Source organism: Nuphar pumila, chromosome 13, assembly GCF_984573655.1.
Source record: "Nuphar pumila chromosome 13, dmNupPumi1.hap1.1, whole genome shotgun sequence".
Lineage (NCBI taxonomy): Eukaryota > Viridiplantae > Streptophyta > Magnoliopsida > Nymphaeales > Nymphaeaceae > Nuphar > Nuphar pumila.
The window spans coordinates 27,929,285-28,001,373 of NC_143261.1; the positions used below are offsets into that span (position 1 = coordinate 27,929,285).

The following is a 72,089-nucleotide window of genomic DNA, read 5'->3' on the forward strand; positions in this document are numbered from 1 at the left end:
TGCTTCTTTTTTATTTTGTCATAAATTTCAGACCCTAAAGTCATTTGGATAAACGTCAACTGACCTGGAAGACATTGTACTTCTGCTTTTTGCTACACAATGTTGAACAATAGGCTTGATATAGATAGCCTTATGACTGACTTTGCTTTTTGACTAAGGGCCTCAATCACTACGTTGGCTTTCCTTAGATGATACTTTAATTTAAAATCACAATCTTTGAGTAGCTTAAGCAATCTTCTGTGCCTCATATTCAAATCATTTTGAGAGAACATATATTTTAAACTTTGATGGTCAATATAGACCCCAAATTGTTCTCCATATAAATAGTATCACCAAATTTTGAGTGCACACACTATTGCTACTATCTCTAGATCATGAGTGGGTAATTCATCTTGTACACCTTTAATTGTCGAGATGCATATGCGATAACTTTGTCGTGTTGCATCAGGACACAACCCAATCTCTTAAGCAATGCATCACTATAAACGGTAAAACTGTTTGTGCTAGAGGGTAGAACTAACACCGGTGCAATGGTTAATCACTTTTTGATTTCTTGAAAACCTTGCTCGCACTTCTCATTCTACTCGAACTTCACATCCCTCTTTGTCAGCTTAGTCATTGGGGTTGTCAATATTGAAAATCCTTCAACAAAGCGCTTGTAATATCCATCTAAACCAAAGAAACTTTGAATTTCTGTGGCATTCTTGGGTGTAGACCAGTTGGTCACCACTTCAACTTTTGTTGGGTTAACCATTACTTCTTCTTTACTAATGATATGTCCCAAAAATGAGACTTGATCTAGCCAGAACACAAACTTAGAGAATTTAGCATATAACTTATGTTCTCTAAGTATTTGCAAAGTTATTCTCAAGTGTTTTGTATGTTGTTCCTTCTTGACCGAATAAATGAGAATGCCACCATGAATTTTTCCAAAAATGACCCGAACACCTGATTCATTAAATCCATGAATGTAGTTGGGGCATTCATCAGACCGAAGGGCCTGACCAAGAATTCATAATGCATATATTTTGACCAAAAAGTTGTCTTGGCCACGCCGTCCTCTCAAATTTTCCACTGGTGATACCTGGAATATAGATCCAACTTATAAAAATAGGCTGCTTCTTAAACTTGGTCGAATAAATCGTCTATCCTTGGCAGTGGATACTTATTCTTTACTATCACCGCATTCAATTTCTTTTAGTTGATGCACATACACAGTGACCATACCGCGTTCTGAAAGTAGTTTTCTGCACATCTGAGTCCTTGATCCTCAATTGGTGATAACTAGATCGAAGATCTATCTTTAAGAAGACCTTAGCATCCCGAAATTGGTCAAACAAGTCATCGATCCATGGAAGTGGATACTTAGTTTTTTTCATCACCTGATTCAATATGTGATAATCAATGCACAAGCTCATTGACCTATCCTTCTTCTTGATGAACAATACTCGAGCACCCCATAGTGAAATGCTTGGCCGAATAAATCCCTTATCCATCAGTTCTTGCAATTGTTTTTGCAATTCCTCCAACTCTACGAGGGCCATGAGATAAGGATCTCTATATATTGGGGGTGTACCAGCCACCAACTCTATAGCAAAATTAACCTCTCTTGAAGGCGATATGCTTGAGAAGTCATCTGGAGAGACATTCACGAACTCACGAACCACGCCTAGGTCCTTCATCGGGGTCATGTTGAGTTCTATCATGAAAACACTGGTGAAGAAGGCCTCACAACCCTTTTTCATGCATCGTTGCACCTTCATCGCTAAGATTATCCTTCATTTGCTTTCCTTCTTACTCGCCTTATACTCAAGTACAGGCTGATCAAAATGATTAAACTGTATAAGTCGCTCATGACATATCATAAAAGCATAATGCTCATATATCCAATCTATACCGAGAATCACATCATAGCCCACCATGTCCAATAAGATCAGATTGGCAGAGAGGTTCTGCCCTGAGATAATCACCTCTACATCGGGTAAATAAGTACGAGTGATGGATCTACTGCTCGATGGTGTGATAATTTTCAGAATATAACCCAAGGTGATCAAACTTATATCAACTAATTTTGCAAACCATGTAGATACAAAAGAGTGTGTGGCGCCCGTATCAAATAAAACTTTGGCATCAAATCTTGCGATGGAGATAGTACCTTCGATGATGTTTGCATCCTCTTTTAACCCCTCTGCAGAAGTCGCGTAAACTTGATCGGACGCTCTCCTCTATCCCTAGAACTGTTGCTGACGTTGATGTTGTTGTTGTTGCCCTCGAGGTGCAGTGTTTGCTCCCTCCTGAGCCAACCTCTTTCAACAATTCTTGATGAAGTGTCCTATCTCTCTGCACATCAGGAAATCTCCTAATGCCCTTTGGCAGACTCATGTGTGTGTCTTCTTGTAGAAAGAATACACTATAGTTGTCTGATGTGGTCGACTGGAACCACGGTTCTGCACCTTGGCCTCCTTCACAGGTGATGCTCTGCTCGAGTTAGTTGCGGGTCTTGGGGTTTTGTTTCTATTACCCTTCGGCTTCTCAAACCTCTTGGGTTGAGTCTTCCTAGAGGACTCTCAATCGTCCTGCGATACAAAAGTAGTTGTTACTATATGTTTGGGGTTATCTTTGGTTTATAAAAAGAATTTAATTTATTTTTTTTCACCTGTAGCATAGTGACTATATCAATGGCCTACTTGAGATTCTGGGGTCGACTCATCAACACTCGGGACCTCAACCTGTATCGCAATTCGTGCACGTATTTCTTTGCCCATGCCTTATTAATCGTGTAGGTATTTGGGCAGTACTTCTTAAGGTGTCAGAACCAAGTAGTGTATTCTGTCACCTTCATGCTGCCCTGCTGGAGATCTAAGAACTCCTGCATCCTGCGATCTCTAGTATACTTCAGAAAGAAGGTATCGAGGAACACCTCTGAAAACTGCGCCCACGTGATCACCCATCACTCTTCTCTCGTACAGTCTCCCACCAACTCTTGGCGTCGCCTTTGAGTCGGTAGGTGGAGAAGGCTACCCATCTCTCGACATAAATCTCAATGATGTCGAAGATCTCACCAATAGCGCGAACTCACTCCTTAGCTGCATCTAGGTCCTCCTTCCTAGTGAAGGTTAGAGGACTCAGTTCCATAAAGCGTAGCGTTTGTAGGACACTCCATGGTTCGTACCAGTTGACACCGCATTGCCATCAGGATGATGGACATTCCCATTGCCATTACCCCCGTTATTGGCGAGGTTCTGGCAAGTGGCAGTAAGCGTGGCAAGGGCTTCTAAGAGAAAGTCCCTCTAGGCAGTCCAACTCGTAGGCTGTCGTGCAATCATGTATAATAAATTTAATTTAAAGTAAAATTTTAAGTTTTGCATAAATGAAATATTGTTTTTGATGTCTTTACTAGGCATTTATGTTCTGAATTTACAATAATTTATAAAATGTAAACAATTAAGACCATTATCTTTATAGCATTGCATAAAAATATAAAAAATGGAACATACTCGCAACGATGTCGGTTAGTTGGACATGATTTGAGTCGGTCTTTACCTTCTACTCTGATACCAAGTTATAATACCCCAAATTTCGTATCCCAAAAATCATGATTTTTTTAAACGATTTTATAAAAACTGCAGCGGAAATCTAAATGAGATAAAAACTTGGCGTGTTACTTAAACGATCACATTCATTTACCATACATGCAATAAATTTAAATTTAAACATCCATAATCAAATAATTATCTATTACATCTCAAAATTAAAATAATAACAGTCAATGTAAAAATTAAATCAATTGTCAGGGTCTCGTGCATTCTAAAATACTCGCAGTCCAAAACACTCGAAGGAATGAGAAAGGCTTGGCTCGGTCTCTGCTGCAACCTCTCGACATCGAATGCGGATTCACTCACTACCTAAAAATATTTAAAATTAATAGGGTTAGACAAATAATGTCTCAGTAGGGTAAAGTTATTCAAAACACATAAATTAAAACAAGTAAGCATGCATTTACTCCTATCTTTCATACATTGAACAAGATTAAGTACCACACAAATACAAACATAAATTTCTAATATATCATTCAAGTATTCATTCACTTGAACATGAACAAATAAAGATGCATGAATAGCTTAAAAATGCACGCGCTTACCATTTCAGAGGTCGTTGGTATGCATGAGTTATTTATTACCTTTAATTAAATTTTCTTTCTTATATAATGCATGTCATGTCAATCTAATGCATAATAATTTAAGTTTCAACTCTTAGCCCTGTGGGTACTAACACGGGCTTAAACCTGAACCAGTGTCATGGCGCAAACAATATTTTTAAATAAGGGTGGCTTTGGCCTGTCTGGATACCTTTCACTAGTCCTGCGGGTGAGGAACGAGCGTATCGAGCGAGCACTCCCAACACCATCATCTCGATGCATCCTTTTTTCACTCGTGAGTTTCTTTTTTCTATATTATAGTCTATTGCAAAAGTTTACTCTATCATTGTGGTTGGAGATGAGCAACCTTCATGTGCTCAAAACATTTTTCACGAATTCGTAAGTACCACTTGCTCTCTCCTTATAAGCACCAATATTTAGTGTTACATGTTTAAACTTCTTAAATTAACTACTTTACATGCAATACCGTATAGGAATCTACTAAAGAGATTCAACCACTTCAGAGCCTATGGATGCACATTTCAAAATATTGAATTTAGTATCATTGCTCATACTTTTTCCATTTTAAACTTATATGCATACGAACAAATTAATCAATGATTTTTTTTTTATATTAATCAAAGAGAACTGAATTTTTTATAATTTGTAAAGAATTTTGTCAATTTTTTGATGCCATAAACCGTTCATAAAAATTTCTTCAAACAAGGGAGTTATAAACGATTTAGTGAAGGCTTATACTTTTATTTTCCGACTATCATAGTTCAGTGTACTCTCCATGAATATAGTTCAAAATTTCATAGAATTTGTGAAATTTTATTAGCATTTTAATGTAATAAATTGTTCATAAAAACTCCTCTGGACGAGGAATATACGAATGATTTAACGGTTAGGTGTCATGCCAAAAATACGTATTAACAAGGAATAAGCCTTTGGGTGGGACAAAACTGGCCACCTGAATTCATACTTTCAAATTTTGTTCACATGAATATATTAAATAAATCTTTTAAAATAATGTCAAATCAATTTTAACTAATCTACCATACACAAATCTCATTTTCGTAACTGTAAGGCCGGAAAATCGATCCATCTCTTTGAACCCTATTTCCTCAAAAATAGTTTCGATAATTTTTGCAACAAGATACATAAAACACGTATTTTTTCATGACAAAAGTAAGAAAAAGCAGGTTAAGAACCACAATACATGCACATTAATATTAACTATAATTTCTAACTAAAATTTTGATAGAAACAAATAAACATTACATATATTTTTTAAAAAATTATAGTTTTTATTTATGACAAAGTCCTTATCATGCGATACTTGTTTTCTTTCGTTTTAGATTTCAAAATTTCATCCATTAGGGGGATGAACTGATTCTTCTAGGAAAAAATCACAATCAAACTCTCTTTAATTAAGTCCAACATGCATTCTTATAAAAATCTTCTTTTTAATAATAGTTTGAATCAAGTTCAAAAATATAATTTTGGAGAAATCAGTTTTGAGAGGTGGTTTTCTTCTGAAACCCTCTCCATTTTATATTTTGACAAACCTTACGCCAAACCCATGTATAGTGGGTGTGGTATAGGGTCTGTTCTTATGAATAATCGAAAAGACTCATGCTTACGAGTTCTAATTTACGTGTAGAGAATCAAACTCTCTACCTCTTTTAAAAAAATACTCCTGTAGCTTGCGAAAATGTGCTTCATACATGAACCATTCATCTAATACGTATGGCGACTGCACTGACATACTCCTTACACTCCAACCACGCACGTGAATGCCCTCCTTGTTGGGCTAAGAGGGGAAACACAAGGAAAACATAATGAATAGGGAGGAGAAAGGAGGGGAATCAAGAAAGCAAATGGTGAGAAGGGAGAGCAAGAAGTAAAAATATCAAAAGGGGCAAATAGGTGGTGCGTGAGCTCCTCCTGTGGTTTTATTAGAGTTAAGTATGAGTTCAAGAGTTGGATTAATCTCAGCCCTTGATTTCAATCAAGCCATTGTTTCGATTTTTTTTTCTTCTTTAATTTTTTCATTGTATTTTATTTTAGCTAGCTTAGGGTATAATATATGTTAAATGTATACATGTTACAATATATATTATACCATATTAACTAAAGAAAAATATGGGTTGGTCGACCCCCATGGGGTTGGACCTTTCCTTAAATCAATTTGCAAACTTGCTTACTCGGCAAGCAAGTTTGATTAGTTTTTCTTATATATACATATATTCTTCTTTCTTTCCTTTTTTCATGACCCCTTCCTTTTTCTTCTTATTCCAGCCATCCTCATCTTATAAACATCTAGGAGAGGACACCCCTCCCCCCTTGGGAGGCTATATTTTGAAAATGTAAGTTTTGACTTTTAATGTCTTGTTTTGGTTTTTAGTAAGTTTTAAAATATCATTGATTTTAAAGCTAAATTTTTATTTTAACTTTTTAAAGTTGAAAATGTGTGCCACATAGGATGAGACGGCCCACCTATGGACTCTTACACTTTTATTAAATTTAATTAAATCAAAATGTTCATTCCACTTGATTATTTAATTAATTAATTTAATAATTTAGATTTCAATTCTCATAAAACTAAAATTTAGAATTAAGTGAAATGACACTAAATGGCATTCAAATTATTTTCAAATATGTGTATGTGTCTCTGAACCAAAATTTTGACTAATTCAAATTTTTATTTATACTTTTATTTCTTTCTAACCTAATTTGGATTCTTCAAAAATAAATTTTGAACAACAAGAGTTTCACTAGGGCCGATAAGACCCTTGGGCGTGTGAGTGTATTTCATATATTTAATTTTTTTTCTAAGTCTTTCATGACCCATGATATATCACTTAGTACGAATTATCATTTTTAATTGATCATACATAAAGAAAATTGTAAAAATTTTCAAAAATTTATGAAAATCCCTCAAAAAATCGTGGGCATTACACGAAGTCCCATCCTATATGATGCAATAGAGATAGGTAACATGTCAAGAGCTAGATCGATCTGAAATTTGGCTTTCCTATGTGGTGGAAGTCCTCTAAGTTCTTTAGAGAAAACATTCATGAATTCTTGAACAATATCTACGTTCGAGACTGAGAGGTTATCATCAACTTTTGTCTTCATATAAGCCAAATACCTAAGACAACCCTTTTGTAGGTAATGATTGATCTTAAGATATGAAATGATTGTCGATTTTGCTAGTTTTTTAACAACCTAAAAGATGAATATTAAGGTTTCAAAATGTTAAAAACTGATGTTTTTTTTTTGACAATTGATCAATGCATTATGGTAAGATAACCAATCCATACCCAAGATGACATCCACTTCCTTAAATTCTAATATCAGGAAACATTCTGAGATTTAATACTATATATCCCTTAGCAACCATGTCTACACAACTCTCTCTCTCTCTCTCAATATTTACTTTGTCTTCCTTTTTTTTGCAAAATGATACAGGAAAGGAGAAGACGTTTCCCCCCTCTCTCTCCCCACTTTCCATTAGTGAGAGAGGGAGAGGGGGTAACGTCCCCCTCCTCCCTTATCCACCCAAAGCGGAAGGCGTTACACTTTGGCAGCTCTCCAGAAGAAGACATGGGTTTTTGAGGATCAGCTTGCTGGCTATGGAAGGTATCGCCATACAAGGCGAAGGAAGCGAGATAGAAACGAGGGGCATTGATGAGCGCTGTGATCTCCTTGGGGTTACACTGGAAGGCAGAGGAGAGAGAAACACGTGGCATTCCCCTTGAGAGAGAGAGAGAGAGAGTTAGGGAATTGAAACTTGAAAGGTCTCCCGCCCGCTGATTCAAACTTACGTCACAGGGATTCTTAAACTTGCTCTCGTGTCATGTCCTTTTGTAAACTATTTTTAATAAAAAAAAGTGGCACAAAAATAACGTATCTCGTGTCCTTTTACCTTCAAACTTGTGCGGATTGAGCAGCGTGTCCTTTTGAGGCCAAAGTTTTACCTTGGTTTCGGAAATGAGCCTCGCATTTACGAGTTTTCTGATGCGTCCTCTGTTTGCATCACGCTGAAGGAGAGGCCCCGTGGAAATCTCCTTCCGCTGAAAGGGAGTGCGTCCCGTAGAAAGGGGGTTTGGAGCGTTGATTTGGGAGAGCAGATCCGGTGATCTGTCAAATCACTTTAAGAAAGGGATTTGACATCTTCGCCGTCCACTGCTTGTGTTCCCACAAGAACCTCATGATCTTGTGTACATTGTGGAAGGTCAGGATGCCAAATCACTCTAAGTGATTTGACAGATTACTTGATCCGCTCTCTTGATTTGGAGGGTTGTTAAAGTCATTATAATAATATTAAAAAGGAATTTAAGTTTTTTTTTTTACATTTATTAAAAAATAGCTGATTTAGGCGTATCGATTTTCTGCCAACACGATACCCATCATGACAACATTTGTTTTACCAATCGAAGCAATGTGCAACGGGTGATGGTTCAAAAATAAAAGTCTTTGCTCAAATTAAATTATGTCATATTATAACAATAGCCTTGGTAATCAAATGCCCAAAATTATTAAAAATGAATGTATTTTTAATAAGTATAAAGGACAAAAACAGAAAACTAGTAAAATCACGTTTTTTTTCTCTTCAGATAACCATTAACCTGAGGTCCTTTTTATAGTTTTCAGAAAATCTATGTCTATATCACTAATTTCACAAAGGTGAGGTTTATTCATGAAATTAGAGGCAAAAAGTTGCCCTTAAATGTAGTTTTCCAATTTATCAATCCGTCTATGATATATTTAAATATGGATCTTAAAACGAGATTCGAATGTATAATTCGTTTGGATTCAGAATTGTGTGGTCGAACTTTTGGATCCGAATGTATATTCATTGTTGAATATTCTATCCATGTAGCCCTGCACGTTTACAGATTCACAATGGCTCCAACTTGATTTTTTGTCAGATATTTGACCTGATCCAGATTGACCCAAGTATTTTGTACGTATTTTCAGTGAGAAGAAGCACCGTGAATTGTATGAATCTGGGTTTGAGATTTCATTTTTTGACCCGACAAAATGCAAACACCACCACCACCACCTGAAAACTAGTCATTTGGCCAGATTTGGGTGCACCCTGACAGATCAGATACTCCACCCATTGTCAGCCCTACCCAAAAAGGTCTGATTTGGTCACAAACTTTGGTGCTGGATCCGTATTAGCTCTGATTCGAACCGTACCCGAATAAGGCGCTTATCAATTTCAGCGCAAACAGATCAGATCAGTCGGATATTCATCCAATCCATAATCTCGTTCATCTTCATTCCCAACCATTTCTGATCCTACACACACACACACAGAGGTGCCCCTCAAATCAATACCAGGATGAGCGCGAGCGTGAGCCTCGCGGGGGCGTTGCCCGCTGCGAGCAGAAGCCACCGGCGCCTCTGCTTCTCCGCCCCACCTGCCCAACGCCTTCACTGTTTCGTCTCTTGTACAACCAGAAACACAAACGTGGTGAGAGCCACAACGGCCGGAGATGGCCCGGGGGAGAGCGCAAACGAAGCACATCCCGCACCATCGACTCCCGCCGCTACAGATCCCAAGAGGGAGAGCGCCGGAGGGGTTGGATTCGGCGGCGGTGGCAAAGGAAGCAGGAAGAGCAAGGTCGTCCGCCGGGCGCCTGTGCAGAAGCCGTTGATTCAGCCGGTGGCGACGGGGAAGGATGATGGTGGTGGTGCTTTGCCGGAGCAGGAGAGGGCCTTCCTCCTTGGGTGGCTCGCTCTCGGGTTTCTCATCCTCGTCGAAGGCATTGCTTTGGCAGCATCAGGTATTGGCTGAATTTTGATGCCAGGGGTGGGAAACGAGACGAGCAGCTCGCCGATCGACTCGTCGATTCGAGCCGATATACGAGCCAGCTCGTTTAGGCAAATGAGCCAAGCACAAGCATGGCAAGCTCTGTTCGGTTTGGCTTGTTTTACATATTATATATTTATATATTATAGATTTTATGCATATATTATATATAAGATACATATTGAGTATGTTTTGCACGTATTGTGCATATATTATATACATTTTATATATTACCAAGCTTAAAAAAATACTTAAAAACAATTTTTTTAAAAACGAGCCAGCTTGTGATCAGCTCGTAACTAGATAGGGCTCAGGATCGGATCGGATCGGCTCATGACAATCTCACCAGCCGAGCCCGAGCAGGGGTGTACCCGTAACGAGCCGAGCCCGTACAGCCCAAACTCGGCTCGTAAAAAAAATCAGAAGATCGCTTCCTGAATCTAGGGAAACTCTCTTCTAAAGCACGAACCTGCAAGTTTCTTTGGCGCTTCCGAAGCTCTATAAGTTTTGGGAAATGGAAAGATTTTTCTATCGACAAATTGAACTTCCTTGATATCATTTTTTTTTCATGTTAGACGATTTTTGTTATTCACGTTCTTATTATTCTAAAATATGCATACACAGTTATTGTTTTTAAAGCCTTAAAATCCATTCAAGCAAGAGACATCATATCTACTTCCATGCTCTTACATTCATTAAATTTGCATTTGTATAAAGAAAGTGCCACCAATTTCGTTTTCTGACATGCTAAGTTGGCGTTTGGATGCACTCGTTTATGTCTGAATCTGGAATAGGTTGGGAAACTGCATTATGAAGCATAATCTAGCATCCCAACTTATCCAATTACCTAGATAAGTTGGTAAACTGCATTACGAAGCAGAATGTAGCATTCCAACTTATCCAATTATCTAGATAACTTGGGACATTGCATTATTGTGCTACCATCGATGTCCTCCTGTCTCTAGTAAGAAAACCAGGCACAGAGGACGGGCCTAAGTGTGCTTTAGTCATCCTCTACAGGAAGCCGGCCTTTTTGGCTTCCAGAACTCACTGAGTGATGGAGTTGCTTATCAGAATGAGCAATAGGTTCTAGAGTATAATGACCTTAAAAAAAATAAAAAATAAAAAATAAAATGGACAAAGTCTCTCTGCTTTCTCCTTTCTCTTCATGCTTATCTTTTTATAGTCTGTTGCTGTTTCTTCACTTATCTCCCGGTTCACTTTTCCTAGTTCTATGACTATTAATAGGATCTATGAATCAAATTGATGCAAATTGTTCTATCCTACGCTGACTGGAATTGTCAACTTCTTTGTGCTGCACAATACGGTACATCTGCAAGTTGTGCAGATTTTCTTGTTTGATGGATTTGTTGATATATTTAGCAGAAAACTACCAACACTACAAATTAAATGTGTTCTTGTATTCCTGCCTTTCGACTTGTGATAGCCAATTCTCCGCTCACAATTGAGGAACTTGGTCGTGTTTCTTTTTTGTCGTTGAGGGACTTGGTGATGTTTCTATTGACAATGGAACAAATCTTTAGAAATATTGGTCCATGGATTTACTCTGCCTATGTGCTTGTAACTTTTCTTGTCTTACTGCTTACAAGCATTTATTGCAATCTAATAAAACTTCTCATCCCCCAACTATAATTGTGAAAGATACTATATTATAATCTAGATTCTAGGTGTCATACTAAACTATATAATTCATGCTTTGACAAGTCTGTCCTGACTCCTGAGCATGAAAAACTCTCCTCTCAGCCATTGTGTTTAGGAAACCTTAGCACATATCAATGTCATTTTCGAGAAGATAGACAGGTCACCCTCTTTCAGTCCTTTGAAAACATGCCGATGGCCTCATAAGCAGATGTCCTTTCCATATGGGCATCCTTGAGAATTTCTTAGGTAGAACAAAGTTTATCTCAAAATCTCGTTCTCTCAAAGAAGAAGAACAGTTGCCATGTGGATTTGATTCAAGTGGAAAAAGGAAGAATTTACTGGACAAAGTGTGGGCTGCCATGCTTCTTTTACATACAAGAAACATGGGGAAACTCTCTTGGATAGATATGCCTGCAAAAACCCATGTTTTCCTGCAGAAGAGAGAGAGAGAGAGAGAGAGAGAGAGAGAGAGAGAGAGAGAGAGAGAGAGAGAGAGAGAGAGAGAGAGAGAGAGAGAGTCTAAGGTCTTTTTTCCCCTCAATAAAAACGTCTCTATCCACACAGTTTAAAAAACTCTTTCCATTTTGTGAAACAAAACTGGGCCATAACCTGGCACTCAGGCCTCCTGCCAGCCTAAAATGAACATAAAGGCAAAAGGAAATTGCGAAACACATGGTAGTAGAGATGCCGACTGACATTAATGTTCATGTTCTCACTTGCACCAGTTATGCATCTTTTTCATCTGTATCTCTTCCTGAGCTAAGTATCCAGTGTCATCCACTTGTGTGTTAAGGGAATTGATAAGCATGGACATGCAAGATTAGCAGTGTATTTTGATGTAATGTGCACTTCAGATTTCAAGTAATGAACCAGGTTCAGTCTTGATCTTCAGTGGGATCTTTTGCTTCACTTGTGATTTGACTCCATTAAGTCTTGAATCTCTTTTACAAGATTCCACTACTGCAGTTTCCTTTTTCAGTTTGTCTGAATGTAGAACTGCTCAAATTTGTGGTACATATCCAGCTGCTGTAGAATGTGATGGGATTGATCCTCGTAAGTTCTTCCCCCAAAATAACAAGCTCAGTTGTTCAGGCCAATTATGGGTTACTTCCTAGATTGCAATCCTGTTATTTTCTACTGGTTTCTTCTCAGCTACCCTTTGCAAAACAGGTTCAGAAGCACCCTCTTAGGAGGGGAAGCACGCTTGCCAGGTAGTGCACTTCCAAAGTGGGAAGCGCATGTGTCCCCCGAAAGGTTAAAGTGTGAGGGAAACTCGCTTCCCATTTGTATAAAGCGCACTTCCTATATTATAAGAAACATGCTTCCCACTGTCTTCCCCCTCGTTTTCTTCTTGTTTTTTATGTTTTTCATATTAAATTTATTATTTTTTCGCTTCTCCCTCATTCTCTCTTGCTTCCCATTTTCTTCTCCCCTCGCTTTCCCTTTGTTTTTCCATCGATTCTTGCATGTTTTCTTTTTGGCTTCTCACACGCTTGCACATTCACTTTCAAAACACATTCTGCTTCATGCTTCATGCTTCATACTTCCCACATCGCATCCTGTGTCCATTTCCTAACCTGATAACTATGGGTTCCACACACATGCACTGAAAAAATAAATTTTCGCGTCATTCTTTATGTTCAAATTATACCTTGCAAGGTAGCTGATGGTTTTCAATTTTACCAAGGTGTTGGGGAATCAACCACCATCACATGCTAAAGTATCAATATTCGTGGTTTATTGGATCCCTTTTCAACTGAAATGCCCAGCAGTGAATCAGCGCCTCATGGATTTATTTCGAGGGTGGTGGGATGAGATCTTACAAATGTCAGCACCATTAGCCTCCTTTTATGGTATATAGCACAGATAGAACGAATGCTTAATCATGATTAGTCTAAATCTGTTAGAAGTAAATGAAGAAAATAAAAATCTTAGTCTGAGTGCTTAATCATGACAGCTCAAAATTTCAGAAGAAGAAACATTGTTTTGTGCCGAGCATTCTATCTTAATCACTTTCCCAAAACTCTCAGAAGAAAAAACATTGTATTAAACCAAGTGTTCTCTTTTGCAGGTTTCTTACCTGAGGAATGGGATAACTTGTTTGTAAAGTATTTGTATCCATCGTTTACGCCAACAGTCGTCCTGTTTTTGGGCGGCACGGTTGCATATGGAGTGTTTAAGTATGTGAAGGCAGGGCAGAAAGAAAGCTAAAAAGAGTGAATTGTGATTTGAGAAGTATTGCCTAGTTTAACTGTCCAAGTGAAAGTTCATGTTTTACCATTTTTGCTGCTTCACCACCCACAATTGGTCCTGTCAGCTAGTATAAGGAGTATTATGTGACTGCTACAACTAACGATGGAAGGCTTCTTCACAGCACCGACATTGCTTCTGCTGTTTCGATCTGCTCCCTATCATTAAGATTGGATTTATTAAGGCCAAGCAGCAAAATATGTGTAAGCTCAAGTTTAAGAAATCCCCTGAAATTTTAGTGAATTGTGTCCGTCCCGTATTTAACAAAAGCTGTTGTAAGGTATGCTTGTTATTTGTATATTGCATACAGTAGCTTGCACTGTTCTGATGTAGGTGATTGTTTTTTGTGGTTGTGCAAGATCATGCCATTCAAGCTGCATTCTCAACTTTCAGATGCTTTTGTATACTTCACACCAATAAGGTACACAAGTTGAATCTTGTCTCGGCATTTAAAACCCACAAAGGCCTTCAGTCTTCAAATTATAATCAGTTTATAGTTAATACACAGAGCAACTGAATAATTTGTCAGAGAGAATGACATCACAGAGAACCAAAAAAAGGGAAAAAGACGAATATCATCGATCACCCATATGCCGAAGCTACAAAGAGCAGGCACTCGAAATTTTCCCAAGAGTGTTCGTCCTCTACCCTCAAAAGTTGCATAGCACTTCTATGTTTCAAGCCATTTAAAGTTGAGACAGGTGGAAATAAATATGCCTACCACAGCCAAGTTCTCTCCTAACCCAAAATAGCTAATTAAAGCAATTTCAAAGCGTTTTCTTTCAATAACTTCTGACTATATGGGCGAAAGTTCAGTATTACTAAGATTTAAGTAATAAATTTACTCTTAAAGACAAGAAACATTACCCAAAAAATAGAACAGGTCAAGTTCTGTAAATCATAATAGCCACTAATGTTCTCATCTTCGTACCCATGTTGAATGCACAAAAGTTTTCATCAGAGTAATACTCAGCATATTTCATGTTACACTAATTGGCAAGCATGCTACTAAAAACTGCAACTCAAATAGGTTCTCCTAAGAAGCCTCATCGCAAATATAATCTAATTGCTACTAACCAACTAAAAGAAAATGAGACTGGGGTTCCTTCAACAAAATCATATAAATTACATTATTGCAAAAACTCCTCTAAACATTACGTGTAGACCGCATGGTTTCCTTTCTGCAAAATCTAGATTATAAATTTTCATTTGCTTCACCACCTATTGCTTGGTGGCTTAACTTTGTAAATTCTCACGATCCAGTTTGATGTTGTGAAAGCCTCCTCAAGATGTTCAAGCTTCACGTCTTTATTTCCAATTTCTACCCCCCGGGCCCGATCCCAACTGCATGCCAGTGCAAAATAGGATTTAAAATTTTGTATCGAACAGGTATGGGCATCAAATACTATTGTACACTTGGGCTGCTAGAATGATAGAAGAGGAAGCTATAATATGGCAAGCAATTACCCTGGAGGTCTTCCATACTCTGTGTGCAGCTCCCCAAACCGATAGTAGGAAAGCTTATACCTATTGAGTAATTCAAATGCAGATGATAAGAGAACTGAACTGAGCTGTGAGATATATAGCAGCAAGGCTAATTTCACTGGAAGCAATATTCTTATGTTATGAAAGTGGAAAATTGCAGTCAAATGCCTATATACAGCATCAGAACGCCAAATGGATGCATCAATACCTTCGAGATCCTCCACAAATGCTAGCAAACTTCAGCATATGAGAAAACTAAAACCATAGTATCTATGCACAGAAGCATTTACTTGAGACACATCTTAAAAATCACACTAGATGGGATATGGTACATTTGTAAGGTGACAGGTTTAGCAAACACTCTATAGTTGACATCAAGCACGAATTTGGATTACAACATCCAAGTTGAATGCCCTTGGTACTTTGACCTCATACACAAAAAGATAAATATTCCCTAAAGCTTAGAAGAATTTATAAGCATTTAGAGGCAAGAATAGGTCAAACAAAAAATAATTTAGCAAAGAAACAGTAACATGGTGCCTCAAAAACGGCACAGCATCCTATCCTCAAGACTAAAGTATAATAAACATCCAAAGAACAAAGATATCCAGGGCAGAAACTTATAAAACATCCCAAGCATGGTCAGAAATCGATAATGCTGCATAAGACATGAAAGTGATCCAAAAATACCAGAATGACTGTACAAACAGAACCAGGCTCCTAAATGAATAAAGCTCATTAAGGTCCACACCATTGATGAGACGACAAAACTTTTCTCAACAGCAAAATACATGCACCAGCACCATAAGTCTTCTTGAAACCAAATAGTTGGACTCCCACATTCCAAACCATTATATAACAAAAACGATAATTCAGGGCTGGAAATATAAAGGGAATCAGAGAAATAAATGAGGAAAAATATTAGCAACTAAGCACCTCTCAACTCCTAGAGGGAGACCTTGGAGGCAGCAGTCATCTAATAATTCAAAGCCAAACTCTATTCAAGAATACTCTGACACACTAAAAAACTAAATTATTTATAAGATGAGTGCCAAAACCGATCATCAGATGGTATAAGTCAAACTATAAACTTGAGCTAGTGTAATACCAACAAGATTCACATGCAACCCAGGCAGCAAATAAAAAAATCAGTGGAAAACTAATTCTTGTTCAAATTGGCTAAAAGAATAATAATCATTGGCTCAACATGCATGAAAGAGAAATTACAAAGAAGATAATCACAAAACAAAAACAGCAGCATAAAACCTTTAAATTCACTCAGTAGATGAAATTATTTGAACTGAAAAGACAATAAACTAATTGTTCTTAATCAAAATGATCAAATTATTGCAAAGAGTAGAGGGAAAAACTAGTGCAAAATGTCGATAGTGTTAGGAACCAAATGATAACGCCCTTCCAGATTTAGTAACTACTTTTGAAACGTTAAGAGATGGCAAAAGGCTGGGTTGAAAAACACAACTCAAATGGGAGACCCTGAAAACCTCAAAACAACAGTTATAGCAGCACAAAATCATCAAAATGATGCACAAATTTGAATTGGTCCTGCAAAAAAATATGGCGATTGATATCAAGCTTAGACAGAAGGCAACTAAAAATCAAACAACCCAATAGCTTATTCCATGTCAAGATGTGGACACATCAACAAGATGTTCAAACTTTCTTATTGACAGATGTTTCCTTTCCCTCCCCCAACCCTGCTACTAATTGAAGTGATTTGTTTAAGTCAACATTGACATACTGACATGCAGAAGCCACTCAGCATGGTTGAGTATGAAGTATAGCCAATGCAGTAATATCCTTGAAATCATTTGTTATAAAATCTTGATACCATGTCAAGCCCAGACTATCTCAACAATATGCTTTCATTTCTCTTTTTCACAGGCAGATGCCTTCCAGTAACAAACCCTATACTTTTATACACATTTTATGGCCTGTGTATTTCATCATCACCTACCACTGGCCTGTGTTTTCACACCAAAATGCTTTCAACAGTTGAAGGGAACACAAAATTACCCATTTGATCTTGTGTCTTTCACATTGTAATTGGTATCCTAAACATAACACAAGCCACTCTTTCTAGTGGTGATGCACTTTTTGGTGTGAAAACAATCATTTTGACTGATGAGTGAAGCCACTGTTGTAGATCAGAATGGTTATGCACTTTTTATTTTGTTACATTCCATAAATCAGAAGATTCAAAATTTTTACCTCAGAACTTTTCAATAAGTTAGCACTAAGGTAGCTTTCAAGTATGTCAGTGAAAGTTTAAGGAAACAAATAAAATATCACCAAAAATGCAGAAATATCTAAGAGTCCCACCCACTTCTGAAAATTCATACTCACGGAAGATCTAAATAGTTCCAGGGGTTCAAGCCTTAAAATTGTCACAAATAAGTCTCAAGTATAAGCACCACAAATAGGTCCCAGACTCAAGTTGCACACCTTAAAAACTCTCACTTTTGAGCATCCAGCATGCACATATAGTTTTGAAGATAAACTCATCTAGTGTTTAGTTCCACATCATCAAGCAACAACTAGTTGCTGCAGACAAAGAAGTGGCCTTATATCTACAGAAAAAACAGAAGATAAGATGCCCTATGACCAAAAGCTCCATATTCACCTGAAACTGTAGCCACTTCATTTCAAAGTTCAAGTGTATAAGAAACTTAACAGAGATTCCAAAACCTCAAGGAATTATGGCAAACATGTTTTACCAAGTATCAACTTTATACAATATCAGACAAAGAAATCAAAGCTAAAAACAACCATTAGTGGAAGGCTACTTATACATAGAACATCATACATGCCTTCGAGTGATCATGTGCATCAGCATTCAGTATCTAAGTCTGATAAATACAGAAAACTGGGAAAATGTCCTATTCATAGTAGATGCAATTATACAGTATATATATGTAAAATATGACAGCTTACAAAAGCTGGATGCTGAAGTTCTCTTTTGTACTTTGACATCTAACAAAGAATAAGGTTGAACCAATGAATATCAATGGCCATATAAACATTAGGCAGAAAACAAATTGACAAACCAAAATCAGTACAACTTCATCTCTCTTCTCAAAAACAAAAGAGTACAAAGTTTCAACTCAATTTTAAGTTAGCCATCAAGACAAAGCCAGCAGTTGACATACAAATCAAAGAAACTTACATGAGACAATTCAACATCTTTGGAGCTGCCCCTTTGTCAACCCGGTATTCACCATTCACAAGGTAATCTGATTCTTTAATGATTGGGAATACTCCTCCTCCAATGCGTACCATCCACAAAAATCTAATTTTAGAACATCAATGTGTCCTTGGTGAGAAGTTGCAGCAAGAAAACAAAAAATATGCAGCATCTAACAGATAAAACAAAGCAACAATTCACAACTCAGGAAGTTTATCCCATCACTTACTTGTTTATATCATCTGAAGAATACCCTGTAACACCTCCAAAAACAACAAGCACATAATCCACATCCAACTCTTGCATTATCTCATACGCCTCATCTTCATATGATGACATCGCACGTCCAACAGTTGCAATGTGTGTATTGTTCCATGTGTTATTATCCACAATTACAGTTCTGTTTCCCATGGCAGTTATCTGATAACCATAATCCCACCATGACATAACTTTTGCATCTGGAGGTGTATTCTGGCGCAGCCAAAAGTAAGCCTCACGATAGTCATCAAAGATAACCCTGCCACCATGGGCACCCCTTGCAGCCAAGACTATGGAAGGTGAAGAATATGCCTCTGATGTGACCCATGTGCAGTGTATAGCATATCTGGATAGTAGGTAAAATGCAGCTACAAGCAGAGCAATAGCTCCATCTCTTTGGAAAGGAAGAGATGAATCAAGTGATGCCTGTCACGAAAACAAAGTTCAATGTTAACCTGTTAACATATGCAAGTGGAAATGAGATCATGGTAAAATGCAGCTACAAGCAGAGGAATAGCTCCATCTCTTTGGAAAGGGAGAGATGAATCAAGTGATGCGCCTCACAAAAACAAAGTTCGATGTTAACCTGTTAACATATGCAAGTTGAAATGAAACCATCATCCTAACTGTGTCACACCTTATACTACTGGTTGGCGTTAAAAGCCCTACCAAGTTACCAACTCTCCATGCAAGAGGAAGCAGTTCATCATAATCAGAGAACATAGCAATAGTCAGAAAAAGGAAGCCAAAAGGGGCACAAACGAAAGCAACTAGCTTAGGGATTCTGTAAAAGGAAAGCACATACATGCTACAGGAAAATAATTTTGCTTCAGAATACGTGTACAGGAAGATTATGAAGCACTTTGTATCAACAATGGTAAATGGTAGATCAAAGTGTCAAATATTAAGCAACATTCTCACGTTCTTGACTATATAGCTCCAGTTGCCAGTCTTTTTCTTTTGAGAAGACTTTAAGCTATTTTCAGAATAAACTCAGAATAACTAAATTTCTCACAAAAAATCAGGTGAAAATATCATGAAAAGACTGCAAAATTGACACTGCTTGTAAGCATCACAAGGAAACATTAAAATTTCTACGAAAATAATTATTTCTCAGAATTTTCTTTTTTACTAAAAAAACTGCTGATATCTTCTGAGGAAACCCCACAGTTGTTAAATTCCTCAAGAATTCCCTTGCCGATAGTAGCCCAGTAAAAATATTAGTGCCTATCAGCACAGTAAATCCCAAAGACAATTAATCAACCATGAACTAAAATGAATACTCAATGTATAAATCATATCCTCTTAGGAAAGCAAATAAATGACAAAATAACCTGTTTAAGAATATAAAACCATGATGCTTACCTTAGCTGAGCTTTTCTGGCTGACTGTGCCCTTGCTGGAACCAGAATGCAGAGACTTGGTTTTTGCCCGAAGCAAAGATGTTAAATTTTTTAAAGTGGCAGACACTGCAATAGCACTGATGAGACAGACTGCAGGAGTAGCTACAAGAATCAAACGAACCATCACACCAGCAAAATACATGCTTGTGAGACCATATAAAACAATAAATATTGTGGCATCTGATAAGCGCTTAAAACAGAAGTAAAGTCCAGCTGGGAACAGAATAAGCAGAATGTGAAAATCAAACATAAAAGAAGACCAAGCTGTCGGCTGATGCTCAGACACTGAGGCAATAATAGGAATATGATCCTTTGCATATGTTGGATCGAGTAGGGAATAAAAGCGTCCTGTCCATGGGGATATATAGCCCGATGCCATACCAACTCCAAGTGCAAGAACACCCACTGCTACGGCACATGTCACAGTGATCCTCAAAAAGGCTTGAAATAACTTTGCATCATCCAGAAGATACTTGACCCAGTCTAGGAAGTAAAATACCTAAACAAGGAAGAAGAAAAGTGCATGCAAGTCAGAACCCAAATCTGTTTATTGCTTTTTCTTACACACTTCACAGTGGGCAATATAAAAGTTTAAAATGGAAAAGAAATGCCTATCAGAGAGTAAAGATCCCCTTACAGAGCACAAAAAGATTAAACTTTCATAACAGAAACATGACAGATGGCATGCTTATAAATACAATAATTAGTATATAATTCAATATGATACAAGCAGCAGAGTCTACTTCAGTATAAAGATAATAATTGGTTTATAATTCAATATGATACAAGCAGCAGAGTCTACTTCAGTATAAAGATAATAATTGGTTTATAATTCAATATGAAACAAGCAGCAGAGTCTACTTGAGAAGAGCAAATAGTTGTCAATTGTTCAAAAATATACGAATCTAGCACAATCAGAATATTGAAAGCAAAAAACATATTCACATTGTACGTACGTGCATGTGTGCCTTTAGTGCATATGCATCTGCACATGGGCAAGTTTTTTGTCGCTCATAGCAATGAATAAAACAAGTTATTTGGAAATATTTTGAGAAAAACAGATTCAAATGATCTTGAATGAACAGAAAACATTTTAAAACCATTGCAAATATCTTTCTTCTATCTTTATCAACACATTTATAAAGCAAAGCATATTGTACAAACATGTTGCGGGCCACAGTAGGATAGTCAAAATATCAATGGCTATTCATAGCAAGGGTACTATATAAGCACTTTAGGAGAGTGGCTCTGGCTACATCTGGGCAGTATTAAAAATAAATTAACATTGTAACACCATCAAAATATCAACACATATATGAGGCAAAAAGCATTTAAAGTAGATTTAGAAGGGACGAGTAAAAACCCTATACATTCATGCACTTTTGAGTAGATCATACAGCATATAAGGTATCAACATGGTTCCCTTGATCATTCACACATTAACATGCTTCAAATCAAGAAATTTAAATGCCATACTGTTTTTCCTTAAAGCAGGACAACAATTGATGAACCAGATTATATGAATGTGCAATGATCTAAAAAATGTATATAAATACTGAATCAATTAATCTGAAATGGAAACCATCACAAACGCATCCACAAGGTCAAATCTAGCCTAGGTGCATAAATACATGAGATATACATATCCACACAAAACTTATCACATGCAAAACCACACCAAATAATACCCACACATACATACACACTATGTCCCAGGGATTCGGCCAACCAGGTGACGCACCCATGTCGACGCGACGTGACACTGGTGCGCGTGCACGTGCGGCACCCAGTGCGATCAACTCGACCCCGGGTGCGGTCAACGCACCCAAGATCATATATGTCCAAATTTTGGACTTAAAAAAAAAGCCCGATGAAATGGGCTGAGGAGGACTAGGGCAAAACATTTTTGCCCTCTCCTCTGTCTCCCGACCCCGCCGCTGCAAGTCTACGACCTGTCTCCTGACCCCGGCGATGCGTACGAGCTGCCACCGTCCAACGACGCCTCTTCTCCATCTCCAAGGTATGCATTCTCTCTCTCATTCTCTCCTTCAAATTCTCTCTCCACTCATCTCTCAATCTCTCGGCTACCTCTCTCTCTATGTTTCCCTTTTTCATCTGTCATTGTGTTCCTCTCTCTCTCTCAGTCTCGGCTAAACATCGTTGTTGCCCATTTTTTTTAAAAATATTATACCCATTTTAGGGAAAACTCAGTTCGGCTTGTTAAGAGTTGATCACGAACTGACTCATTTTCTCAAAAATCTATCTTTTAAGAGTTTTTACATGTAAAACCTATGTAATATAAACATCATACATAGTATACATTTAAACATTATACATAATATATATGTTGGGACGTTGCAAGTTCGAATCCTATTGGTATGGCCCGTATGAGGGTATGTCAAAAAATATTTTGCTGCCTTAAGCAACCATTTTGCACAACATGCTGGCTGGCTCAGCTCACCAAACTCAATTAATGAGCCGAACTGAGTTTTCACAAGTTCAGTCAAGCCAAACTGAGTTTTCACAAGCCCAGCCAAGACGAACTGAGTTTTCCCAGTGATATATGGTTGCTTATAATGTGTATTATTTGTTGATGACTTTGATGTTAGGTAATTTGATTGTTATTACTTATTTTGTTACTTAAAATTTGGTTGAATGCTCATATTTTTATTACTAACTTACTACTAGTCCACTATTGTTATTGTTAAATACTTAGATATTTTTAAAATTTGTTATTGTTACTAGTTAAAATTTTAGTAACATACTAATCTAATGCTAAAAATTTGTTACTAGTTAAATACTTAGATAGATCAAGTTGCATTAATGTTATTGTTGTTAAAATGTATCTCCTAAAAATCATTATCATTATTGTAAATATAAATATATATATTTATATACATAGAGATATATTTACATATAATATATTATGTGTACATATATCTCTCTATATATAAATATATATATTTATATACTTTTACCCGAAAGGGTATTTCCGTCATTTCTTGTTTTGCGCATATTCCCTTTTTGGAATATGTTGTAAATTTCTTTTTATTTTTTATTTTTGTAATTTCTTTTTTCTTTTTTTATTTTTCACATTTTTTTAATGTGCATTGGGGGCTCCCAACGACTCCTTTGGGAGCCCCCTTTGCACCTTCTTGCATTTGTATAAATAGGGGTGTTCCCCCCTTGTATTTCTTAAGCTTGAGAGTCTCAAGCATCCAGTTCTTTCTATGAAATACATGCCTTAGTGCATGTTTATTATTTTTACGCTTTTGCGTACTTTGTTCAAGTGTTGTGAGAGTGCCTTCGTGCACATCTTTTCTATATTATTTGTGTTCGTATGCGTATTGTCTTATCATAGACATTTTCACAATTGTTATATATTTTTCTCGTACCTTTCGGTATTTATTTATATGTACAGTACTACTACTAGTCTACTATTGTATATGTTATTGACCTTGCACTCAATATTTTCAATCTTGATTGTGTGCATAATTGATTTTAATATAACATTTTTTTGTTTTCAGAACAAAAATGATGAATAAAGGAAAAGAACTTACGTCATCCTTATCCCCACATGTGAGTTTTGCTGCTAGTGTTGCTGGTAGTTCTAGTGGGAGTGTTGATTCAAGTTTGTTAGCTGCAATATGTGATGATGGGGGGCCACTATGGGCACATGTAGATAAGATTGCAAAAACTGAAGGAGGTGGTGAAAACAAGAGATTTCGATGTAAGTTTTGTAAAAGAAATTTTGTTGGGTCTTACACAAGAGTTAAGACTCATTTATTGAAGATACCAGAACATGGCATTTCAGGATGCAGAAGAGTTGATGAAGCAATGCGAAGACAATACAAGAAAATACAAGATGAATATGAGAAGAAGCCAATGATTGATTCTTGAGCAATTAGTTTACCCTTTTTAAGCCACCAAGAAAATGCTAAAAAAAATGGATGTAGGAGGAGAAAAGTGGATGTAGGAGGTAGAGGAAGAGGAATGATAGAAGCATCATTCAATACATATGGAATGAAGGGGATGGATAGAAAAGTAGGGCACTATTTTTATTCTAGTTCAATTTCATTTAATGTAGCTAAAAATCCTTATTGGAAGGATTTAATTACTTCTTTGGCAAATTGTAATTTGAGTGACTATGTACCTCAAAGCTCAGAAAAACTATGAACCACACTTCTTACAGAAAAAAGGCAAATGTTGAGAGATTGCTAGAGATTAAGAAATATTCATGAAAACAAAATGAAGTTTTCATTGTTTCTGATGGGTGGACAGATATTCAATAGTGACTCAATATTCTTGAAAGCAATTGATGCATCTGGCAATATAAAAATGTTAAGTATTTGAAAGGGTTGTTTATAGAAGTAATAAAAGAAGTGGGTGATCAGAAAGTAGTACAAATCATCAAAGACAATGCTCCAATTTGTAAAAGTGCAGCATTAAGTTTAGAAAGTGAGTATCCTCATATTTTTTTGACTCCCTATGTAACACACAACTTGAATCTGGCCCTCAAGAACATATGCAACCCCAAAGAATAAAAAAAGTTCACCAACATATGCTCTATGTTCATGGATTGAGGAATTAGAAAAAAATGTCAAAAGCATTAAGAATTTTGTTGTCAACCACCATCATGCTATTGATATATTTAATAGACATTCTAACCTGAAATTGTTGAAGGTCGCTGAAACACGTTTTGCGTCCATCATTGTGATGGTGAAAAGGATTAAGGAAGTGAAGAATGCTTTTGTTAACATGGTGCTAATGAGAATTTGGCATTCTATCGTGCGGATGATATTGCCAAGGCTCAAGAAATTAAGAAATTCATTGTTGATGATAAGTTTTGGAACAAAGTCGTATACTTCATTCAATTTACGCAATCTATTTGAAAAATACTGAGAGAGGTTGATAAGGATGAGTCCATGCTTCATAAAGTTTATGAAATGTGGGATAATATGATTGAAAAAATACAAGTAATTTTCAAGGATGAATGAAAAATCCTGCATTGGATGATTTAAAATTTTTTAATCATATTCATTCAATTTTAGTCAGAAGATAGAATAAGAGCAACACTCATTTGCATTGTATGACACATTCTCTTAATGCGAAATATTATGCAAAAAAGTGATAAAAATGTGGTATTGGTCGTGTCCCTCCAAATTTAGACCCACAACTATCAAGGCATAGAAATATTGTATGACAAGACTTTATCCAAAATCACATATTATAAATCAAGTCACACAAGAGTTTGAAAAAGTTGCTTCGAGATTATATGGACAGACATTACTAGTGAGAGAGGGGGAGAATATAGATCTTATCACATGGTAGTCAACATTTGGATCAGAAACACCTCTTTCCAACGTCTTGCATTGAGATTGTTATCTCAGCCTAATAGTTCATCCTGTTGTGAAAGAAATTGGAGCACATATTCTCAAATCCACAACATAAAGAGAAACAAACTCACCGACAAGCATGCAGAGGATTTAGTATATGTTTATTATAATCTTCGACTACTTTCGCAAACCAATGATGAATACATGTACTAATTTCTTTCTTAGTTATTTGATTATTTCTTAGTTTTTTCATTTAAATATACTTGTATTTAACATTTTTAAATTGGGTTTGTAATGCAGACAAGGATCATCCAAATTTTGAAATGTAAACCCAAAAGAGTGTGACTTAAAAGGGGGAGCATGATTTCAACATTACAAACATGGATTTATCCAAACCAAGTATTATTTCTTATGATGTATTTGATGATGAAGCAAAAAATTATTAGGATCCATTACCTCATCGTCATATACATTATCTAGGATATACTTTTGGTATATAATTATGCATTGTTTGCTTCTTTTATTAGTATATTGTATAATTTACTTCTTTTCTGCTTTACTTATTTGATTGTTTCTATAAAATAGTTAAGTTGATTTAATTGTGGTGTTAGTTTTTATGATGTAGAATAGAATTGTAGATTGTTAATTTGATTTATTTCATGCATGATGATGAATTGATTTAATGATATTATGATAATTGTTTTTTATTTCATTAGTGTTACTATTATATTATATATATAATATATATAATTTTATATATATACCCTCCCGCACCCCCACACCCAAGTTTTTTTAAAGTGTCGCATCGCTGCACCCGCACCCATGTGACATAGCATACACAATCTCTGAGCTTTTAATATTTAATAGATAATAAATAATTAAAAATAAAATTTTAGATAAAATTCAAAACAACTTCTGGAGAAAATGTTATGATAATAGCATGACATTGCAGCATTTTTAAAATTTACAAATCCTAAACATTTTGATTTCCATCTTCATTATTATAATACCGGTGATGCCTCCATATTTGCCAAAAAAGTTTTACTTAGGTCATCATCACCAGTTTGAGCTGCCTCTTCAGAATCAAACTAAAAAACATATCCTTTTGATAGACCATATGCATCTGTTGCAACCTTGCAAGAAAAAATACTTTTAAACACAGAGAATGTATCATACAATGCCTTTTGGTCAATTGCCTTATTAACCTTATTAATAAATATGTTCTCAGATCCATTTTTTATTGATACTAGGGTCTCTGTGTGAATACATGATATGGACGTAATTTTCTGGAGTAAATTTCACCACTTTCAACGCCCTAGCTTCATCTTGGGTATGCTGTAATTGACACAGGCATAACCAAGGACCAGCATTATGAGATTATGGCAGATGTGAACCAACATTACCTGCCCCAACTAGCTCAAGAGATCATCCAGCAGTGAGACTGTGATGTTTAACTCCAGGTTTCAAGGTATAGGGACAATAACAGGAACATGTCAGTCATGTTGTTACTTGCTCCTCAGTGTGATAGCTGTCACAGTAAAGAACCAACAGCCTTCAATCACGAATCAAAATGTTCACCAAGAATCAAAATGGACAAACACAAAAGTGGCCTCTAAGGAGAGGCTCACAAAACCCACAAAGGGCACACACAAAGAAGGCTCACAATATAAAAATATTATTTTATTGAAACTCAAGTATGCAAAAAGCATATTTTGAATGGGGAAGAACCCCTGTTTATACACATAAAAGAGAGGAGAGGGAGAGAGTAATGAGAGAAGAGAGAGGCTTTCTAGACGTTAACGGCTAATCAAGGTCAACTTTGGTTGACCAAAAATATAATAACTAAATAAAATAAAATAAAATTAATATATATATATACACTATATGTATATACAAATTGATTACATATTTTAACACTCACCCTCAAACTTACAGTATAATGACCGAAGGTTTGCCTAAAATGAAGTGAAATCTAGGAGTTGAGAGAGGTTTGGTGAAGAAGTCTGTCAACCGGTACTTTGATATAACATATATAAAATCAATATTGTCTTGTAAATACTTCTCTCGTAGATAGTGACAATTCATTTCGATATGTTTGGTGCGCTCGTGAAATGTATGGTTGTTGGCAATGTAGATCACACTTTTGTTGCCACAACATATTTTAGAAGCGCCTGTTACTGAAATTCCCAAGTCTGCCAGCAATCTCCTCAGCCAGACTACCTACATTGTAGTAGTGGCCATGTTCCGGTATTCAGCATCAGTTAATGAAAATGAGACATTTTGTTGCTTCTTGCACCTCCATGAAATCAAAGATTCACCTAAAAATACGCAAAAGCTCGTGGTTGAGTGTCTGTTATTGGGATCACCTCCCCAATCAGCAACAATATATGCAATTAAATCTAATTGAGATGAAGCAGACAAGAAGAAGCCCCTAGAAAGAGAAGTTTTAATAAATCTAATAATTCTTAAAACAACTCCCATTTAAACAAAAGTAGAAGCATGTTGAAATTGACTAGTGTATATAACGTATGAGATATCAGGTCTAGTAATCGAAAAGTAAGAGAGTGCTCTAATAAGCTGTCTATAAGGAGCTGAATCTTTGAGATGTTCTCCATCATCAATTCTCATATATACTCTTTTATTGTCTATTATTCCAACCCTGAAAACAATATCATAAACAAATTTAGATTGAGACAACAAATACTCTCCAGGGGAAATAAGCAAATTCAATCCTTATAAAATATCTTAAGAAACCCAAATCAGTCATTTCAAAATAACTTTTGAGAAGTTTTTTAATATTATCAACTCCCTATTTGTCTCCTCTGGAGATGATTATGTTGTCCACATACAAAAGGAAAATAATGATACTTGTATTGGTATTCTTAACAAATAAAGTTATGCCAGTCAAACAAGTTCTAAAATCAATATCAAGCACAACTTTGCTAAACCTGTCATACCAAGCTTTCAGTGCTGTTTTGAGACCATAAAGTGCTTTGTTCAAACAAATAACTTTTCCCTTAAGAACGTTCACACTAGGAAGTGCTTCAATAAAAACTTCAACTAAATCTCCATTAAGAAAGGGCATTTTTTACATTTATTTGATATATAGGTCATTTTCTAAGAGAAGCTACAACTACTAAGGTCCTAACCAAGGTTGTAAATATCGTACCGTATTGTACGATGCGGTACGACACATATCGTTACTTTTGTGTTTTGTGATACGATACACACTCATATCGGGTGTATCGTACAATACATATGCACTTAAAAAAGGCTGAAAGTTATCTTTTTTTAATTTTTTGGTTTAAAAGGCCCCTTGAGGGTTGAGTTCTTCATATGTCTAGAGTCCGTTAGAAAGGAACCCATGAACCCTAGGTTCCGTGAGATCAATTTAGGAGCTGATTCGTGCGCAAGAGACAGGGCTTTTGTGATTTTATCAGTAGTGCATTTTCACCATTTTTTCACTAAAGAAAGTGGGTTAAGCTACAAAATCCATATTTTTTGCTTCTTATTGAGTGTTTTTTGAGAAAGGTGTGTTTGGTGCTTCTTATTGAGTGTTTTGGGGGAAAGGTGTGTCTTATGCTTCTTATTCTTTACTTTTTATTGAGTTGTTTAAATGGTTACGTTTTATTTTAGATCCTTCGATGCCGTCTTCACGTTCATGTTATATTAAAGATGATCTTGCATGGCAATATTGCATAAGCATTGATGATATACCACGACTAGGGTTGTCACTGAATTTGAGATGTTTGTTTTGTGATGCTATTATTATAGGTAGACTACACAAATTTAAGCAACATATTGTAGGTCAATATCAAAATGTACATCCATGTGATTCGCCATCTATTCCTGCAACTTTTCGTGTTTATATCAATTTTTAACTAGAAATTCGAAGAAAAAGAATTTTGCAAAAATGCAAAGATGAAGGACTTCCAACCATTGTTCTAGACTCTGAAGATGGTGATGATGATGACCCACTTGTCAAAAAAAGACCCAACGTAAAGAGATCATCGAGCGGTAATTAGATGCAGAAGTGAGAAAATATTATCTTGATGTTTTTTAAATAAGCTCTAGAAGATAGTTTAGTTTTTAGAATCTTTATAGTTTAGAACTTTAGAGATGAAGATTGACATGTAAGACGTTGGTTAAATGTCATGTTTTTAGTCATCATGAACTCTTAGTAGTTCAGTTATAGCTTATGACATTTTAATATGACTTGGATGTGAATTTAATATTGTTAGTTGGTTAAATGTAAGGCTTTAATTGTGTTTAAAATTTAAATTATGTAGTTGTCTTTTATTTACATTATAGTTGCATGGTTTGTTATTAATTTAAATTGTGTGTGATTTTATGGTTGTATTTTGTGCAATTCATCATTGTTTTATGTGATATGATTTTTAAGAATTTATGCTAATTTATTTTTCTAGATTTTTTTTGAAATTTTTTATTAAAAATTTATGATATGATACGATGTTAATTTGGGCCCGACCGATATCGGTAACAATACGATACTTACAACCTTGGTCCTAATGGTGGTCATCCTAGCTACGGGAGCAAAGGTTTCTTCGTAATCTATTTCATATTCTTGAAAATATCCTTTAACAACTAATTTGGCTTTATACCTTTAAAGAATCTCATCACTCTTGGTTTTCACCTTGTAAACCCACCTATAACCTATAGGTTTCTTGTCTTAGAATGTCAAGAAAAGTCTAAGTGTTGGCTTTCTTTATAGCTTCTAACTCTACCCTTATGGCTTCTACCCACTTAGTGTTCTTTGGCTTGAGCATAGGTTGAAGGTTCTGTATAAGAATGAATTAACGTAATATAGGCCTTGTATTTTGAAGAAAAAGAGTCATACAACACAAACTTATCAGGTGGTTTTGATGGACAAGATCTTTGATTTGTGATGCCATGTAAATCTAGGTAGTTCTTAAATTCTTTTGATAAAAATTCTCCTACTAGGAAAGATAGAAATATCATTTTCAAATATATTTCTGACCAAACTATAAAATACTTTAAAATACTTCAAATTTATGTCTAAAGAAATAGATCCAAGTATACATAGAAAAATAATCAACAAAAATTACATAATATGCATATTCACCCTTTGATACAACCGTTGTAGGGCCCCAAACATTTGAATTAATAACTCAAGCGGTCTAGAAGAGACAAAAGCTCTTCCATGAAAAGGTAATCTCTTCATTTTACCAAGAATACAATCTTTACAAGTAAAATTTCCAGAATTACAAAATTCTTTTAAATTTGAAAAGCATTGAATTTTGGATAGATTAGGAAGACCAAGTCTTTTATGCCATAAATTCAAATTCAATTTGTAAACATTATAACAAAAGGTATTCTTGGGTATTTCTAAAAAGTCCATATATTAGAGGTCACTTTCTCTATGGCCTTCCTCAATCAGCTTCCCTAATTGGTGATCCTGCACCCAACAATTATTAGATGAAAATGAGACTACATTCATGGTCTGATATTTGAGAAACAAATAAAAGATTTAAATTTAACTTAGGAATATATTTAATTTTTGGAATAGATTTTTTTAGAGTTTTAAAGATTATTTTCAAAATTTCCTATTCTTTTTATTTCAAGAGATGTACCATTGGCAATAAAGACATTCGACTCATTTGAGTTAGTATGACATTTGAGTTAATATTGAGGGTCATGTGAAATGATGCACCGGAATCAATAAGCCAAGGGGACTAAACGAGATTGGTGAAGGATGAGACTGCGGCTCCAGTTGAAGATGATGCCCATTTAAAAAGGGGTTGAAATGCCTCTACCAATTGAGACAAGGACATGTTGCCAATGAATGAATCTTGTGGGTTGCTTACGTCGTTGGTCACTTGAGATGATCCAACCAAAACCACCTTTTTTTCTTCCCTCCTATTTAGTTTAGGACATAACGACTTAATGTGTCCCAGTTAATGGCAATAGTGACAAATGATCTTTCTCCTATTATTGTACTCATTGTCTTGTCTCCCGAAGTGTGGTGGCTTGTATGTACATGTGTAAATTCCCAGCCTAGAAACTGCTAAAACAGAATCATCTTCATTCTTGGAGGTACATCTTTTTAACATATTCTCCTAAATACTTAGCTCATCAATAGTATCAACAATAGAAGGAATTTGTCTCCTATGAAGAAGAGCCAATTTGGTGATCTCAAACCATTTATAAATTGATAGAAATGTTTCACATCAACTTGTTTTTGGCGGAACTCAATATCTTTGGGGTGATGCCACCTTTGCTCAAGAAGAGTCAACTCTTTCCAAAGTTTCGATAACTCAGTAATATTCCTTAATACTTTTGTCAACTTGGATCATAGTTCGAACATTGTCTTGCAAGTTGCACGCATATGCAATATCCTTAAGGAAATGCATATTTTTTAGATATTCCCAAGCCTTATTGGCATGCTCAAAATTCACAAGGCTATAGCAGTTTTTGATGTCGACACTATTAATTAGCCAAGATATAATCTTGGCATATCTCATCCTCCACTCTTTTCATTTTTTCTCACAAATTAGTTATGGCCTTAGTTTTCTCTCTATCCGAAAGAGGAACTTTCTTCTTGTTCTCCACCTTAGTGAAAACTAGTTTAGGCTCGGGGTCGGATCCATCCACTAATCGTCACAACCCTTTTCAACAAATATGGTGTTTCATAATTGAAAACTACATTACATAGTTTGTATCGTTAAGTTTAATGGCCATGATGGTGACACTTTCTTTTCATCCATTTTTATAAGGAAAAGAGATAGAAAGAGGGAGAAAAAGATGAGATGAGAAAGAGATAGACGTAGAGAAAGAGTGGGAGCACGAGCACGAGCACCACCACAAACTTTGGATAGGATCAACGAGCACCTAAACCAAACCAATTTTAAAGAGCACACATTTGGATACAAACATTTGAATAGGAATCACCAATGAGCAAGCACCGTCGTGCTTCGATACCATGTAAAGAACCAAGAGCCTTCAATTACAAACCAAAATATCCAAGAATCAAAATAGGCAAACAGGACACTCATAAAACCCACAAAGGGCACACACAAAGAAGGCTCACAATATAAAAATATTATTTTATTGATTCAACTCAAGTATGCAAAAAAACATACTTTGAATGGGGAAGAACCCCTATTTATACACATAAAAGAGAGGAGAGGGAAAGAGGCTTTCTAGACGTTAGACCAGAGTTACCGGAAGCACCTATGTTGTAGGGGAAGCGCGCTTCCCCGATATGCGCTTCGGAAGCACGAAACGCGGTGCTTTCGAAATGCACGAGGAAGTGCATGTTTATGACAGGAAGCGCATCCCCTTTTAATGGGGTACACGTACCCCCCATTAAAGGGGGGATGCGCACCCCATTAAAGGGGGACGCGTACCCTTTTAATGGGGTACGCATAGGCATTTTACCCTTTTTTTTTAAAGAAAGAATTTTTTCACTAAGGGTACAACAACAACAACTACGCCTTCATCCCAAAACAATTGGGGTCGGCGATATGAACCAAAAAAGAAAATCATTCTAGGTCTTCCACATGAATCCTTCTCTAATCATTTCTATCCAATGCCAATGCCATGTCCTCGGTGAAGTTCAAAGCATTCATATCCTTTCCTATCATCTCCATCCAAGTCTTCTTAGGCCTACCCCGACCTCTTTTAACTAATATATTTTCCCATTTCTCCATCCTTCTAACCGGAGCATCATTAGGCCTTCGCCGAATATGTCCAAACCACCGTAAACGATTCTCTCTCATCTTATTTTCAATGGATGCAACGCCTACCTTCTTACGTATCTCCTCGTTTCGAATCTTATCTTTTATTGTATTTCCACACATCCATCTAAGCATATGCATCTCAGCTACACTCATTTGTTGAATATGACGACACTTGGCAGCCCAGCATTCTGCACCATATAGTAAAACGAGCCTAATTGTCGTCCTATAAAACTTTCCCTTCAACCGCAATAGCATTTTACGACCGCAGAACACTCCAGTTGCACTTTTTCATTTCATCCACCCAACCTTTATCCTATGATTTACATCTCCATCAATTTCTCCATACTTTTGAATGATAGATCCCAAAAATTTGAAACAGTCATCCACCGGTATTTCTTGCTCACCAAGCTTCACTACTTCGTTGCTTACTAAACCGACATTCCATATATTATGTCTTACTCTTACTCAACTTAAAACCTCTTGCTTCCAATGTTTATCTCCATAATTCTAACTTATCAGTAACCCCATCTCTAGACTCATCAATCAAAACAATATCATCAGCAAACAACATACACCACGACACAATTTTTTCACTAAGGGTAAAATGGGAAATTTTAAAAAATCATGAAAAATAAAACTCAAAAGAAGCTTAGGGTTTTTTTTTCATGCCTCTTTCGAGCCTCTCTTCCTCCCTCTCTCGCTCAGTCGATTTGGCGACCTTCTCCGATGACCCTTTACAACAACCTTTCCGGCGACATTTTCGGTGACCTTCCCGACGTCCGACGATCTCTACCGACCAGCGATGACTATATTCATGTACAATTTCTATCCTTACTCACCGTCGGTCGCTCCTACCGATTGAATGGTCTGGTGTCGAATCGCGGTGACGGAGGCGGTTCGCCGCCTACGACGTCGCGGAAAGTTCACTGAACCTTATCATTTAGAGGAAGGAGAAGTCATAATAGGTTTCCATAGGTGAACCTACGGTGTCGGATCGCGTTGGCTAAGGCTGGCATACTTATGGTTGTTGTTTAGATGGTGTAAACATGTGGTGTACCCTTTTCCCTAGGGAGTCGCCAAACTTCAGCCTAAGCAAGAGACTTCCCTTACCCTCATTTAAGGCAAGGGGCTGATGCTCATGGAAATGGAACCCTGCCCGCCTATTGGCCAATGCCCTTGGGGCTATTCCATTTCTTCGTTTGGAACATGCTGGATTCACCAACAGGGAGGCTCAGGAGCAGTTAGTGCAAGTACAAATCCCAATGGTATGGTTGTACATAACTGGTAGGGGTCTGCCTAACCCCAGCTTTCTCTGTCCAAAAAATACATGTTGGATTCAAATAACAAACATGTCTCTAAAGAAAAATGTCAGAACCATCTTAAATTTTGCGGTGTCTGCATCTAAACTAGGCACATGCCACCAAGGAGATGGCACAACACACTTTTTGTGCGATTTTGTTATTTGTATTTTGTACTAATAACTTGACATGTCATTGCCTAGTCAAGCATTTGCTTCTTGATCAGACGGAAATAGCCCCAACATTGCAGATCCGTGAGGCATACCTGTGCTGACCTGTTCATGCTGAAGTATTTGAGACTGAGCACGGGTCTGCGACTCTGCATAGCTCAGTTCACCTTCACCTATTCGTTCTTGAGAACCGAACTACATATTTTTGTTTCGGACTGGGTTCCCAAAGTTTGATATTGTTCACAGTTGATTGCTTTGCCCTTTTCCTCTAACAATTTTGAGGTTGTAATCTCTGTCTTTTGGAATGCATCTGGTGTTATACATGTTTGCATTACTTTGTCAGACTTTATAGATGATTGCAGCATGACATAAATTGATTTTTTATTGTGTCTAGATTCTAGAGTAGCAAAAATGTATTTGTTGACCCATCTGAGTTTTTAGTTTTCACTTTGTGTGTTTAGAATCCTTAGATTGGTAGCCAATTGTTTGATGGAGACTTCAGAAAGAGTAATTAATGATTCATATTGTTAATTTCTATGAAGTAATGCATTTTCTCCAACAACTTTGCTAGTCAAAGTTTTTCATATTTAGATGAATGACTTCAAATTAATTACTACAAGTATTAGGCTGAAGGTAACTTGTCCATGGGCAGTAAGAACTGGTACTTGATGTGCTGCATAATCGAGCTCTTTTGTTATCTACATTCTTTTTTAGTGTCATCCATTTGTCATTGTGAACTTGTCTCTGTGTAAAGACAACCATATATGTTTTAATGGTCTTAATCTGTTGAGACTTTAGATGCATATTTCTGTCTCGGGTTACATTTACCTCACCCAATTCCCATTCAGTGTCAATCTGAATTTTGTCTTTTTTCATTGCGATGTTGTCTTTGTTTAACAATTTTTCATAAATGAAAACTTTTGAAAGAACTTTTTTCTTTTTTTCTTTTTCTTTTTTTAATTTTGTCTTCTTCATTATAATATATTATAGATAGATCTTTCACCTCTATGAATGATGCTTATTTAAAATTTTAAAGTGTTTTATAGGCTTATTCCTATACTTTTATGATGCAGATATATTTGCATGTTCTTTTGCTTCATTAATGACCACCACAAGCTATGATAACGACAATTATGATGATGATAATGATTCTCTGTACAATTTGGACTTGGAGCATGAATCGTCTAGTGGTGTTGGGAATGACAATGCAAGAAAGGGCAAGGGGTCTTCTAATTGTCCATATCAGTTTAAGGACAGAAAAGAAAATTGTTTTGATAAGGAAGATGAAGAATAATATGACTTGGATGACTACTATTCTGAAAATGACCAAGATGATGAACCACCTAGTATGCATAAAACAAAAGTGCTATGGCGTCATGTATTGAAACAAAAGAAAAGCGGACAAGGAAAGCAAGGTGAAACTCGGGTTTTTATGTGAAGGCATTGCAAAAATATTTATCATGGGTCACATACTTGAGTTTTTGCACATTTCATGGGAGCTCCAAAGCAACAAAGTGTTGGGATTGCCTTTTGTCTTTTAGTTGCAAAAAATGCAGAATTGGCAAGAAAAATTAAGAGGCAAGTTCGACGAGTAGAGGTTTCATCAAGTGCATTTGAGTTCAAGAGATCAAGAATTGATAAACTGAAGCTTATTAGTATGATTACATCTTCTAGTGGAAGCCGAAACACAGTTAATATTCGTGATACCTTTAAAAAGGTAGAAAGAGATGATGTAGATCATAAAATTATCATATTTTTGTATACAAATAGCATACCTTTCAATGTGCTTCGATCACCGTATTGGAAAAAGATGATATCTGCAGTTAGTAAAGTGCCTGGATATAACCCCTATCGTATGAAAAAGCACAAACAACGTTGCTTGACAATGAGAAAGAGTGTGTTTACAGGGAGTTAAATGAATTTCGAGAAAAGTTTGAGGAGTTTGGAGTTTTCATTGTCTCAGACGGGTGGACAAATATCAAGAACAAATACTTGATAAGTATATTTGCATCAAATTGTTTTGGCTCAATGTTCTTATATGCAAACGATTTTTCTAATGTGCAATAGTCAACCGCAAATATTGCCAAGTTTTTGAAGACGAGATTTAAACTTGTGGGGTCTTCTAATGTAGTGCAAGTGATTACAGACAATGCAACAAATTGCAAGTTACTAGGTGAAGAATTAAAACAAACGTATAATTATATTTTTTGGTCACCTTGTGTTATGCATACACTAAATTTGATCTTCAAGCATTTGACACATGAGTTTCATTGGTTGGGAGAAACATATATGCAGAGTAAAGAAATTGTGAAGTATATCACAAATCATTCAAAAGTACTAACAATCTTTAGAAGCAATGAAAAATTAAAGATAATAAAGATTGCAAAAACAAGGTTTATTTCACATTATACTACTTTGAAGCGCTTGCTTGATATGAGGGAGAGCTTAAGGCTCACAGTCATTTCAGATAGAAGGAGCGAGTGGAAGCAATCATAAACTAATGAAACTATGAAAAAAGAGTTGTTATAACAAAAACAACTGTTCTTGATTAATAATATTGAGATTATGTTCGTTTAGCATTATTGATTACAAAACCCATATATAAGATAATTAAATTTTGTTATCAAGAAGGCCATATAATTGGTGAAGTGTATGAAGGCATGAACATGTTAGGAGAAATTAAAGACAATCTAAAAGGACAAATAGATTTGTACGAAAAGATTCATAAGATTGTCTCAAATAGATGGGATAGAATGAATGTGCCTCTCCATAGTCTAGCCCATACTCCAAAATATTACGAGTCAGAGTATCTCAAGATCCCAGCAGCAGGAGGGGTCAAACGAGTTTCTCCTGGTAAAAATTTTATTCTATCTATTTAATAAAGTTTAAAGTTTAATGATTTAATTATTTTATTATTTGATTTACATTTTCTAGTTATAGTTGTTACATTTTTTTTTTCTGCAGAAAAGGATAATGATATCTTAGATGGTGCAATGGTAGCGTTTAAAGTCATATCTGCTGGAAATGAAGAGCTCTCTACACTTTATAGGTCACAACTTGTGGCTTTTGCATCAAGAAGTAAAAGATTTAGCCGAAATGCAGCAAGAATAGATGCATTGAATCATACAATGACAGTCCTTAATTGGTAGAAATTTTATGGTGGTGATACACCTAAGTTGAGAGCATTAGCCATTAAGGTTTTATCTCAACCTATTAGCACATCTTCTGCAAAAAGAGTGTGGAGCACCTATAGTTATATTCACAATGTTAAACAAAATAAGCTCAATGAAGATCGTGTTGATACATTGGTGTATATTCGTTTCAATCTTTGATTGATTGACAAGTATAATTAAAGTGTTGTACTTTTGTTTTGGTATTTTATTTTTCTCTTTTTTATCATTGATTATTTATTAGCATTCATATTTTATATTCTTGTTATAAAAATGTGTAACAATCGCTAAAAAAAGAACCTAGTAAAAAATGGGATATCAATCCGGAACTTCTTATTGTAGAAGAAAATATGTTGAGATTAGAAGACATGCATTGGAGAGATTTGGATGATAATGCACAATAATCAAGCACTATTTTCAAATCCAAACCCAAAGATGCACAACCAAGAGCTTCATTGCCTCCAATAATCATACGTATAAATGAGGTTGAAGAGGATACAAATCAATCCAACAGAGCTAGTAGAACTAGTGCAGATATACAAGAGCGACCATCAGTTCCTCAAGGTCGGATTGATAATTTCTTTAGCAAGAGACCTAAGCAAGGTACATTGATCTTGTGTTTTTTATTTTTACTTTATTCTATATATGTATTTTTTATATTTTAAATTAAGGTTTTTAAACATATTCATTATATAAAATAAAGGAAGGAGCAGAAGGCATGGTCGTGGAGGACAAGGAGGACGTGATGATGCAGAAATTTCTCGATCTATTGCTGACCTGAAGCGGAAGAGAAAGATGACAAATTATTGATTGTTGACAATGAAATGAACTCTTGAGTTCTTAATTATTCGTTTGATGATGTAGTTAGAGTAGTCCAACTTAAAAACTTTTATGTTACTTTTTTTATCATGGTCTTGTAATATTTTGTTGGTTTGATATGTACTTTTTATTTTTAAGCATGCATGATGAAGTGAAGTAATTGATTGTGTTAATTTTAAGTTTACAACGTAGGACTTTATAGCTTAAAAATTTAATCATATATCTATGTAATATTTGAGTTTATTGATTTCTTATTTTCTATGTTGATAAGATCACAAGATTTACAACAATCAAGTTATTTGATTCTTTTGTTGAAAAACGTACACTTTTTAATCAAATTTATTAGTTTTCTTAATGCATTATTTAGTTTTTGCATGCATTTGTTAAATGGTTGCAAACATGAACAAGAATGTGAATTATGATCTTCTCTTGATGTATTATTTTTTAAATGCTTGAAAATTGCAATATGATGCATTTGTTAGATAATCGCAACTTATATTATTTATTGTCTTAAATAAATGTTTTATTTTGTCAATGATGACATAAATCTTATTTTTGGATAAAATAAAAATATATAATTAGATATTCGTTTTCCTTTCAATTCTTATTTGTTTTCCTTTCGCTTTTCACTCGAATCCTAGGTCACTTCCAGTTCGCTCCTAAGTCGTCACGCGCTTCCTGTGAACACCCCAAATTTTCCAAAAAAACTCCAAAATTTCCCCTTTTCCCCTGGGTCCATCTTTTGAATAATTAGGTCAATTTTTAACCAAAATTTCATTCATTTCTCGGATTCGCGGGAATCCAAAATCAAATTTCATTCCTGACCCAATTTCTAATCCAAATCGGGCTCGGATCCATTCTGGAATCCTATTTTTCAAATTTAAACCGATAATTTCCAGAAACCTCATTTCTCAGAGAACCTTACAATTTCAAAACAAAAATTTATAAAATTGCTTCAAATAACTCATTTGGGTCCCGATTGCTAAAACCCTCATATTTTCGGATTATCTTCAAAAAATTTAGAAAAAGAGTAGTTTTATCGACTTATTGAAATCCCTTTTGCTAAAAAACTCTCTTGAAAAACCAGTTTATGAAAAGTCTTCTTTGAGGGAGCCCCTTTTTGGAAAATTAAAAAAAAATGCAAAAAAGCTTCGCACGCAAGCTTCCTTTTCTTCCAAACCCTCCCTTTCTCTCTTCCCTCTCTCTCTCTCTCTCAGAAGCTCCTCCTCCGCTCATCTCCAACCGAATCATCCTCCTGAACCATCTTCCCTCTCCTTAAAAGAGGCACGCAGGAGAAGCTTTCCTCATCCGTTATCACCCCACCATAATTTCTTTCTCGATTCTTCCTTCCTTCTTCATCTCTTACATCCCCAATTTTCCTTCTTCTTCACTTTTTTGAAAGAGGTCTCACAACCGAATCCCAATCCTCCTCTCAGTTGCTCTAAATCAACCAGAGGAAAAGGATTCCACGTTACTGCAAGCCCCACGTCGGCCCTGCTACAGAAGCAAGAGGATATATCTTCTCCTGGTACCTCCCCCCTTTGATCGATTGAAAGTCGACCACCGTTCAGGAGAGTCACAGTAAGCATCTCTCCCCTTCTTTGATGTTCTATAAATTTTTTTTCCTTACAGTATTCCTTTGTTTCGACTTTCGTTCGTTTTCATTTTTTTTATGTAAAGCACTAGTGGGGGTATCGATCTGCATATAGCAGGACCGATCCCCCTATCGCTACAGCAATGGAATATCTTCGTTCCAACATGGTTTCTTTTCATCCTCTTTTGTATTTTATGTTTTTGTGAATTTCAAGCTGCAGTTTATTTTGATTTCTGTTATTTCCTTTGTTTCATTACGATTTCCTGTTTACATCTGAACTTTTGATTCCATTTTCGATAATTGGCTAATATTTTGATTCAATTTTCTGATAATTTTGATCCCTACTTTGCTTAGAATTCATTCTTTGTTCTGCAATACATTGCATCATTCTCGTTTGCTTCCGTATTTTCCTGCATCGTTACTGCAATTCCATAGTATTCGCATATCACTCTTTCACCCCCCACCATTATATGCATATTTTGTGTAATAGATCGATGCATCCATGTCATATTGTAGTATGATTCAGCTGCATCTCGGATTCCCGCGCATGATTCCCTTTGTATTAATATTCACCTACGCCCCTGCCCTTCTTCAACTGGAAGGCACAAGAGAGGTAAAATCTGATGATGAAAGTTTACCAAAGATGGGGAAAATACCAGCAAAGGAATCAGATACTAGTTGCGAAAATCTGGAAGGCAGTTGGCGTGCTGAACTTGAATGATTCTTGAGACAGAAAAGCAATTTACAGGGCCCAAAAAGAAAAAGGATGTGCTGACATTACAAAAAGAATGTCTGGAGAGAATCGTGATACATAGCCCCATCTCTCAGAGTCAGATTGACTTAGCCTTTTCAGTGAATTTGCTATCACAGAGACAATGGGTGTCACTGCATACCCGATTTTTGAAAGAGATAGATCACGATACTCAGGGAGACCCTGACACCTCTCATATGAACTAGCGACGATAGGGTCTCTATCCGCCGTCATGGAACCTCAGAGCTCTGAATTAAAGATGAGGACAATGTCCATTGGGTGTATTTCAGTCGTCACTAATATTCTTACTTTGTTTTATGCTATTGTTAGGAATCGTGAAATGCCCACATTGAGATTCTTGGGCCTACTATCTTCAGGCTATTGGATTCAACTTCATCAGATGAGGTAATGCCTGTAGCTGGATTTCTTTTCGTTTGAAGGTCACTTGCAGAAGGATGCCACGATTCAGCCCTGCGATTCAAGCTTATGGCACCGGAAGGCTATTCATCTACTCATACCTTATGAAAGTTTATCTCACCTTGTATTTTATAATCTAGTTGAAAATCAGAAAATCCTGCAGGCACGTTGAATTATCTGTTTAAGAAAGGAATATATAAAAAAAATCTGGAGTATAGATCTATTACAGAAAAGGTTTGTGGCGAGTTTCATCACAGAGGATGATGCAGATCAGGTCTTCGCAGGTAATTTTCATTTTTGATCAATTAACAGGAGATAGTACTGAATTTTCGGTGAATCAGGTAAATGAAAGATAGATTTCCTTGGCATCATTTTATCAGCACCATCTCTTTAGCATTCCCACCTGCATCTATGTCAACGCCTGCTTTTGCATTTTCCTTTCATTGTATTTTCAGTATGTATATGATATGTAGTTAGATACTTACACAGCATGCTGTCTCTTCACAACACTCCACTTCATTCTCCTGACAGTTTCACCTTCCCTTCACTGTTGAAGCACTTGCACTAATATCGTACCCCCATCACTTGTATGCTTTTCACAAACCCCTCCTTCACAAACACCATTGTTGTAGTCACTCAATTCTCGACCCATCCTCAGCATACATATTGTACCACTGTATTCATGCCCACATTGTTGTGATTTGCTTAGTTTATGTTCTGCTATCTATAGTATGTTCAAGGAGGGCCTTCCAAGGGGAATTACAATTTAGAGAAATGGCAGCATCTTGGCATGTGACCAGATCCGGTGCAATCATATTGGCTGATTTTCACTCTGGTTGTTGCTTTGTTGAATTGTTATCGGTCAAACACCTATGGTTTGTAGTGATAAAATTTAATACATTAGATTCCATAAATGTTTCAGTTATAAGAATTTCACTGCAAAACAAAAATGTAATTTTAAGTGTGACTTGGATGGATGAAGTTAAATGATGATGGTTCTTTCAGATCAAATATTCATTTGGGGATGATTTTCTTGTTCATGCAGTACCGATCTTTTAGCCTTTAATTGGTTCATTATGATGTACTTTTGGGCCTTGATTTTGTGAAGCAATTCCTGTCCAAATAAACCTGCATTAGAGTGATGTTATTTATAATCTAGCTCTTCCCATCCTATTTGAAAATTGTCTTACATTAATCAAAGTCACCCATCATGATCCGGTGGAGCAAGCATCGGAGCTTCTGTAACATGAGTTTGAATTACAGTTAATGACATCATGGAGGTCTGATTCGTTGAAGACGACTATGGTAAAATAGGTTTGTTGACATGAATTTCAAAACTGTAAAAGTCTAAATCGAGGTCTCTTTTGACCTCCTCTAGTGTTTCTGGGGCCACTGCTAGTTGACCCCTTTGAATCCCTGTTCTTGTCTATTTTCCAGATCATCCAAATCCCTCTAGTGTTTCCCAGGTTGATCAGGTGATTATCAATTTTGTTGAGTTGATACAGAGAGTCAGACTAGGTAATCGAATCAAATTTGGTACTCGAATCAGGTTTCTAATGGAGTCTGGATGAGCAAGTTTTCTTTTACATTCCCAGTTCTGATTTCTGGACTGTGGAAAAATTTAGTGCTGAAACAATGGTTGTGCCTCTTTCAAAGAGGTCAACTCTGTGCTGGCCCCTTTGGGGGAGGGTTTATAGTTGCATTCAGTGGCTTCTGACCATTGGCTTGGTATCACCATAACCGAAACATGGTTTGTCACCATTTTCCCATATATGTCGGTACATATTTGACCTTCATCACATGCATACATACAGTACTATAAAACAACCTGTTGCTGAAAGTGATTCATTGAACTGCCGTGAGGAGATAAATTCATTTAGGAACTTGAACCGAGGTAAGTATTCACCTTGCTCAGGTTGATCGAGTTGTTATATATTCATTTTGTGTTCCCTGTATTATCAAAATCTGCTGTACATCATTCTTTAACTGTATTCTCTCATTATACTCCCCTTTTACATCCCATGAACATGTTGCATCCTCTTTTACCTTCATTTGTTATTATCACACTTGTAAACGATATGCTCATGCTGGCAGTATATATATAAATGCATGAATAGGTTTCACATAGGTATTAATATAGGCATTTCATCATCAAATACAATTGTTATACTCCCATTTAGATAATGCATATATATTCTAAGTAGCTTTGGACATCATATACATCTATTTCTCATCATCATCTTAGGATATCATATATATATTTCCTCATTTTATATTTCCTCATTTGCTCAATGTGCCATTCTGATATATGTTTTAAATGATGCATTGCATTTTCCCATTAGCATAAAACATAGGCGTGAGTATCTCATCATTTGCATTTCTAAATTCAATGTGATGTTCGCAATTTCTATTTATATTTCTCTATCATCATGTGCTAACTCAGTGTTTTGCAGGAAAATATATGAAAAATGTCATTTTGTTTTCTTAGCTTAGAAATTGTAAATTTAATTCCATTTTCCAAGTTGCAATATTTAGATGATACTAAATTTCCATTTCTTGCATTAGAGCATTTGTATATTTTAGAAATTGCCTGTTTCATCTCATTTTATCTTTTATTGCAAAATTTCACAAATGGAAAAACACGAATGGCACGCGCACCATTCTAATCGAAGGTGATTAAATCCTAAGTTGATGATTCACATCAATAGCCATAGTCAGGATGTGAACAAGACTTAGGATTTTCATCTTTTATGGAATAACACTGGATCCACACTGGATCTCTTTTTAAAAAATCATCACATTTTCAAATATTTCTTCCTTTATTAGAATTTAACTTAAAATTAATTCAAAATATATATCAATGGCCATAGTCAGGATATATTGAGAGTTAATTTCATTTTAAACTCTATAAAGACACCAAAATATGTTTTATTCTTCACCTGAATTCAAATATGATTATTATATAATACATTCAATGACCATAGTAAGGGATGTATTATATCTTCAATCTTATTTTTAATTCATTTAAAGAATGAAATATGCTTTCAAAATCCAATTTCAAATTCTTTAAATTCATTCATCATATAGGATAGAATTGCATCATATTTTCAAAATTCCCTTTCAAAACTCCAAGTGATTTTTTTCTTCATTCCTCAAATCAATGCTTATTTATAGATTCAAATTCAATTCTATCGCATTTCAAGATTCAAAATTCAATTTCAAAATCCAATATGACTTTGAAATTTCAAAATCATTTTATTCAAACTTCAAATTTCCAATTCAAATCCAAAATTCAAAGTTACCCATCAACTTTGAAATTCCAAATTCATTTTCAAGATTCAAAATCAATATCTCAAAAATCAATTTCAAAGTTCAAATTTAAACTTTCAAATTTCTGATTCATCTTCTGATTTCAAAAACTCAAGTTTTAAAATCAAGTCCATCCTTCATTTCTCATTAAGTCTTAATTCTCAAAATTCAAATCAAAGTTTTGAGATTGACTCTGAATCTCAAAATTCGATTATTTCTCAAGTCTTAAATTTAATCTGGGTTTTCAAAACCCAGACCCATCTTCAAAAGTCCCATTTGGGCTTTCTGATTAGAATCCAATCCCATTTAGGATTCCAGAATTCAACTTCATTTTTGGATCTCAGACTTCAGATCCAACTCCATTTAGAAATCCAGATTTCAGAATTCAACTTCATTTTGGATCCTAGACTTTGGATCCAGTTCAGGTTAGAATCCTAGAATTCAACTTCATTTTAGATCCCGGACTTCAAATCCAATTCCATTTAGGATCCTAGAATTCAACTCCATCTTGGATCTCAGACTTCAAATCCAAATCCATTTAAGATCCCAGATTTCAAATCCAATTTCATTCCCAATTCCCGATTTCAAATCCAAATCTATCTTGATTTCCAGATTCCAAAACCCAATTCCAATTTTCATATCCCATCTCGATCTCTTAAAACCCAATTCTAAATTCCAAACCCCCCATTTAGATTTCTTCCACCTTTTGTGCTGATTTTAAATTTTAAATCTAGAATTCCACTCTATCTTGAAAATCCATCTTAACTCTCAATTCTAGATCCATTTTTGAATCCATATTCAACTTTCAATTCTTATTTCCTAAAATCCCTTCTTCAAAATTTAGGTTCATCTCAATCTTTGATCATTTCGAAACTTAAGATCTACTCTAAATCCTAAGTTAGAAAATCTAACTTCTCCAAGTCATTCTTCAACTTTCAAAAACCATTTCTTCAGCATATTCTTCACAATTTCAAAATCACTTGGATAAAATTTCCAAATTCTTTTCACACTTCCCGCTTCCTAAAATTTTAGAAGTGCCTCACTTCCCGCTCCCCGCTTCTGCTTCCCGTATGGCTTCCCGCTTCCTCGACTGGCAACTCTGCATTAGACCTAAACTAACAGCTAGATTTGCTAGCTGTTAGACCAGCTCTAACAGCTAGTCAAGGTCAACTTTAGTTGGCCAAAAATATAATAACTAAATAAAAATAAATATATATATATATAATACATATGTATATGTATGTATATAAAAATATATGCACTACATGTATATATAGATGGATTACATATTTTAACAATCATAGCCATCCGCCTAGGGCTGGTAAACGAGCCAAACAAGCCAAGCTTGGGATGTTTGGACTCGTCACGAGCCAACCCGAGCCCGAGCTCATTACGAGTAGATCACAAGCTGGCCTATTTTTTTTAAGTGCTTTCTAAGATTAATAATATATAAATGTATAATATGCAAAACGAGCTCATATGAGCCAAGCTTGTCACGTTTGTGCTCAGCTCATTAACCTAAACGAGCTGGCTCATAGCTCCGCTCACTGAGCTCGATTTTCAAGCCAAACAGCAAGCTCATCTTGTTTCCCAGCCCTACATCTGCCCAATGAGAGGGCTAATTGAGGTTGCATCTGAGCCTGTGGCATTCTGATTTCCTTCCTTCCTTCCTTTACTTCTCCGCATGCTTGCATTTCCCAAGACAACAAAGATCAACAAAAAAGAATTTGGTCTAATCCATCAGACCCAGTCCACGTCTGCTTTGAATTTTAGTGGCAAAAGGAATTGAACCTGTTTGCATGAGTGTCTTTATATGCTTGAATGCCGATCCTATGAAGCCATGCACCTTTTGAATTCATGAGAACAAATGCCGCCTGATCTCCATGCATGGAATACCTCAAACAAAGAAACTGGGCCCAGTCTGTCTGAATTCAGGCCATATGCTTTGGAGTTTAGTTTGAAAAAAAATATAAAATGAATACGTCTATATGGAAAGTGAACCTATGAATTTGTGGCATCTCCCTCAATATCATCCTTCTTCATTGATTTGTTTATGTCAGAAGCTTTAAGTCGGTTTCTTTTTCTAGGTTTTCATCGGTTACCCCTAGTCTGATTTATTCCTCATGGAGAATTCAAACAAACTCCAAGAAAAAATTTTGAAATACTTCAACAACAGGTCCAATTCAAAGTGACATGGCAAGCAGGAAAGCAGAAAAAGAGAAGTGTCCATAATGGAAAGGAAGTCCAAGACCAATTTCAAACTGCCAATCCCAGTATTTTAGCACCACAGATGATAATATTAGACTATCAGTCATTGTGAAGAAAATCAATCAGGAAAAGGTCAAGATGGCATCAATCCGGCAAGTCAAGAAAACCAATAAAGCGGCAATACTCTTTACCTGCATCAGGAAGAATACGCCCATTGCAGCCATATGCTCCCCTGATTGAACATGCTGAAACCCAACAAATCGAATCTGCATTGCAAGTAGCATTCCCAAAATATACATACAATTGTACGCTATGTACAACCTCATCGAAGACCGCCCAGTCACAAGCATCACAAGAACATAAAGTGGGATCAAGTTGATTATGAAGATGTAACCTCCCCATGCAGAAACCATGTAGAAATACGAGAATGCTGATGCCAATGACCACGCCAAGGATCCCGTGTTCACTGCCTTCACAAACAGAAAGAATGTCAGCAGGAGGGCAAAGATTGCTACGCCCTCGTTATCATATGAACCTGCAACCGATCTGGAGATGTAACCAGGGCAAATTGCAATGAGGGCAGCCGCTACGAGACCAGCACCCGAGTCCCAGAGCTCCTTCCCGAAGAAGTAGGCGACCAAAGTGGTGTTCGATGCGAAGAAGGGTGCCGTCAGCACACATACCTCACGTATGTGGACAGCAAAGCTGAGGAAACGAACCAATCGGTAGATCAAGGCAGCGGTGACCATGAGACCAGGGTAGAGGGTTCCACCAATAATCCGCCCCAGAGGGTACCAACTCTCCGAATCGAACCAGTTCCAGAACTCGTAGAACCCATTCTCGGTGAGGAAGACAGTGGTTCTGTAATTGAAGTAGGGATCAAACTCGTGGATCATGCTCTCGTACCGGAGGACGCTGAAAAGGCGGACGATGAAAGCGAGAATGTAGACCAACAAGAGGATCGCGAACCGCGTGAGAAGCTCTTGCTGTTTGGTCTTGAGCTTCAAATTCCGCATCGAGAATTTGAGGAGATCGGATTTCAGAACAGAAGAAGGCACCGTTTCACCCATGGGAGTAGAATTTTCCGGATCCTCTAGGCTTCCTCAGTTCCCCATAAACCTTATATTCACGAAATCGGGGTTTCGATCACACAGCTACTGCACGGTTTCAGCGATCGCAACGAGAAACGAGCAATCTTTCCTTGAATGCCGGAAGAGAGAAACCCTAGATTTGTGAATCTAGAGTTTTCAAGCTTGGGAAGAAACCCTAGATTCGCAAAATAAGGGCTTCGTCGTGAACGGATTTCGCTATTTCTGCCACTGTCGCCCCAGAAACGATGGATCAAGTCTCTGAATATGGAAGGAAGACGAATTTGGGAAGAAAAACCCTAGAGTCGTGAGAGTAGGGTTCTGGGGAGAGGGATTTCACCTTGATGACCGTCGATCTCGGGAGATGGACGGCGACCGGAAGTCCTTCCCTTTCGCGGATCGTTCTCTGGACGGGGAGGGAAAGAAAGGGGGCGAGAAGCAGAGCGCCGATGGCGGTGTTTACTGAGGGCGCCCATAAGGGTAGTTCTGGTATCTTAGGCAAAGTTAAAAATTGCGTAATTTCCCGATACGGTTCCACCATTTTACCTGAAATTCTATATCGAGACTACTTTTTCTGAAATTCCTGATACAGTCCTCTCTTTTGCTGACGATGATCAGACAAGAATCTACTTTGACCTACATTTACCCTCATCTAGCTAACCTGAGTTAAATATTTTGAAATATCAAAAATGCCATTACGCTTTTTTCTAAACCAGTTAACTTGAGTTAAAATTGTTTTTAAGAAATTTAGATGGTTATGTTTTATCACATATTTGACACCAAATATGAGAATCTAGTTAACATCTATTTTGGATTTGGGTTAGAACTCTAACTCATTGTGGCTACTCGTAAGTTAGTAACATTTGAAGGTGGGTTGATGTCAATTCACAGCTTAACTCCACCATTATGGGGGGGTTTGGCCAATATTATCAGTATCGGTGCATATAAGCCTGTATCAACACCTGTATCTGTTGATCGTATCAGTAGAATTTTGGTCCGACTGTGGGGCCAATTTGGCTAAATTTTTATAAATATAAAAATTTACAAAAAATATTTTTATTTAAAAATTATTTTAATGATTTTAAAAAATATAATATTTTTTATTATTTTGGAGCCAATCCAGAACTATTCAGCTGGGTATCGGTAGGGACCGGTACAACTGAATCAGCAGCCAAACGATTCAGAGCCGATACCCATACTGACAACATTGGTTTTGACCCTACTAGTGCCAGTCTCAAGTCTGGATAAAAGATAGAGTTTGTAACTTGTAGGAAAGGCGATTATGTAGTTATAATGAATAAGGGTAAAATAGAGATTCTAGAGTAGTTCGGAACCATTTTTTGGTTGTGCATGAGGAAGGTTAACTCCAGGTTCTTGGTTTGGCCATTGTTAATATAACTTGAGATTGTATCAGAATTCTTAGAAAAAATAGTACTGAAATAGAATTCCAGGCAAAAAGTGGGTCTGCATCAGAAAATTATTCAGTTTGCCAACCCATTGGCCATCCACTCGGTAAGGTGACTACTGTAAGGGTGCAAAGGGGTTGGGTTTGCCTAGGGGTGGCAATTTCTGACACGACCCGCCAACCCGCCTCTTAGGCGGGTTCTGGTTGGGCTTAAGCCAACCAGTTGAATAAACGGGTCGACCCCCTAACCCGTTTATTAAACAGATCGGGTTCGGGTTGGGGGTATGCCAACCCGCCAACCCAATCCGTCAACCCGCCAACCTGAAAACCCGTTTACCCGACCCAACCCATTTATTAAATGGGTTGGCGGGTCGTGTCGGGTTACCCGTTTATTAAACGGGTCGGGTTCGTGTTTGTCACAGCCGACCCGTTTAATAAACGGGTCGGGTTCGGGTTGAGGTATGCTGACACGCCAACCTGCCAACCCGACCCGATTGCCACCCTTAGGTTTGCCCATGAACCAAGTCCGGTATCTTTCTTCTAACAAATGAATATTTTGCTTTAAAAAAAAAAAGACAAATGGAACTCCTTTACCTTACCCTTTGGTGTGAAAACAAATATAAGACATTTTCATGTAAACAATCAATCTTTCCATTTATATTTACTAGCAAAACAGAACATCCAACTGATCAAAATTTACCCTAAGAACAATGTCTGCATTGTTCAGAGAGGCAGCTTTCCCTCATATGTTTCTCTCAGCAGAGTTGCAATGTCCACTAACCGGAAATTGTTGGCAAAAAAAACATAAAGGGAGAGCGCCACTTACCAGAAGTGGCCATTATCGATTCTAAGGAAGCTTCAGTGGATGTGGGTTGTGTAAGACTTGTAAATTTTGAGATTTATAAATAAATAAAGCAAACACCTTTATGATCGCGCTAGAAATTTGGTTCTGGCTTTTGAATTTCATTTATTGATGTATTACATATTCATTTACTTGTTTTTGGCCAATAAGGGTATGATTAATATTTTTTATAATTATTTCAAGCAATTAATTATTAAAAATATTTAATTTATACTTAAATATATATATAATTAAGTATGTATAAGTTATCAAGTGTTTGTACAGTATTTTGAGCTTAACTAGAGGTGTTTAATTAGCTCGTGAATGAATTTTTATTAAAAAGGAAATTTTGGTCAAAAATAAATTAAGCGAGTACTGTAATTTTTTTAACTAAAAAAGTTCTAAAACAATAATTTATTTGGAGTTAAAATGGTTTTTTTGTTTTAACAAAGTTTAAAATTTTATTTAGTAAAAGAAAACAGATTTTTTATATGGACATGTAGTCTATATAGGTTTGGATCCAATGGGTCGACACAAATTAGAATTCTTATGGATTTTAAATTAAAGAAATATATATGTAATTGTATCTTTTAAATTTTAAATGTTATATATATGAAAATAATATTGTTATTATCTTAGTTTTTGATTTTTTATTTTCTATAGAACCCGATTTAGGGTTTGGGACATAACTGGACCCAAATTGAATCCAATTTGGGAGGGCGCATAAGGGGCAAATAGAGGGGCTTGGTGGGACCCACTAGGGCACCCGACCCCCCTATTTTTTTTCAATCCCAATAGTCGACACCCCTATCATCTCCTTTTTCCTCTTTTTGGTTTTGAGAAAACTATCTCTCTCTCTCTCTCCTTCCTTCACCCTAGTCGACCCCTTCAATTGGGGTTTACGCTTGTTTTTTTGGAGAATTTGCGCCACCTACAACAACATTCTTTTAGGGATTCATGCTCAGGTGAATTCTTCATCCTCTTTTCCACTTTCTTCTTCATCTTCTTTGTTTCTTCTTCCTATTTTTTATGTTTTTTTATAATTGATCCCCTCTTTGATTGATTATTTTGGGTTTGTGCATACGTCTTAGCATTGGGAATCGTGCCAGCACATAAGAATCCATGCCAACCCCTTCTATTATGCAAGTGTGTGTATTTCCTTCTCAACATCTTCTTCTTCCTTCATTCTTCATTGTGTTATGTTGTTTGTATGATTCCTCATAGCCGACCCCTTATTTCATATTTTTTCTAGGAAATTATGTCATTAACAACATGGGAAAACATGTAGTCCTCATGATTCATGCCCAGGTATTGAAGACACCTCAGCCGACCAGGCCGCTATACCTGATTTGTTGGTTGTGTGCTTATTTGGAAAAAAATTGCCCAAATCGCCCATTTATTTGGCAATTTTTTTGCATGTTGAAACAACGCAGCTGCCTCGAATTGCATGTGGTCATATAGCACTCTTCGTTAGTGTGAGAGCACCCCAACTTAACTCATTATGTTATTTCTTCTTGGTGTTGCACGTGCATGCAAGTTTTTGACTATTTGCTTTAGTTGTGGTTTGTTGCGGATTGTGAAACCCTTAAGAATTCTAGGTTTTGCCACATTTATTTATTGGATCTATGAGGGTACGGACCCTTATCTAAACTTCTAGAATACTTATTTAGGTTGTTTTGTCGCAATCATGTTGTTTTATTGTTAAATTAGGTATGTATATAGCATAGTCTAATTTTAGCGTAAATCGGTTTTTCTATGTGCTTAATTGCTAGATATCATTAATGTTAGATTAATTAGTGATTTGAACATGTAATTGGAATTATTTATTTAACAAAATAAATTTTGTTTCACAAGTTATAAATTATGAAATTTCAGTTTTTGTTTTGGGAATTGTGTTGTACATTAAGTGTTTGGTAAAATGCTTAAGAGAGAAAATTTTCAGATTTAAATGCAGTTTTAAAAGAGTTTCAAAAGTAGTTTTTAAATGTTGATTATGTGGATTTAAACTCAGTTTTGAAGTGGTTTTTATATACATTTTTGTCATAATTTTTTATTATGCCTTATGTGCATCATAAATGCATATGATGCATCATAAATGCAGACAAGCAAGTGCAAATGTGCATAGTTAGCTAGGTTAACATGCACATTGTATTTTCAGTTTTGTACAAATGCTTATATATTGTTGGTATTCTCATTTGAATGTACACACATCAATTCAAATGTTAGACATGTATTAAATGCTTAAATGCTTGTACCATGTATATATGTGAATTATCATGCGGTTACCATAAAAAAATATTATTCTTAATGCTAAGTATTGTAAAGAGGCTAAAAGCCAATGCACATGCAAAAAATGCAATCGGGTAAACTACCGATAGTAAGTGTGTATGATGTATTGCATCACACAAATACTGAAAGAAGTTTGAAGATCATGCAGAGCATGATTTGAATGTATGATAATAGAAGTATTTTTTTTGTTATAGTACATATATCATACTTGACATGATTTTATAATAGCAGAATATAGAATATTTTTGCAGGTACATTTTTGTGCATGCATGATTGAAATGAATGTATCTGCGAATAATGCAAATACATGACTGAAATGAATACATATGCAAAATGAATATATGTGAAACATGTCATATATGTCATGAATGTGTTATGCATAAGAATGCGAAATGCATGAATCATGCACATAAGCATGAATAAAATATGACATATATCATGCATCAAAGTATAAATGAAATGTATCATGTATCATGCATAAGAGCATGGATGTGAATGTGGCATGAATCATGCATAAAAGCATGTGTGAATGAATAATGCATGAAAGTATTTGTGAATGAGTTATGTATAAGGGAATGAGGGGGTTATCATGTGAGAAAATGACATTGAAAATGTGACCTATGATGTAAAATGAAAGATAACCTTGGGACCATGGGTCCTTATAAGGCACTAGTGAAATTGGGCTCTTCGAGGTGACTAATTTTGTTTCGATCTCAATGAGATGGTTGAGTCTATCCTAATCTTTTGTCTTAGAGAGAGAAAGACGGTTCAAGCTTCATTGGACATAAAAAAAAATATTTATAGAGGGCTAGAGGTGTCTCTCATCCTCGTCCCACAGAGGTTAGAGGACATGTCTACCAGTGAGTCTTACATGGTAGTAGCACAACTCTATAGAGTTAGGGATGCATGTTTGATATTAGCCTAGCGTAGGCCGATACAAAGATGACAGATCATTCTTTCAACCACTGCACTGCATGGTTGATTGCTCGGGATAGACCTAGTTAAGTCATCAAAAAAATAATAAGACACATAAAATAATAAACACCCCCATTGGTTGTTTCTAGGTGACTATACCCTCTATTGTACTAGATGAGCTTAAAATAATAAAGAGAAACAATGTATTCAATTTTTATAATCATTTCTATTATATGCATAAACATCATGAAGTAGACATGTAGATTGCTAATCTTTATGAATGTCATTGTGTATGAGCATGCATATGGATGGAAAAGACATATATCGGGTCATATGATCAACTAAATGATTCAAGTTAAAGTTAACTGAAATGCATATGAGATGCTTATGCGTGTGTGATACACACTGAAAAGGTCATGAGAATCGACATGTTTCTCTTTTTGATAATGCAAAAATGCATAACATGGTCATGAAGAATTGATATGTGGGATACACAAATGCATAAATGTATATCATAGTCATGTGATTGATTTGTTTATTCATTTATGAAAGAATTAATGTGAAAGTCTTAAATAATTATAGACTTGTATGTCTTACGTATAATATACGCTAGGATGGACAAACAGGATTTTGGCTTATTTGTTATATATAACTTGTGAATGCATGTATTATGATTTTGAGGGACTTATATGTCGTGACTTGTTTAAAAAGCATGTGTGTATGTTTCACGCAGGATATGGTCAATAAGATTTGACCGCTTTGCTTTACGCAATTATATTGATGTATTTTAATTGTTTATTCATTTATGTAAATGATTGCTATGAAAATATATATATGAATGAATGAATGCAATGCGAATGAATGTGAATTCTCTTGACCCTCATTTTATAAATGATGGGAATCACACTTTGGTTATACAAATATAAATTTTATTTTTACTCTTCAAATTTAGTTTCGGTGTATCTTACGGGTGCGTTGTATTAACGCCCAAACAAAATTACAAATATCATCTTGGAGAACTGAAAATAAGAACGGGTTGCTGTGCACTCAAAGAACACTATTACCTACTACGATCCTTTGAGGGATCAAAACTTATTTTCGTTTTAAAAACTTATAAAATCTTTTACTGTTTTGGATCATGACTCTTGTCTTGAATTTTATGGTTAAAGACTTGTAAATATTTTAGAATAAGATGAACTTATGGATGCAAGTTTCTTTTTTGTATGCAAATTAGGAGTTTTATTTCAAATCTCAAACTTTTACGTAACTCCTCAATTGTCTTCACACTTAAATAAATGTTGTCTTCCACATTTAATATATAAATACCAATAGAGTAATAAGCCCAATCGAGTTGAGTCTATGAATGGTTTCGTATTGTATCTGATATTGAGAGGCAAATGTACACTCACGCTTGCGCTCAAGTAGGTCGTCCAGTGTTTGGAATGGTTGAAACGTAACCCTAGATGAACTCTTTAACACATTACATTTGAAAGTTATATGTAATTTTACTTAAATAAATTTTTAAAAATTTTCTTGAAATTTTGGTTTTTGAAAAAAGCTTTTAAAAGATTGGATTTTTAGAGATGTTATAGGTTGTTGGTGTTCTCTTTAGCCAATTGACACCCTCAATGAATGCAGGCCTTGAAATAGAGAGGAGAGCAGGACCCTTAACCCCAAAGAAAGAAACCAATATTGCACACTCTCTTCAAACGTTTGTGGTCTCTAAATAATGGGAAACGTGGAAGGTTACCATAACTACCATGCAATTCAAAATGGTAATTGAATAGTAATAGATCCCACCACAATGAAAACTCTATGTTTTCTTAGATAGACCCATGTTAAACCGGGTCACATCTGGTTGGACCCGTTTCATAGTCCAACATAAATGACCCACAAGTTTTTTTTCACTTTTTCTTTCATATATTTGCATGGTCAGACATTTTCAACCAACCACCAACTGGGAAATGGTCATGCATTATATTTTTATTTTTTGTATTTTTTTCTTTGTCAATAAATGGCCTTATTGGTGTCATTCGTGCCAGGCGACACCAGTCAGGCCACTTCCCATTGATGTCTGGTCAAAAAATGGTTGACCTTATTTTTCTCTTATTGTTTTTTTTATATAGTTTTTGGTGATTAAAATCCTTAAAATCAGGTTTTGATCGCCCAAACAATCATTTTGGTTGGTTTTGGCAAACCAGGTTTGCTAAAAGCCTGGTTTTTATGCAAAACCTGCTTTACCAAAAGCCAAGTTTTGCTCTGTCATCCAAATAGGCCCAATAGGGAAAAAACAAGGCAGGTTATATTCCCCCCCCCGAAGACGGTCGTTAGCTATAGTGCATGTTCGGGGTCCGAATGAGTGTCATGTATATAAGCACGTGGGGCTCGTATCCCCATGTGTGTGTCAACATCACTTAGCATCGGAGTTGCAAATACTTAAATATCTTTTACCGCCATTCTCGTCATGATGGTTCAAGAAAAGGACAAAAATGCCCTCCATCTAGAAAAGTGAAGCGTCGGTTTAAGAAAAGGACAAAACTGCCCTCCATCTAGAAAAGTGAAACGATGGTTCGAGAAAATGACAAAATTATTCTCAATCCAAAAAAGAGAGGATGATCTTAAGTCTTTAAAAAGTCTGAACGTTCTGTTTTCGCCCTAAGCAGCAAACTCTACCTGAGCACCCTTTGTCGTCGTCTACTGTCGCAGAAGCACCCTTTGTCGTCGTCTGCTACCGCCAGAGCACCCTTTGTCACTGTCCGTTGCTGCCGGAGCATCCTTTGTCTTCTTCTGCTATCGTCGGAGTATCCTTTGTCGTCATTTGCGCAGTGGCAGTATTGTTGCCATCATCGGCTGTGTCTACCTTCTGGGTGTTTCTCCTCCACTGTCGGATTACCAAAAATCCTATCGTTTCGATGAGTTTCGTGTAAGGTTTTGTTATACAAATGAATCAATTTATAAATCTGAATGCTAAATCTTACAACTGGTGACCGTCTTCATGCTAAATAACACCTATTATCATAAAGAAACAAATTGATTTGTACCTATCGACCTTCTGGGTGTCAAAAAACAGTTAGCGTGATTTGTTCTTATATAGGCCAAACATTTCAATAATATGTACTTATGAAGGTTGTGATTTATACAACGATTTATAAGTTTAAAGCAAAAATGATTTATACATTTAAAGCAGTAGTGATGTGTATTTATGAAGTTACATCGATTTGTACTTAAGTTTACTAAATCTTACAACGATGTTTACTTATGAAGCAAAATATTGCGATGATTTGTAATGTTAGTGATTGTTTAACGAATGAGATAATTTATATTATTATATGCATGGGGAGGCGGTTATAACGTATAATGATGCGATTAAATTTATGTGTTGTACAAGTTAGCAATGTCTATAGCTCATCAGTCAAGAAACCCCCCATTGTTCTATGGGATGACTATTAGAGAAGTTATCTGCCAGTCCCATCTATATGAGTATTATGAAAGGTATCAAAATATAATGAAGATTGAGAATGATAAAGACAGGGACAAAGCGTTGAAATTGTATTATGTGGAGGATTATCCATCAGATTTTGAGTCTGAAGAGCAAAAAAAGAATAAGGAAGAACTAAAGATGAAGAAGAAGAAGAAAGATGATGAAGAGAAGAAAAAATAATGAAAGAAGGAGGAGAATAAAAAGCAAAGGCAAACAAAGAAGGAGGAGGAGGAGAGGGAAATGCAAAGGAAGAAGGTGGAGGAGAGGGAAAGACAAAGGAAGAAGGAGGAGGAGAATGAAAAGCAAAGAACGAAAAGGCAAATGAAGAAGGAGGAGGAGGAGAGGGAAAGACAATTGAAGAAGAAGAAGGATGAGGAAGAGAAGGAAAGGCAAATGATGAAGTAGGAATATTTTGAAAAACAGCGAAAGAAAAGGCATATGAAGAAGAAAGAGGAGGGAAGGGAAAAGAAAAAAAAGAATAAGGAGGAGGAGAGGGAAAGACAATTTAAGAAGAAGAAGGAGGAAGAGAAAGAAAGGCAAATGATACATATGGAAGAGGAAAAGCAAAGGAAGAAACATCAGGATGAGGAAGAGAAGGAAAGGCAAAGGAACTTGAAGGAGGATGAGGAAGATAAGGAAAGAGAAAGGAAGAAACAAGAGGAGGAAGAGAAGGAAAGGGAAAGGAAAAAGCAAAAGGAGGAAGAGAAGGAAAAGGAACGGAAAAAACAAGAGGAAGAGAATGAAAGGGAAATGAAGGAAGAAATTGAAAAGTAGAGGAGGGAGGCGAAACAACGAAGGAAGGAAGAAGTAGAAAAGCAGAGGGAGGCGACAGAGCAACAAGAAAGGCAGAAGATGGAGGGAGGGGATGGAGAGGAGAAAAGTGTGACCAAGGCACATAAATCGATCTTGTCTGTCACGATTTACTGTATAGCAATTATTGTGAATGATTTAGTGTTATAGGTATGATTATGTATAACGATTACTATATATAGCGATTACTGTGATAGCATATGTGCAATGATTATTATTTGTAGTGATTATTGTGTATAGTGACGTGTATAAGTACAAATGAGACTAATTTACAATTGATACAAATAATATGTTATTTTGTGTTACAGCGATGTCAGAAGAGAAGTAGAACACTAGATGAAAAGCTTAGAGGGCGGTGTCAGTGGCCTGTAGTGTTGTCGTGGTATGAACAACTTAGTAAATATCAGAATGATCGATTACGAAATATGCACTTCGGCGGCCTTCTGGACCAACATTATTTTGAAACGTGCTGAAACACCATGACCCACTTGGTAAATAAGTAGAATAACAAGACGAACACATTCCAGTTTGATTCTTTTGAGATCACCATGACCCTAGAAGATGTGGCACAAATTACGAGACTTAAGTGCCATAAAAGTGTTATCCTATTATGGGATTCAAATTATAACGCAAGGGACAAGTGCATGGCCCTTCTAGAAATGTCGATAGAGGAATGAAGGCAATGTATTTTTTGTGGAAGCAATTCTACATCGATGAAAGTTTATTCTTTTCATAATAAATGGGAAGGTCTGTCCACTACATGTGCATCTGAAAGAGCTGACCAAGAGTTGTGTGACTTCCTTCTTTATTTTTTTGGACTTACTTTATTTTTTGATTTATCTGGTTCGAGAATAAGTTACCTGTGACTGCAATTCTTGGAAGACCTAGATGAAGTCAACAACTATGCATGGGGTGTTGCTATGCTTGCACACTTGTACAATCAACTTGACCGTGCAAGTAATGGTAAAAAAACTGTCGCAGGGTTTTGGCCATTTATCCAGGTAATTGTTTATTACATATTTTGTAGTTGTAAACTAAGATAGTTGAAGGTTATAGTCTTACTAATATATATGATTTTGTAGGCTTGATTGTGGGAGCATATTGTCGCCTTTCGTCCTCAGTGTGACCCTGCGATTTGAAGTTTTCCAAAGATCAGCCGGTGGGCTAGAATAAATGTCAAGAAAGATAATGCCAAGTTCATTTTAGATGGTCTGCAATTAAATGAGGCAAATGGTTTAAAATCATCTACAATCATTTCAGCATTTATCATACATTAGTATAAATCGTTAAAATGTTTAGCATTCTTAAGTAATTATCGCTGGAGGATTTTGTATTCTTTAGTACAAATCATTATCGCTTTAGCATTTAACTTTTAGTATTGTAAATCATTGTATTCATTTGTATTCTTAAGTAATGATCATTGCAGGATTTTGTATTCCTTAGTATAAATCGTTATCGCTTTAGCATTTAACTTTCATTAGTGTAAATCATTGTAATAATTTGCATTCTTAAGTAATGATCATTACAGGATTTTGTATTCCTTAGTATAAATCATTATCGCTTTAGCATTTAACTTTTATTAGTATAAATTGTTGTAATCGTTTGCATTCTTAAGTAATGATCATTGCACGATTTTATATTTCTTATTACAAATCGTTATCCCTTAAGCATTTAACTTTCGTTAGTGTAAGTCGTTGTAATTGTTTGCATTCTTAAGTAATGATTGTTGCAGGATTTTGTATTCCTTATTATAATTTGTTATCCCTCGAGCATTTAACTTTCGTTAGTGTAAGTCGTTGTAACCGCTAGCATTCTTAGTAACCGTCATTATAATATATTTAACACTCGTTATTATAAATTATTTTAATATTTAACATTTATTAACATGAATAATTATCGATACCTAAACCATAATCTCCAATGTACAGGTTATGTGGAGACCGTATGGAGATAAGGAGGACGAGGACCAAGAGGTTGTTGCTGAGGCTGCGAGAATATCTAGCTGCAATATTTGGTTGTTTAGCAATTTTGAAGCCAAGTTGTAGCATGGTAGTCGAGTTCCCCTACAATTTGGCTTGAGACAGTCTATCCCAAAGTAGCATATGGAAGTGAGAATGAAGATGAATAGTGGTGGGGTCAGGAACGTGAATTGGCATGAACGCTACAAGGAACAATTGCATAGCTGAAACAAAAAAGGAGATTGTGACATAGCGTATGATTATAAAGAATGACAATATGATCCCAACTATTTCAAAAAATATTAGGAGCCCATGCATCGAAATCTGGAGATTGAGAATATTAAGAACCCATGCGTCCCTCTTGTCCCCCATCATGTTGTCTCCTAGCATAGAAAACATGTCCATCTTCTCCCTTCGACTACAACAATGATTACCTTAGTTGCAATACACGTTGAAGAGCGAATACAACTCACAAAAGAGAAGGTAGTCTCTGCCATAAGGTTTGAGATATTGGAGATGGAGAATAAGGACTTACGAAAGCAAGTGAGGAATTTGGGGAGACAAATGCAGTCATAATATGATACACTAGTAGAGATGATGACCAATGTTTGTAATAAGACCGAGGAAACCAAGAGGCCACCGAGGAAAGAGAGTCTACCAAGAAAAAGAAAGAGATGATTTATATGTCATAGTTCATATGAGTCGTCAAGTGCCACAGAATAAATGTTAACAATTCTTTTTATCCCGATAATTATTTATTGTAATTCTATAATTCTTTGTTGTAATTCTATAAATTTTGTTTGCAACGTGATATTCTTTAATTGTTTAATTTTTTTAAATAACTATAACACACAAGTGCCACTGGACAAATCGTTGTAATGTTCGGCCTTCATAAATAAAAGTGATTGCGATTTGTTTATCATAAGAGATCATGATTAGCTTGCTACCCGTTGTATAAGAGATCATAATTTGTTTTTTATAGGATGTGTTCTATCATGATCTGTACAGCCATTCCACCTAAATTCATCAAATAATCGAACTAAATCTGTTTAAAAATCCTATTGCGATTTGCCTTTACGAGCTTTGTCTAAGCAAACGATTGAGTATTTAGTTACAATACATCATGAAAAGCTATTTATCTGTAATTGCTCTGGTGTGGCGGCAACAATTGAAGATGATTATGATCATTATATTCTGCTTAAGCTTCTATATACTTCATGACAAATATGCCACAGTCGTATGTGTCATGAATATATCAATGTATACACAGAAGATAACAACCATAATCATCATCAAAGATTATACAGATCTTTCCTCACGGCGTGAAACAAGTGCATTATCAGCATCAAACCCCATCTATTAAGCACAGGTAGAAGGAACATAGAAGAACAAAGAAGAAAGAAAAATACAAGGAAGAAGAAGAAGGAGAATGAGAAGAAGAAGACGAAGGCGGAGGAGAAAAAAGAACAAGAAGTTGCGTTGCCGCAGAAAAGAGGAAGAGAGGTTAAATAGATTAGGGTTTTAGACCTAGACAACAGGTCGGGTCGGGTAGGGTTTTACATATAATAGGGTTTTACACAGATCTATATTAGAGTTTTACATAGAATATGTTTTTTACCCACGTGTACACAAATTGACACGGCGTTTAGACTATTTTATAACTAGTCAATTTACGTTTATGAGCTTTGTCTATGTGAACAATGTCCTATCGCGATTTACACAATGCTATATTATTAAGAACCCATTATTATAAATCGTCATCTCACATTTAGCTATCATAAATAAAAGTTGTGATTTATACAATAATGCTATATTAGTAAGAATCGGGATTAGGGTTTGTAGTCCTATCACGATTTGCTTTTATGAGCGTAATATCGCTGATAAAAGGATAAAATGATTTGTACGTATAAAGACTATGTACTATCGTGATTTGCTATATCACGGTAGCCATGCCACCAAAACCCATCAAATAATCAAACCAAATTCGTTTGAATATCCTATTGCGATTTGCCTTTACGAGCTTTGTCTAAGCGAATAATACGTTCCATCGCGATTTACACAATGACATTCATATATGATGGAAAATAAAACTAAACAAATCGACACGATGTTTAGACTTAGTAAAGAACCAATCAAGTTAACTTGAAAGATACAAATCCACTTATAACCATAATTCTTTAAGTATCATAATATAATAATAGTTTTCCTCTAGCGATTTGCTTTTATGAGCTATGTATATGTGAACAATATGTCCATCATCATAAAAAAAAAAAACATATGTCATTATCGGCATCATCCCCGCATCTAAATAGTTATGTGCTTCGAGTGCAATCCAGGTGCACATGAAATCCATCTTGCTTTCAGGCAGAACTGAAGTATATCGAAGGTATGGATTGCAACAGACAGAGAAGATGCAGCCTGCACGACTAGCACCTTCAGTTTACTGAGTGGCCTTCGGTAGTGACTGAGAATGATAAAAGGCAAATCTATCTACCAATGGAAGTCCTTATCTCTTTGCAAGATTTTTTTGCAGCACATAGTGATAATTTCAGTTGTTAGCTCCATTTCCTATGTGAACCTCTTGATTATGCATAAACTTGTTCTCATGTGTTCCTACTGCTGCAAAATGAATTTATGTGCAGCTGAGGATACATCCTCTCCAAGAAAATGAGCTCATTAGTAATGGCAGCTCACTGCACCATTTTGTCATGAAGTACATCAAAGATTAGACAAATATTTTTCCAACTACGAAGTAATGATTATGCATGGACTATAACATTGGTGCGCTCTTGACAATAAGCTTCACAACTTAAGCTCAGGCACCGTCCCCTTGAAAGAGCCGAGAAGCTACGTATTTGTCATGAAGTATATCGAAGATTAGGTAGATGTTTTTCCAACTGTGAAGTATGGTTTGCGAACAATGGAGGGTCTGTCAGTAGGAATAGATCAAATAGATGGATATTAGCATCACTCCCCTTTCTATCATACAGATAACCACCAGAATCATTATCGATGATTATACAAATCTTTCCTTATGGCGTGAAACAACTGCATCATCAGCATCAAACCCCATCTATCAAGAAGAAAGAAAAATAGGAAGAAGAAGAGGCGGAGGAGAAAAAAGAAGAAGAAGAAGTTGCACTACCACAGAAAAGCGAAAGAAAGGTTTAATAGATTAGGGTTTTAGACATGGACAACGGGTCGGGTCGGGTAGGGTTTTACATAGAATAGGGTTTTACACATATCTATATTAGGGTTTTACATAGAATAAGGTTTTACCCATGTGTATTCAAATCAACACGACGTTTAGACTTAGTAAATTATAAATCGATTTACAACTTGATATAAATATTTAAGTAAAAGTTGCAAATCGCTATCACTGTTTTATAGAAGGTGTTCTATCATGATATATACAACAACGTACATAAAGCAGAAACAGTTTGTCCTATCACGATTTGCGTTTATGAGCTTTGTCTATGTGAACAATGTCCTATCGTGATTTACACAATACTATATTAGTAACACAATGCTATCCGGTTAACATTAACAATACAGACGTCATTGTGTAAATCGCTCTGGGACATTATCTGGTATAACGATTCAGATACAGTACATGTATAACGATTTGCTTGATACCGACTGACTTGATACCAATAACGAAATATTGTATAACAAACAACGATTTGTTGTTTTAGAGGAAGTGTTCTTGTAAGGTCCATGATTTATTTTGATGTAATATTACATAAATGTGTTGAGATCGGTGAAATTTTATTGATTTGGCAATTTTTTCAATTTAGCCTACTTTAAGAATCAGGTTAAATCACATAATTTTATGTAAAAGGGCAATTGAGAGAAATCTAGAGCGAATTAACTTCAAAATTTTTTAGAGCAAGTTTAGAATAGGTCTATGGTGATTTACCCCGAATTTGAGGTCCGAACGACGAAAAAACCTCGTCAGTGCATGTGAATTACGGGAGATCGCTTAGAAATTTAGCGAGGGCCTAAACGAGACCAATTTCGTTTAAAACGAAGATTTCTTTGCTTGAGTAGCTGTGTAGTGTCATTTACCTTGAAAATATAAAATAAAATTATTGCACATCATGGAAAAATATTTGAAATTTAATTGAAAAATAAAATCGATAACATGAATTATCCTTTCTTCCATTGGTCAAGGTCGACCAAGGCCCCATTCATCCACTTTGGATGGACTTGGGATGACCAAGGCCATGGAACCAGCTGGTCACGTTGACCAACTGGGTTAGTGGCAACTTTGTAAAAGAATTTAGTAGCTCATAAAGGGAGGGCCACGATTGGCCCTACCCAAATCATTAAAAAGAAGAATTTTAAAACTTTAAACAATAAGTCTTGTCATTTTAGGAGATGACATTTTTGTTGGAGGGAGTCTTGCATGGCTTGGGAGGTCAACCTTCCCTCTTGGGAAGGGCGTGAGACCTTGGAGAGATCCCAAGGGCTCTTCCCAAGAGGGAAGAGCCATCATTAGAGTGGAATGTGTCCCATTGGATGCATGGGGCGGCAACCCCATGACATCATTGTTATTTCTAAAAAGTCTATTTGAATCTCTTAACATGAGTGGAAGGGCTGGGCAGCGGTGGAAAACCGTGTTCCACCCCAGCTCTACATCTTGAAGGGGTGCTTCCCCACCCTCCATCTTAACCCCAACTTCTTTAAAACCCTTTAGAAAAAGTCGAGCCCCCTTTTGTGGGACGATTTTCCTAAAATCTCTCTCTCTCTCTCCCCTACACTCTCTTCCCTCTCACCTTCTTCTTCCTCGAGTCGTGGGAGTGTCCCACCACTGGCATAGTGCAATTGCTGCCTACCTTCCTCCTTTAAACACCAAGGTGAAGATTCAACTCCATATACAATAGTTCGTTACTTCATGAAACCGATGGAGCAATGCATCCATGCATGCATGCTCCAGCGGTGGATTAGCTTGATTTAACTTTTCTTGTCCATGTTTTTGACATTTAAATCTCCATTATTGCGTTGTGGGTTGCTGCAGTTTGTACATGCCATTTCATTTACAATAGCATCTTGCTTTTTCTTCTTCTTGTCTTCTTTCTTTCTCATTTTACCTTGAAACTTTTCTTGTGGTGCCTTTTGCTTTTGTTGTTGGGTCCATGGCGTGTCCGTGGTCATGGAAACCTTGCTGGGGTGCACTGGACCGAGCTGGGATCGTCCAGCTTGCACCCAGCACCCGTTGAAGAAACACTTGGACGGGACACAAGAGTGTCACATGTCCATTCGGTCGCACCGAAGTACTCAATCACGTGCATTTAACATATATACATGTATGTGTTGTGAGGTTCACGGTTATCGACCTATGTATATGTATATATATATATATATATACAATTACCCAAATCCAGTGCTTCCTAAGGCATGTGCTCGCATGCCAACACCCTAACCGAAGTGCGAAAGGGTGCAGGGTAAGACAATTACGAGTTTGAACCACTATGGTTCGGTTAAGGGTAGGTTTTTGTACTGGTCTTAAAAGAAAAGGGGTTATTATTACTGACAGCCAACTCGGTGGAGTGTCTAGGCTGCGTGGGTTTCTGGCAAAGAGGTCGCACACAAGCTGTCAAAGGGGCCTATGCGCATACGCAGGTCTGGTCCTCTGGACCAGACAACTAAGTCCAGCATGAGAATCTGGTCCGATTCTCTGTTTGGACCAGACCACGTTAGTGGTTCGGTTGGGGCTGAAACAAGCCGCCAATAGGGCAGCCGCGGGTAACCCCACAAACTGGGTGCTAAGGGGTCTGGTCAGAAGAGTCTGGTCCATAGGACCAGACTGTTGTCAACAAACATATGTAGGTCTGAACATTTTGGTTCAGACCTGAAGCCCCAAGGGTCGGCCACCCACAGCCTGGGTGCCCAGCACCATGCGGCTGACACCCGGCTCCAACAAAGGGAAAACCAAGGCTGGCACCGTGTGCCAGCCTGGCTGCCAAGGCACTCAAGTCTGAACTTGGTTCAGACCTGAACTCAGAAGTAGGTTAGCCGAAACGAAAAGGGCCTGGGTGCTCAACACCCAATGGCTCCACCTGGTTCCAATCAAAGAAGAAACGGGGCTGGCACCAATTGCCAAGTCCAGGCTGGGTCTAGGTTCACGCACCAGCCGGCCCAACCTGGCTGTAGTGCTAGTCTGAACCCATGGTTCAGACCGACACTTAAGCCCAAGACAAGTTTAAAAAAAGAAAGAAGAAAAAAAAAGAAACATGAAGCTTAAAAAAAATCTGGACGTTTCATGTTGGGCGCGCGGGTCACCCGCATGTCGCCCAACTCCAAACGAGGTGTAACAAGGTTGGCTGAAGGGTCTGGTCCGCTGGACCAGACCGTGCAGCCTCCAACCTACTCGAACCATAGCCCCATGGTTTGGTCCACAACTTCTAAAGGGTGTTGGGCGTCTGTCCTAAGTCGACCCCAACCTGTTAAGACCATTCGGGCTCATTGCGCCAACCCACAACCCAACAAAAGTAAGAAGTAACAACAATAAAGAAAAGGGGAAACTAACGCCATAGGGACCAGGTTTTTTTTTTCTACTTCTAAAGGGGCCTGGTCACACCGTGACCCAAGCCACACATGGCTGCAGTACAAACCAACGTCCCATTTAAAATTAGTAAAGTACAAATCAAGATAAGTTCAACGATACAAATCAAGTAAACTTCTTAAATACAAATCGATTTTGTTCACAAACATAAACAAAGACAAATCGTTGTCGCAGTAACTTCATAACTATAAATCCACATGATTTACAACCACATTCATTTAAAAAAAAATATTCGTAATGCAGTCCACATTCATCACCAACATGAAACCCACGTTCATCGTTGAGTTCATTTCCTACTGCAAAGCGATTCTAGGTGCAACTGTGGATGCATTCTCTGTAAGCAAACAAACTCATTAGTAATTGCAGCCCACTGCACCATTTTCCTCACCACTCTTGTGCACTACTTTAGAGAGAAGTATGGAGGCGGAGCTGACAAAGTTGCATAAGGTATGGATGCCAACAGGCAGAGAAAATGAATCTGCACGACTGTAACATATTTGTCATGAAGTATATCGAAGATTAGGCAAATATTTTTTCAACTACTAAAGGTATATACAAAGAAGATAACCACCATAATCACCATCAAAGATTATCCAGATCTTTCCTCACGGCGTGAAACAACTAGGATATCGACGCAGGTAAAAGGAACACAGAAGAACAAGGGAGAATGAAAAATACATGAGAGAAGAAGGAGAAGAAGAAGAAGAAGAAGAAGAAAAAGAAAAAGAAAAAGATAAAGGCGGAGGAGAAAAAAGGGATTGAAGAAGAAGAAACTGCATTGCTGCAAAAAAGAGCAAGACAGGTTAAATAGATTAGGGTTTTACACCTAGAGAATGGGTTGGGTAGGCTATTACATAAAACACGGTTTTACACTCATCTATATTAGAGTTTTACATATATTAGGGTTTTACGCACATGTACCTCTTATTCTTCTTATTATGTCATTCTTTTTTCTTCTCCTACTTCTTTTTTCTTCTTCTTATGTCTGAAATGATTTGTACTATTGTGATTTACACAATGACTGGTAAAAGGCTGAAACGATTTGCATAAACATTGATAAAAGGCTGAAACACTTTTGTCCTATCACGATTTTCTATTACGGGCTTTATCTATGTCAATGATATGTTATATAGCGATTGACACAATGGCTGATAAAAGACGAAAAAGAGAAATGAAAAATAAATTGACACGATGTTTATTGGTAAACTACAAATCAATTTATAACTTGATATTGGTTTAATAACAGTTGCAAATGAGTTTCACTGTAACGATTTGTACAACCATGGACATAAAGCTAAAACGATTTGTCCTATCGCAATTTGCTTTTACGGGCGTTGTTTATGTCAACAACATATTATATAGCCATTTACACAATGACTGGTTAAAGATAAAAAATTGAAAGGAAAAACAAATTGACATGATTTTTATTAGTAAACTACAAATCAATTTACAACTTGATATCAGTTTAACAGTTGCAAATCGATTTTACTGTAATGATTTGTACAACCACAAACATAAAGCGGAAAAGATTTGTTATATCCCGATTTGCTTTTACGGGCTTTGACAATGTCAACGATACGTTATATAGCGATTTACATAATGACTGATAAAATACGAAAAGAGAAAGGAAAACCAAATCAACACGATGTTTATTGGTAAACTACAAATCGATTTACAACTTGATACCAATTTAATAACAGTTGCAAATCTATTTCACTGTAATGATTTTTACAGTCATAGACATAAAGCTGAAACGATTTGTCCTATCACAAAATTTTTTTACGGGCTTTATCTATGTCAACAATATGTTATATAGCAATTTACACAATGACTGATAAAATACAAAAAAGAGAAAGGAAAAACAAATCGTCACGATGTTTATTGGTAAACTATAAATCGATTTACAACTTGATATCGGTTTAACAGTTGCAAATCGATTTTACTATAACAATTTGTACAACCATGGACATAAAGCTGAAACGATTTGTTATATCGTGATTTAAACAATGACTGATAAAAGACAAAAAAAACAAAGAAAAAACAAATCATGAAGATTTTTAGTGATAGACTACAAATCTTGGTAACTTGATAAATACAAATCGACTTATAACCAGATTTCTTTAAGTTTCATAGAATAACAGTTTTTGTCATATCGCGATTTGCTTTTACGATTTATACATGTGAAGGATACATATTACAACGATCGAACATGCAGGAAAGACAATCAAATACAATTATGTAGTTAAAGAATTCACACGCGATTCCTGTGTTGCATTGCTCGTAGTTGAACTGAATTGAGCCTTTCATGAAACAAAACAATATAAGACACTATATTGAGTTTAACAAGAAATGCAAACATGCTCCTAACATTGATTACATACCAAAAGACTTGTAAAACTGATGCCTTCATTCCACTGAAACTGGTCGAGAGGATTGAAGGCCACAACGTTGAAGTGCACGTCTGTAGGGTATTGTTGCATGTTGGAAATTACACAAGTTAATATTGATAAGTTGCATGTAATGCAAAATACTTGGGAAGCAATATAATAATGTATTACATACCTGTTCATGCGAAGGGATTGGTTGCTTTTGCTTAGGGGGTGGTTGTTTGTTAGATCTTTTCTTGCCAACCAATTCTAGTTCACCCTTTGTCCTCCGACAACTGCGATCAGAGGCAGTTTTTCTTTTAATACCCTTTGTTAGGTGAATATTTTCATCATAATCTACAACATTGACTCCTGATTTGTTGAAGATGATGTTTACGGTTCGACGCAACTTCTCATGTGGGTCAAGAGCAGCATGATTTTCACTTTCGTTGTTCGCTCCTATTTTCTTAGAATGCTCTTCATGAGCTGCAATAGACTGATGGTGAATTAACTGTATATTTTCAAGTAAGTCCCTTGACACTTTTCTCATGCATACATAGGCTTCTTCACTTTTTGATGTCAAATCTGTAATATGCATAAGTGTTCTACATAGTTGTTGGTAACGAGAGGCTATGTGACACTTCTCATCAACACCAGATGAACTGCCATTATTTGTATCTAGCTGTTCAATCTTTGCTTGTCTCGTCTATCTTCGCATTAAATATGACTCAAGTATTTCTTGTATTTTCTCTTGATTAAGTGCCTTTAATGCATGACGACATAAAATACCTTTGAATTCATATATTTTGCATGTACATTCAATTGTTCCATTGTCAACATTGTACGTAGCATATGCTTCTTGCTTTTTCGAATGCTCTTCGCCCTCCCATACAATATAGTATTTGTGCATATTCTCGGTTTGCATACATCCTTCTATGTTGCAATTCATGACCTGTATAACCTCCTTCTTAATCCATTCAAATACAGTAAGTGTATACAGATTTGCAGATCACATCAATATTTTATGGCCAAAGTTACAGTGTGTGTGTTGAAGCATTTCATATCTTGTACAAACTCATTTTGTCTAAGACCGTCTATAAATAATTCATATTGTTCTATAAAGTGAATCATTGTTAAACATGAATATATGGTTTTCTTCAGTGTGGCATGCATAAATTCAACTCTTTGTGTGCTTATTATACCTACACAAAAGTATTGTCTTCCATATGCCAATGCTCACTTCTCTTTGTCTGCATATAAATTTTCTAACCATACACAGTCTTCAAGGTCGTACATCAAAATCATTTCCTCCCAATCAGACATAAAGGTGACATCGTCTACGCTCTCAAGTACACACCTTGTAAACTTTTTTATCAAACCCTGCCTTCTGATTAAATATATGTCCTATGTTCTTTGCTGTATTTTGAAAGATATGCCACAAGCATAGGCGATTATATGTATCTGGCCATACATAAGACACTGCAGTCGCAATTATGTGATCACCATCTATAAATATAGCTTCAGGGTGCTTTCCACTTATTGCCTGTGTAAATACTCTGAACAACCACTCAAAGCTTTCCTTGGTCTGATCATACAAAAAAATGTCGCCTAATATGCAACTCTGTGAGTGATGGTTCACTCCGACAAACTGCGTAAATGATCACTGTTTAATATTAATCTTCACTGTCGTATAAAAAATAAGCACATCATTGAAGCATTCATAATCTACTCTTGACTTTGAATCTGCCCAAAACATATTCATAGCATATTCATCTTCATTCAGTTGCATTGCACTAAAGAAACCATGGTCATTGCTTGATTTCTTTTGTAAGTAATCAACCAAATAACATATTTCTCCTTCCTTCATGTTAAATGTCCTCTTCCTTCTCAAGTGGTTTCTTAGATCCATAGGTGTGAATGAAACATTCTTGCGACTACCATCTATCTGCGCACACAAATTGTATGTCTTCTTTGGTGTAATGCCGACGCTATCAGCTATTTCAGCATTTACAGCATGTGCTTCAGTTACTTTACGATGTGACCTTAACACAAGACTCATATATGAAGATGCTAATTCATGGTTATGATCACTGATTAAAGTACAGACTACATATTTTCCATTCAGAAGTCTTCTTAACACCATTCTCGCTAGACAACCACATCTTAAATTTGGATTCCTCCTTGTTGGATTTCCACTTGACTTCTTTCAGCCTTCATTAGAACAAACATATGTCTTTCTTACCATGACACCCTATGCATTTTTTGACCAAGAATACCTTCTAACACTGAAGCCAAGTTTTAATGCATAATCATTGTAAAATTTATACGCAACTTCTTGATTATTAAACTACATTCCTTCTACGAGAACAGAGTCAAGTGTACTGTCATGATCGTCTACCTCATTATCGAATTGCATTCTTCCTGTTGGAAGATTCAAGTCAAGAGTGAATCCAATGCCTGCAACCTTCTTATCATGTGTATTATTAGTGCACATGTTCACTTCTTCAGGTGCATCATTAGTACAAATGTTCACTTCTTCATAACTTTCCATTGATTGAGATACATCATCTTCACTACAACCAGATGATAAGCTCACCGTTGTCATAAGAAAAATATCAATTTGCGTTAGCCAGCGCATACGTTTACTACGATTTACTCAAGATGCATATAACAATAGATACAGATTAGTTAAGCAAGTCAAAGAAACAATTGAATGAATCATAGTATTTGCTTATAGTATGAATCGAGTCGTTATTTATCATGCCAATAAAAAAATTGATTTAACATATATGTGTTGACGATAGCGATTCACGTCAGAGCGATTTAATTATATGTATGACATTGTGAAGTGATTTGAATAGAAATCACTAAAATTAGCAGCGATTTGAATACCCAAATCGCCACCTTAGGCACGCAACAATGTATTTTCGTACGCACACGTTTTTAAATCATACTACAAATATCTTACAAATCGATACTAGAAAATACATAATATGTTACAAATTGATACGACAATTCAACATAATGGCTTACAAATAGACATTACAAAATACATAATATCTTACAAATCGATATACATATCACATAATATATTACAAATTGCTACGAAAATTCAGCATAATAGCTTACAAATTGATATTAACAAACAATACAATATCTCACAAATCGATATTATGTTACTACAACCGCAATTTGTGTTACATTGCATATACTGAGTGAATGAACGATACTGAATGGGGTAGAGGCCCTTCTTCGATTCTGTAAACAAGCATTATTGTCAATAGGTCCCACAACCCTACAAATATTTTTAATTTTCCAACTGTTGAAAATACATTCACCTGCAATAA

General features: G+C 36.2%; 2 protein-coding genes across 3 annotated transcripts; one reads left to right on the top strand and one right to left on the bottom strand.

Annotated features, from left to right (window-relative positions):
* The first annotated feature begins 9,413 nt into the window (after positions 1-9,413).
* On the top strand, positions 9,414-14,213 carry LOC149818189 (protein LPA2-like). 2 transcript variants are annotated; one of them, XM_089984917.1, is made up of 2 exons: positions 9,414-9,942; positions 13,702-14,213. In XM_089984917.1, the coding sequence occupies exons 1-2, from the start codon at positions 9,498-9,500 to the stop codon at positions 13,839-13,841; spliced, it is 585 nt and encodes a 194-aa protein (XP_089841043.1). In that variant the 5' UTR covers positions 9,414-9,497; the 3' UTR covers positions 13,842-14,213. The 2 variants fall into 2 exon arrangements, with proteins under 2 accessions (XP_089841043.1, XP_089841044.1); XM_089984918.1 differs by lacking the exon at positions 13,702-14,213 and adding an exon at positions 13,318-13,413.
* A 564-nt stretch (positions 14,214-14,777) lies between these two features.
* LOC149818190 (dolichyl-diphosphooligosaccharide--protein glycosyltransferase subunit STT3B) lies at positions 14,778-48,233 on the bottom strand. Its single transcript, XM_089984786.1, has 6 exons — positions 47,213-48,233; positions 20,191-20,727; positions 18,797-19,251; positions 18,550-18,672; positions 15,348-15,407; positions 14,778-15,224 (listed from the first exon to the last, which is right to left on the bottom strand). The coding sequence occupies exons 1-6, from the start codon at positions 48,089-48,091 to the stop codon at positions 15,095-15,097; spliced, it is 2,184 nt and encodes a 727-aa protein (XP_089840912.1). The 5' UTR covers positions 48,092-48,233; the 3' UTR covers positions 14,778-15,094.
* Positions 48,234-72,089: the final 23,856 nt, after the last annotated feature.

Excerpts from the sequence above, each read along its gene's own strand:
- LOC149818189 (XM_089984917.1), top strand. The coding sequence starts at position 9,498 with ATGAGCGCGAGCGTGAGCCTCGCGGGGGCGTTGCCCGCTGCGAGCAGA. Across the intron at positions 9,943-13,701 it reads CATTGCTTTGGCAGCATCAG|GTTTCTTACCTGAGGAATGG; the intron begins GTATTGGCTGAA and ends TCTCTTTTGCAG.
- LOC149818190 (XM_089984786.1), bottom strand. The coding sequence starts at position 48,091 with ATGGGTGAAACGGTGCCTTCTTCTGTTCTGAAATCCGATCTCCTCAAA. Across the intron at positions 18,673-18,796 it reads TCTTCAGATGATATAAACAA|ATTTTTGTGGATGGTACGCA; the intron begins GTAAGTGATGGG and ends TTCTAAAATTAG. Across the intron at positions 15,408-18,549 it reads AAGATGTTGAATTGTCTCAT|GTATAAGCTTTCCTACTATC; the intron begins GTAAGTTTCTTT and ends ATTACTCAATAG.